General features: G+C 34.0%; 2 protein-coding genes across 2 annotated transcripts; one reads left to right on the forward strand and one right to left on the reverse strand.

Annotated features, from left to right (window-relative positions):
• Positions 1-8,144: 8,144 nt before the first annotated feature.
• On the reverse strand, positions 8,145-8,823 carry LOC131030176 (putative germin-like protein 2-3). The gene is made up of 2 exons (XM_057960874.2): positions 8,766-8,823; positions 8,145-8,674 (listed from the first exon to the last, which is right to left on the reverse strand). Exons 1-2 carry the CDS (start codon positions 8,821-8,823, stop codon positions 8,145-8,147), a joined length of 588 nt encoding a protein of 195 aa, XP_057816857.1.
• A 16,018-nt stretch (positions 8,824-24,841) lies between these two features.
• LOC131030175 (putative germin-like protein 2-3) lies at positions 24,842-25,585 on the forward strand. The gene is made up of 2 exons (XM_057960873.1): positions 24,842-24,968; positions 25,056-25,585. Exons 1-2 carry the CDS (start codon positions 24,842-24,844, stop codon positions 25,583-25,585), a joined length of 657 nt encoding a protein of 218 aa, XP_057816856.1.
• The last annotated feature ends 46,504 nt before the right edge of the window (positions 25,586-72,089 follow it).

Here is a 72,089-nt window from a genome sequence, read left to right on the forward strand (position 1 = left end):
CTTTTGTATCCTCTCTCCAAAGCTCATGTTTCCAAAATCTGGCTATCCCCATTTGCTACCCCATTATTAATGCCATCATCCATTGTTTGTTCATCGTTTTCTACATATTTAATGCCTCTAATTCATCTTCTTATTACCAAGAGTTCCATGAAAGAGTGACCATACTTATATTCTCCATCAGTGATATTATGTTTAATTTCTTGCATGTTAGCCTTTTGCTCCATTCCTTTTTCTAAACTAGTTTTTGGCAAGTTGTCTTCCCACTCTGCTTCTAAAGACTGCTTATCTTTTATCATAAATTCATTCCTAATTTCTTTGAGTTGTTGATTTATAATTTCCCTAAAATCCTTTGTATCATTTAGGAGTACTACTAACTCCACCTCTATGTCCCTTTTATTGCTTGTGTAAAGGTCTACAATCATTTCACTAATTTGAGTAGTTCTATTCACATCCTTATCTTCTGCCTTTCCAAATGATGATTGTTTCCCTTTTTTTAGGTGACTTCTATTATTTTCCTCTAAATGGAGAAATTTTTCCTCTTGCCCTGAAACATTTAAGTCAATTTCCTTTTTTTTTGGCTGGTTTTCTTCTGCCTCTTGCCATCTAGCCACTTGCATATTCCCTCTTAGGAGGAACTTTCCTTTCTATTTATCCTGCAAGAGGCTAACCTTTTGTTTCCATTTTCCCATAAAGAAATATTATTTAGTTCCTTATAGACACCTACGTCGAGATCTATTTCTACACAAATATTTGCAACATCCCCTAAGTTGCCAATAAGGAAATATTCTTTGACTTCTAGGAAGGAGCCAAGGGTATCACCTATCTGTGTTATGGCCTCCCATTCCAGTATTATGTTGGTAGTCCTACCAAACTAATCCACTTAGCTGCCCTATTTATCTTATATTCAAAAGGGTCAAATTTGGAGTCCAATATGTTTTGTTGAAACTAGACCCTTTAAAAAGGCTTGGACTCCCATAGAGAATTTCTAGCTTCAAATACATATCTATGCATTCTAGAAGAAAAAAATCATTTTGCAAAGGATGAATACATACCTTTTCTAGGTAAGCCTTCCTCCACCATTCCATTATCTCCATCTCATTTCCATCCTCCCCACACCATTTGACTATCAAAGATAACTCCTTCAAACGATTAACTATTGGGGCCATTAGCTCTGATGGTTTAATGAGAAGTTTACTAGCTAGGCTTTTTTTCTTTCATATTCCTTTCCTTGCATCTTGCATTCTCTACAACTCGATCACCCTTCTACTTTCCTTTTCAAAAGCCCTATTTGATTCATCTGAGAATACAGATCTTCGACCATTCCTAGGCCACTTCTTCCCTTCTTGGGGATGCCCAAAGGGTTGAAATTATTAGTTCCCGCCTGCGGGAAACTATAGCGGAGGCAGTTTTTCTTATCGTGTTATTAATCCAACCATAGGCAACCAATCATAAATTTTTTTGTTGCAAAGCTTTCTTATTTTCTTAGTTCGTGCCAGGTAAAGATGCGTATTGTTTATGCAAATTAACACCTTAATTTTTTTTGGCATTTACATATTGGATATGATGGCGGTTTACAGAAGTTTGCAGGGGATCGCACGGTTCTCAATGGGAGAGAACACACATCTCCAAAGGTAGCTACAGAGCATCAAAGAAGAGTTCCCATAGTAGCTTGAACCTGGCAAAATGCATTTGGAAAGCCATGCAATGCGGTGTCATGCATTCAAACCTTGTGTGGAAGCAAATACTATAAACACGTTTTTCGATGCAGATTTTTAAGGAGGGAAAATACAGTTGTTCATGAATATTCATATCTCCTGGACATATTTGCTCCAGGGTCGATTTTAGGCATGGAGAAAAGGAAACATGACAGGTAATTGAATGCTACTAAATGCGAATTTTAATTCGCATCTATCTCTTGTTGCGGATGTAAGAGTTGTTACTTGTTATCTTTATGTCAAGTTTTGGTGCTTCATTCTTTGAAAGGCCACAAGTGAGAGTATTTTCATAAACAATAGTTTAAAAGAAAGACACTGGTAGCAGCAGCAAAATCCTCGTGAGGTATTTACACAGTTTCATTTTAGGGTTTTAGTTGTGTTTACACATTTTCATGCTTTTTAGCTTACTGTTTTTTTTCTCCCATGAAGATTTGAGAGGTGACACGTCAGAGTACTTTTAGATACAATAGTTTTAGAGAAAGAAACCAATAACAAGTGCAAAATCCTCATGAGATTTTCACACAGTTCCATTTTAGGGTTTAGACATGTTTACTTAGCTTTTCATATTTGTGTTGTTTACTCCTCTAATTTCATATTTTTGTGAAACATTACAACATTTTTCTTTTAAAAATATTTGAAAATAATTTAAAACAGTAATACTGTATATTTGTCTTGGTCCTTGTACACATTGGCAGGAAACCTCCATACTCGATTATGGGGGAACAAATTTAGTCAGTAATCAATTTAAAATGCATCCGATTCAGAGTTGATTTGTAGAAAATGCAACTAAGAAATATGACTTTTGGTCATTGGTTCCCTAATATTTCTTGTTGCAAATTTAGGCTATTGTTTTCATATTCAGGCAGTTGCTCTAGTGTGCCCTTACAAACAAATAGATGCCAAAAAATCTCTATGACTCTAGTTAAATTAGTTTTAATTACTTACATATATGAATAGGAGTGGTGTTTTTAAGAGAAATTTGATGCAGTGAAATACTATAAATATATAAATTAGCTTTTTATTTGAAAATGCATTAAACAATAGGGACAAGATATGCCAAAAATGTACCCTAGGAGTGTTTCCCCTCTTAAATTCAGATCCACCTTTGCATGAATGCAAATAGACAAAATTCTATGCTGTACAACAAAAGTGTTATCATATATCCACACCATATTTGGTACCTTCAAGATTGTCATGAGTCTTTCTTTGAACAACACTCTTTGATATTTGAGACTTAGAAGTTGATCATCAGTGAAATCAGTGACCTTCTAGCTCTTTTTGTGACAGTGTTCCACAATAGTGTCATTATTTCACTGTGTTTGATACTGAGGGCCTCCTTTTCACTAGCTAGATGTTCTACCCCATAAGCCTGTGACCCACTTTACTCTTTTGACACATTGAATAAAACTATTCTCAAATAGTCTCAATCTACTGCAAAAGGAATATTTCACTTTCTTTGCATTGGATGACTATCATTCTCTTTTCGAAAAGGCAAACCGTTTTGAGATCTCTTCAAGGACAATGATGAACCTACTCACTATGATGATTGCCCCTTTGTCTATTATTTGTTGCACCACCACTGTTAAGAACTGTTGTCACTTTGAAATTTCTTTACTCTTTTGGTGAGTTCATGAACTGAACTGAGACAAGGGTATATACCGCTATTGTTTTGTTCTTCAATGTTGCAATACTCCCCTTAAGAGTTGATATCCTTACTATGGACTATATACCTCTGTCATACAAGCTCATGAAGATATTTACCACAATGATTGCTGATAAATACCATTAATAATGCAATGAGGACTGTCACAACCTTATCCTTCAATTTGGTCTCACTAATCACTAATCTTTGAACTGTGAAATATCCCTATGCCTTTAGGTGCTCTATGCTCATGGGTTATGCACTCATCATTACTCCTTTATCTATCACTGTGATTGCAAAAGTTGATTGGGTGCTTTTATGCTTTTGATCATTAATTGTCATTGGAGGTCTTTCATTTGCTTCCGCTACTTTTTGTAGGAGCTTTACAAAGTTTTACCTCAAGTGGAAGGAAGAGAATCACATTGTTAGTAATGGAATTAATGCAAAGCTTTGTTAACTAAGTCTATCAAATTTATCCCTATTTGTCTGTAATTATGCTTGTGTAAGGAACTCATGAGTTACTGGAGTGAACGCAAAGGGTTGTTTTTACAAAAGCATTTCCATAATAGCTAAAAACAAAATGTAATACTTTTGGGATTCCATGGACCTTTATGAAACAGACAGTCTAGAAGGGCTTTTCTATCAGCTGTAGTGTTATGTTTAACAAGGCATGTTGACTTGCAAACAATTCGGGAAAGTATTGTAAGAGTGACTTTTTTGTCAAATTTGTCTTTACATTTTTGGAAATGATCTTATGATCATGCCATTGCCACTTTATACTTGTGTCCACTTACATCTGAGAGAGATATGACAATTTATGCTAAAGAACATCTGGTTTTGTGCTCTATTTTTTATTTTATGGATATCATACTTCCAATTGAAATATGCATTTATTTTGCTTTTTTTATTTAATTGAATAAGTAATGTGCTTTCTTTTTGGTTTGATAGTCACATATATTATGGAGAGAGCTCACTGTAAACAAAGGGCTAATTCGGGTTGTTTTCGTGCCTTTTGTGAATGAATAAACCTAGAAACAAATTTTGTATTTATATGATTTTGAATAAATGGAATGATAGTAATTATATGGTTTTGAATAAATGGAATGATAGAAAGTAGGATGGGGATGGCCAGAATCTTGCAATCCAAACCGTTCAAAATAATTATTTCAATTGACACAAACCAAGCAATATTGCTCTTCCCATTATGGTTCACCACAACACCTTCCCTACTATCCCTTTTATCCTTCAAACCCTCCAGCCTCTTCTTCCTCTGCGGATCGAACCAAATGAAACCCCTATTATATGTTTTTAACCATTGAAACCCCAGATTCTTTTGGAAATATGCATTATGCTCCTTGGGAATTTGATTGATGACCCCTACCAATATTTTCCAATCACTACCTATTAGCATCTACTCTCTTCTACTCAAAGGGAGACGACCACTTCCTCGTTTGCTATAGCGCTGTGAATTTCCACACTTATACAGATGCAGAAAAATTCCTTTGCAGGCCTACAAATTTCGACCATTGCAGAGATACAGGAAAATTCAATTCCCGCCCCATCAATAAATAATAAAAGAAGTATGTTAATCTTGGTTTCACTTGGTGTGATTAGTAGTACACTTGTATGTGTGTTGACATAGAAGAATTTCTGATTTGGCAGATGGTGTGTTGACCTAGAAGAATTTCATACTAAATGCTTTGACAGTTTGTTAGCTTACGGTCGATATATCCTTTATAACGAGAGCCGATTATTTATATCATTCATTGATATATATTTTGGGGTGGTAGATAAGCAACAAAGAGTGTTTCTAGATAGTCATTTGACAACTTGACATGACAAGCCATAACTATGCCTAAGGAATGGATGTTTGAATAGCTTGCACCTGAGATAGAGACATAACTATACATATATATATATCAATAGTTCTAATTACCAAAAGATAGACTGTACCAAAACAAAACAAGCTTCACGAAAACTTAAACACAGAATGTAGTAAAAATAAATAAGGATTACAAATGGCAAGACATAATGCCTCCATGGTGACATATGCATGCAAGTTTAGGAGTAGATTGTACATAGTTAAAAACTATTACAAGCAAAAGAAAGATAATGCCAAGGCATTATACCGACTAACAATCGACAAGAAAAATTAAAGCCTAAGAATATGTCGTCTTTTAAAAGATCAAATTCTTCAACATATCGAAGTCCTCTTCTCCTCCCAATAACTATTGTTCATAGTCTAATAATACCCTCGAACTTCTAATTTTAGTGCAGTATTTGCATATAGCTATTCAAACTCTTAGCGATTACATTAATAATCATGCATGAGATAAATACTCCACCAACTTCTTTTTAATCGCATAAAGATCTTCCTATTTATAATTTTTCTCTTCTGTGCATGGTTCGATCGTTTTCTTATTAAATATTATACTAATACTAAAAGTCTACTAATTACTAGTTAAGAAAGAAACTTATAGTTTTTTATATTAGAAGCTTTTAAAAATCTCTTTTTACTTTTCCTTAAAAAGTAATTTAAGAGAACTTTTCCCTTTTTCATATCAATAAAATATGTGTAAAGCAAACTATCTTAAACATGAGCTTTAAAAAGAACATAATAAATTTACTTTATTTTTTAAAAGGTATACTTTAAATAAATTTTTATTCAATATAAAAAATAAGTTGAGTCTCGTTTATTTTTAAATATGTTAGATTTTGTTTATTAAAAAAAAAAAAAACTTAGTTTATAAATTAATAGATCTTTTATTAAAAAAATTTATGTCTTTTAAATAGAATAATAATACAATTTCAATTATTTTCTTAACTGAATTTTATATCTATAATTTGTTTATAATTTTTTTTAATTGTTAAATCAAAATTACTACTATCAAATTTTAGTTTCCTATTCTTGAAATGATCTAAACGCGCGTATTAAAACATAACATTTTTCTTTCTAAATAATCTAATAATTAATTAGAAAATAAAAACTAAAATAAAATTAAGCTAGGAATAAATCAGATTATGACAAATTAAATCTAACCTAATTTTTAAATAATTCCCTCTTGAGAACTAAATTATGTCAAAAACCAAGATCAAATCATTATGAGGGCCATTATTTTAGTTTTAGCCATCATGTCCTTACCATGTAATAACCAAATTCTATTTGATTCATAACTACCTCAAATTGGAATAAAAGTATAATAAAATACAAGAGATATTAGTTTCTAAAGAAGATTGAGTGATGCATTAAAAAAAAAAAATCATTTTTATTTAATTATCATATCTAGCCACTTCTTCCCATTATTAACTAAGGAATGATATATAGGAGTTGTAGAAGAAAGCCATGGAAGCTATTACATGAAATTTCTTTAAATAAAATTTACAAGTGTTCTATCAATTAAGGTCTTCCTCAATGCACTATTCAGGATGGTGGGATTCATTCCAAAGTGATAATTATTACTAGCACTACAAGAAATGAAATGATCCATAAGAAATGTAGAAATCTCATAAAACAAATTAGAATTGAAGAATACATATCCAACTAAAATAATATCGCCTATAGGAGCTTGAGAAAGACAAAATACGAAGAGAGGCACAAGAAGATTGTTGTAGGAGGCTATAAAAGTTCTAAAGAGTGCCAAAGTTGCAAGAAGAGAAACCAAAAGAGTGTTCCAACTGAAAAGGTTGATTCTAAACTAAGATAGAATATAAAAGGATGAGGCTAACAAGTTATTTAGATTAATCCTAAGAATTTTTATTGGCATAGGTAACTTACAAGAGGTTGTTTTTTTTACGATAATAACCAAACAAGAAAATACCAAGGGATGTGAACACATTGCACAAAGATTGATACATCACACTAGTTTCTAAAATATGACTACCTCAAAAGTGATTAGACACTAAAACAACACAAGCCTAACACAAAAGGACATAAAAATTTACACAAAAGATCATAGGAGACAAGAAGTAAACACTTTGAGAAGCACAAAGATTGACGTAAAGGTTAAAATGAGCCTTCAAATAGGCTAAAAGAATGGACAAAAAAGAGCACAAAATAGAATGGGGAATTGTAAAGGTATTTAATTTTTCATGTTACAAATAAAATCTTAATGTAGAATTTCTCTTATTGATTATAGCTATAAGATCTATCAAAATATAGAGAAAAATAAATAACTACATAATAATGAATGACACTAACATAGCCTTGTTTACTCTAGCGGGATAATCAAATTACTATTCAATTTTTAAGAAATCTACTATTTCATGCTAGGACAAATCATATTCTGGTCCATCAAATCATATTTAGGTCTATCAACATTACTTTAGATACCTCACTCTACCATGTGATAATTATTTGATGGTTGTCTTTCTATAAGAGATTATTGGGAATATCAATCATGTATATATAAGTGAATACTTTTGTTTTGTATTCAATGTATTAGATATTTAAACTAATATTATTCATATTACTGATTGTGAGATTGAACAAATATTTAAAAAATATATATATCCAAATATATACATTTTATTTAAATTAAAACAAATCATTTCGAAAGCCTTTTAGCTATTGTATACTGACTTTTAAGCGATTGAGTGCTATTTGATTTATAATTGCTTTAACTTCCCAAATAATTGCATAACAGATACTAGTATCTGAAAAAGATTACCCATCAAGCCAGACACATCAAAAGCTATGATTATCATTCTTATTTCGTTAGCCTGCCTGGCCACTTCTTCCATTTATTAAAAATTGGAAATGATAAATAAGGAATGCTAATAGGAAGCTGTTACATGAACTTGCCCTGAATGAAATTGATAAGTGTTTTGTCGCTGCGGAAGGCCTTGGTCAATACACCATCTGGCATGGGAGGATTTGCTGCAAACAGAGAATTGGCTGTAACCTGAACTCCTGGATTCTGGCTGCTCAACCCAGCGATGGCCACTGCATCTCCCACCCCCACATTCTGCTGGAAATGTAGCAATCCCTTCGGAAACACAAACACGTCTCCTTTCTCCAACACCTTGCTGTGAAACTTGTTTGTTGTATCGACGAATCCCACTAGCAGTTTGCCTTCAAGTAAAACCAAAATTTCTGTGGCTCTTGGATGGGTGTGAGGAGGATTAATTCCATCCACAGCGTAGTCTATGCGGACCAACGATATTCCAAGATGGTTTAACCCCGGAATCTGGTTAACGTTGGCTGCTGTTACGTTAGACCCTACGGCGTTGTTTGTGTCCCCTCGTCGCAGCCCTCCGAAGAAGAAGTCCTCTGCTGAAACCATTTTGGGGTCCTTGCAAGAGAAGCCGTTCACCGAAACTGTTCATATTCACATTCATATTCATGTTTGTTTAGTACTCTTACATATGCATAGAGAGAAAAAAACGAATTTCCATGCATCAAACTTTACCTGGACCTTGCATGTCTGCAACACAGAAATCTTGCAAGGAATCAGGATCTCCTCCCATCACATGGTCGTTGCAACAACATATAAATACACACAGAAAAATGAATCTCAAGCACAAGTGGACTGCCATTTTTCCCAAGAAGAGGATGTCAACTGAGAATTGAATGTGATTGAATTGCAAACCATGATTTAACATTATATAGTTGAAGTTGCGAAGGAGAGAATCAATGTCAGGTCGGCAATACCGCGTAAACCACGGCCTTGTTGATAACCCATTCAACACATCCATCCAAACCTCCAGAAAAGGCACCGAATGAACATAAGGGTCCTGGAGGCGGCTAGATTCAGGAAGGGAAAGCCAACGACAAAAAGCGTAAATAGCGCGTGGTTTCTTACATAGAGATTGGCCTATAAAAAGTCTTAAACCCTGGGCAATAAGGAACCAAACAAACGATAAAACGACTGAAAGAAAGAAAGAAAAAAAAAACGACAAATAGCAGGATTTAGACAAACATCCTTAGAGGGTACATATCCGACAAAGACACAAAGGCATTCCAGAAAAGGCGACAAAAACTTGCCTGCTTAGGAAAGGTAGAATAAATCAGAGCGAAGCTGGAAGGAAGGGCAATCAACGAGAAGGTAGGATTAAAACGGCGAAAATAGTTTGCAGTACTACAAGGAAAAAACCATGTTGGGCAGCCCTAGAGTAGAGATGGAAAGAGCCATTGATCTGAGATCAATTGAATCATTCATTTTATAAAATTAGTATTTTAAATAAATTCATTCACAAGGTTACCAAATAATACCTTTTTAATTATTTTTTAAAAGAGTTGTAAGGTGGTGACAAGTTATAGTAAAAATTTCTTCTTATTCTGATTTGTTTTGAATAATTTATTGTTAATTTTTAAGATATTTTGATAGTCTTATAAATGAGACAATAATTTCCATACATTAGTGAAAAATCTTAACAAAGAGGATATGTATATAGAGTCAGGACTAATTACAACTTTAGATTTGATGAGCTCTTTAATATATGGAAAAATGCACTAGTTGGAAGAAGGTATATAGAAATATATGCAGTTTATAATAACAAAAGACATAAATGTTATCAAGTCTAAAATGAAACGAGAAATAGTTAGCACCATGGAAACAATATTAAACCTCGAAGACTCTATATAGAAGATATTTATCTCACAACCAATAGAACAAAATTATATCTTGATTAGTAAAGGTCAATCATCTAGAAAAGACAATCTTGATCATGATGCCAACACTCATTCAATATATACACTCTTCATTAATGTGTTTGTGATAGTTCACCTCCTTCGTATGTGACAAAATCTACCCTCTTCATATTTTCTGTGCAAATATATAACTTCTATGATAACTCATGCTTAGTACACAAGACATTAGTTTGTACGAGGTAAGATGTTCTCTCTTCATTACTATTGTGCAAATATGTAGCTTCCTACAAGACTTCACAACATGATAATGAAAAATGTAAATTATTCTAAAAATAGACCTTCTATGCTTGTAGAATTGAATTTTTACAAATACAACTATGAAAATGCTACTAAATGGAATGGAAAATATAACAAGGTTAGAGATATTAAATTTAACAATTTTCCCTCCCAAATAAAACATCATATTTTTCTACAATAACTCATTCTAAGTACATAATGCATGAGTTTTTGTAAGGTAATATGTGTCCTCTATTTGTAATTGTTGTGCAAATTTGTCGCTTCCTACATGATTTCAAATTATGATAATTACAAATGTAGATTCTTCTAAGAATGGAGATGTATATTTAACATTTTTTATACAATAACTCCTTCTCAACACACAAGACAAGTTTCTATGATGTAACATCTAGCCAAGCTCCATCCTCCCAAACCAAACCTTCACTATAGGTTGTTATGTCAAGCGAGTAGATGAAGATTTCCCAAGGTCGTCCCAGAGAGGAACACAAACCTTCACTTCCCCACCTTCACTACCATGTCAACTTGAATAGGAGAGATGGATACTTAGAGTGGGTGGGAAGCCCTTCCTATCTCCCCACACTCACCCAACAATGAAATCTACCTTCTAGCTAATCCTATAATCCCACCCACAACTAAAATGGCAGCCCAAAAATATACTATTCCCTCCCAAAATTTTACAATTCTTACCCAGAACTTTACCCTTAGAATAGTATTGGTTAGTTTATCAACCTACTAGAATAAGGTGGGAGGGCATTGTAGTTGGTATTAGGTTCCTAGGGGTATATTTTTGGTTGGAGGGGAACTATAGCCCCTAATCTTTCCTTCTATTATTGATAGCCCCACCACTATCTCCCACCTACCCACCCCAACCTTCATCAGTAGGGGGGCACCTTTCCTCCTCATCTCAAGAGAGATGAATTTAACAATCCATGATTGATGAATGTGGGCAGGGGCAATTATAATGGGAGCAAGCTTCTTCTGCCCACATAGCTCACACATCCTTTACAACCATTAGCTAGCTATCCATAACATACCATAACATCATTCCCATCATCACATCTACATCCCAATTCCATCATATTTAGTAGCTAAGGTGCATTACATTAGGGCAAGATATAGTAGGACTTGCTCAACTGAAGATCACTTCTTCAGGGGCATTAGGCAAGATATAGTAGAAGGACTTGCTCAACCGAAGATCACTTCTTTAGGGCAAGATACATATTAAATGTCCATATACAATTAAATTAGAAAATTGATCTACATGAGAAAATGGCATCTGTCACTATATTGATAACAATTTACATATTAGAGCTCATCTATCACAAATAACACTTCCAAACTTTTGTTTCTCACAACCTCACACCACATATCAACTCATTGTCTCATACCATTCTATATCTATCACCCAATTAAACTATTCATTATATACCATCTGGGTCAACACTATTCTTCATAATGTTGGCCACAAGTAGATGTAACATGTATATTACCATCGGCCTAAAATAATGAATGCAAAAATATCGTGTAAGGATCTACTCCATGTTATTTCACCTTCCAAAATGAATTCTATACACAATGCTCCATGGACCCAAAATAGTACAAACCAATCTGTCTTACACAAAATATTTTAATCCATACCCAAAAATAGAATAAGAGGTCCACCACAAAAGAAACACAACTCCTTAGGAATAATAATAATTAATCCATATCATTCTTGGAATGATATCAGGATGAATAAAGCAACACATTCCTCCACACACTCTTGAAAACTTGAGGGTTTAAGACCATGGTGTGGGGCCACTCCTTAGGATCCAATGAATACTTAGACATTAATAGAAGGTCATAACCAAGACGCATGGTTTTCAAGGGAAAATGGTCCAACAAAAGCCTCTGACACTCAGGGCTGGTAAAAGAATGACACAGATCCCTCAACATAGCCACTTAAAAAACCAGGAACCGTCAGTAGCTGGTCAACTTAAAACTAGAACAATGCCCAAGGAAAAATAAAAACTTTGAGACAAGGAGAAACGCATCCTCTTAAACCCTAAACCCTAAGATTTTTCAAAGGTTTTACATGCTACCCAAGGAAGCAAAAAACTATTCCTATAGAAAGCATGTACGTTGTAGATAGAAAGAAACAATTACATAGAAAATAACATATAAATAAGGTTATAACTAGATAAATGATAAAATAAAACCAAAAGAACAATGTACAGAATAATGCTTACATTTAAAATTAGATAATCCTATACATTCATGAATGCATAAGATTATGTAATTGCATATAAGAATGAAAAAAGGAAAAGGAAAAACAACAGATGCAAATATTATATATATATATTTATATAAGAACACATGTATGTATATACATTCAATTATATATTATATATGTATGCATGTATCTATAAAAGAACAATTATAATAATATTAATATACTGGGGAAACCTCCAAAGAATGAAGTCAGTGAATCAAAATTGCCCTGGGGAAGTTTCCAGCCAGTTCCAAAAGGTCCCAAGATAATTTTACAAAGAGATGGAGAGTGCTTTCCTTGCCCTGGGTGATGTTTTAAGATCACAGAATGCGCTTCGAGGTAAGAAAATACATGGGGAAATCATTAAGGTCAATCATTCAATATTTTTGAGAAAAAATAATAATTACATTGGCAAATGTTTTTCAATCACATAAAAATTGTAGAATAATTAAGGCTAATCTTCCATTACTAATTGGAGAAAAAAAGTAATATAGCAAACACATCATATCTTAGTTGTAAGTATCCTGCATAACAGTATGAAATCTCTTATAGAGCCATGTTTTGGTAGGTATGCAATCTTGATCGAAGATTCTCTACTATCCTTTTGCATAGAAAACTCAAAATGTTTCATGTGTTAAAGGAAGATAAATATGGAGGATATCACATATTTAATATTTAATGTGAACCTACCAGTACTAATTTGTATTGAGGTTTGTGAGTCATGTACAGCCTTACAGGTGTCAGGACTATTGAAATGAAATCTTTCTTGTAGAATGGGAGAAAAGTATATCTCACATAGATTAATATAGTATATGGAATAATCCAGAGTATAGACCTAACAGTCAATTGTCGCCACTTTGCAAATCAAGAAATAGAGTAATTATTTGCATGCTGCATTTTAAAATGTAGAACATAGAAGTTATATCATTTGTATGCTACATTTTCTAGAGATATGCTTTTAGGAAGTTTTTTTTTGCTTGCAAATGTTTTAAAATGAAGTACATAGAAGGTGCAACTGAATTCTAGCATATCAAGATATGGCCGAAGGTTTGTAGATGCCATGAAGTAAAGAAAATTAATGACTTACCTTGTAGCCAGAGGGTTTTTAAAATAGCCAAAGATAACCAGAGGGTTATTAAAAGGCTTGAGTGCAACTACAGGCTTCAGCTGCAGATGCAAATAATTTCGATCTCTTTGGCAACTTCCATGTCCCCCTTATAATGGGTAGAATGCAGAAAGAAAGTTGGTGAAGACATAGGACATATGGTTTTGGAGTCAAGCATCCCTACTTGATCAAAACTCTCAATGTTCTCCCCTACCAATAAATTCAATGAGAATCTTGTATGTTGGTTTTCTATGTATCAATAACCACAAATGTGTGATAGTGGCATGGCTCATAAGGTAGTTTTATTCATATGGTTTGATAAGTTATCTTGTTCTATTTTAGGTTTCATATTGGGAATATATCATTTCCATGCGTATAAAATAAACATATGTCAAATGAGAACATGGCAGTTGTATACAACCTAAAGCTTGTTGCATTCCTTACTCTTATAAAAGAAATTCCAAGGCTATAATTAAGAGAATTTTTTAGAAGGAATCTTGGTCTCTTTGGAAAAGGGTATAGCAGTAGTGTCTAAGTTAGAATGTAGAGTCTTCCACAGTGAAGAATGTATATACTCCTTCGGTAATATTAATTAGTTTATAATCTATCGTGACAATTACTACAGATATAGCTTATAGAATGTACTTCTTAATCTCAAATGAATAATAATATCAATGGTTTTGTTATTTGTCTTTGCAATTCTCTTGTGAAAGTGAAATTTTGTTTGTGGGTTTATGTACTTGTATCAAAAATTAGAAAAAAAAGATATATATATATATATATATACTATTAATATATATCACGCAAGGCAACTTATGGTAAGTGTGCATTTAATGAGACATTAATGCTGAAGCTGATCGAATGCCTTTAAATTGGGAATTGGGGTATTACCATATTTTCACATTACATGTTCGAGTTGGAAACACTAAGGTGGTAGTGATGGTCATGCCAATTATGTTTAGGGAAACGAAACCATAAACAATTTTGTAGGTGAAGTTGTAGATAAATAGTTACAATGGGTCTTGGTGAATGGCCACCCGTACATAATGCATGCAGTCAAGACAGTGCTGGGGTTGGAGTTTCTGATGGCGTATCACAGGCATAGGTTCAGTTTGGATATTCTGGCTTTTTTTCTTGCCATGTTGTTATATGTCAGGGTTTCCAAGGAGGGCAAAAAAAATCACCCATATGGTGTTGGATCATGCGTATTTGTGTGACATTGATGCAGTCAATGAAAATGTGGATGAGAACCTCATCATTCCCCTCCCACATAAATATTACATTGGAAGGGTTTTTAAATTTTTTATTGTGCAAACACAAGATGCACAGTTGTTGCAGGCACAAAGGAGTGATATACTATGTAGTATCAATTTCCTCATGTATGTAGCCAAAATCAAGGAACCCGAGGAGGATGATTGGCATTGGGACTACCTGACCACTGAAGGGTTGGTAGATGAAGATGAAATTTATGAGGAGGATGCGACTGAGATTGTAGGGGCACTGGAGTTGGTGAGTGGAGAGGAATGGATTGAGGATGACAGACGTAGTGTGGAGGAAATTGCAGCAAGCGAAGCTCATGCTAACTATGGACAAGATTTCCTGCTCATCTTACAAGCCAAGAAAGCCAAGGAGGAACGTGAAGCTGCGGAGGCGGAAATGCACACTTGGAATGTCTCCTAGCCCTGAAGTATGGTGCAAATCCTTCATTTTGTTTTGATGCTTGAATTTTGTATTGTGGGTTATGGGTTGTAATGGGTGATCATTTGAAATGCTACTGGGAATGTATTTTCGGCTACAAGACAAATACTGTTGTATCCTTTTTTTTAAATCTTAATATAATGGGTGCTAGCCCTACCTAGCTATTCACTTATCAAAACAAATTGTTCAAATAATTTATTTTGGTGAATCTTTCATTATTTTGGGGGAAATGGAATATATTATAATGGGTGTTAGTCTTGGACAACTGTTTACTATTAGAGTTTATCAGATTGTCACTTTTCTAGACCTACCAATAGGTAATATGATATTTTATTGATTTAAAGCTTCAAAAAAGATTACAAAAATATTGGAGTCGTCAAATAACCTCCATCTGATCCATCTATCTATACTCACCACCACTGAAGCTAACTCTGAAACAAACCCTAATACCCACCTCCCATCCTCTTCTTGCAAGCTCTCTGCATCTTGCCTTCAGCTCATCCGCTTGCTAGTGAACAAAGGGTAATGGGTTTGTAGGCTCCACCAACCCTTGAGAAATGATGAAATCCACTCCTGGAACAATCCACTCCTAAATTGAATCTATCCCTCCTAGGTATTCTGCATCAATTCAAGTTTGCAAGGCCCTCTTCACCTTGTCTACATCCTCTTCAAATTCTAATCCCCATGCTCTTCCATCAATGTGTTGTCTTAGCTTTGTTCTACAATCAACCTATAGGATTCAGCATTAATTCCACCTCTATAAGTGTAAATGAGGCACTTTTTGATTTAAGTTTATTCATTACCTGGATTTAAATACTGGATTAATTTATTCACTTGTAATATTAAATTACATTAAATTTTATCTTTAATTTTCTTTTGGCTATCCATACAATGAGTTGCAAGTGCTTGTTAACTATAAGTCTGTAATTAAATAATCAATCAACTTAATGACCGTTCGATGATCACAGATCAATGATATAAGCTCTATAACATGTTGATTTGAGTACCAACATAATCTTAATATTAACAATATTAATACATTAGCTTATTTTGTGAATCCACGAACTGCTTGGTATAAAAGATAAGTATGACAATATTCACACATTAGGCAATAAAAAAAAACACTAACACGTCTCGATTCCAATGATTTTGAGAATGAATATGGTTTCTTTGGACAATCACAACGAAAAACTAAAAGCCACTTCACGCACGTGCAAAATCCAAGGGTTAAGTTACATGCATAGGGGACATCACTCGCAGCTAGGAGCCTAAGGGTATAAAATATTATTATAACAATATTAATGCATAAGATGATATAAATGCATTAGCTGATTGCTAATCTTTATCTGCATTAACACGAACACATGTCTTAATTCCAGTGATTTTGAGAATGAATACATTTTCTTTGGAAAATTTGTACCAAAAAATTAAAATCCACTTCACGCACGTGCAAAATCCAAGGGTTAAGTTACATGCATAGGGGACATCGCTAGCCGACTAGGAGCCTTAGGGTATAAAACATTAGTATAACAATATTAATGAATTAGCTAATATTGCTGATCCGTATCTGCATTAGCCAAATCAAATAATTAGTCAAAACAGCTGTAATATTGTGAAAGTGTGAATTGGGAACAACGTGTCACATAGCAAAGAATAAAACAGTCATATCAAATAACACTATAGCCCCATCAACTAATTTGATTCACATATGATCCATGTAACATCACTACCAGTTGGCTTAAGGTTTCAAAATTAATACCACTTACTCATATGTCATAATTTAATAAATAAAAAATATTTGGCTTTAGATTACTCGCATACTAACTTAATTGTTGTTATCTTGTTAGCTATAAAACCTTTTCGATTTCAATTGCCAAATCAAGTAAAAAAAGATAGTTACGGTGGTGGTTGTTTCTGTAAGAAAAATGTTGGCCAACTTCTCCCTTTGGAATTTTGTTCAAATGGATCTGTTTTGGGGGGAGGTCAGTCACGACAGACTAAAAAACATTTCCTACTTTAAGGATGATGACTTCATACGCAATGTTTCAATCATCCTGGATCATGACTATCTTGTAGCGGAGGGTTGTTAAAAACTATATGTGGAAATTTAATCACTCTTCTTATCATGGTGTATAGAATTAGGCACGGTATCAAAGGCGAAGTGGGTTGTCACTTATTATATTCATGAAGAATGGAGAGGTTGCCTAGAAGATATCCTAGTTAGGACGTGGATGGGGATGGGTTTGCTGGTTCGTGATGAGGACTGGTTCTAAATTGGTGAAGGCTAAGCGGACCCCTCTGACTCTATTAATCCATTTAATCTTTTGAGTGTGCATGACAATCAGGAAGTGCGTAGGGCAGCTACAAGTGAAGGCCTTAGTACCATTGAGGATTATCTCTGCAAAAAAATAGCTAAACATGGATGAGGTTGTCCAAAGGGAAGCAAAAAGGTGGTATAATGTAAAATAATGTAATGTAATATTTTTTCTTTTGGTTGAAAAGGACGGTGGAGTGGTTGATTAAGGGCAATAGTCGAATTTCTAGGTGAGGTGGTGACTTTCTGGCAAAGGTGGTCAACTGTGGTGATGTAACTTCTCGGTCTCCACTTTTGTCTTGGGCATGGGAGGTTTTGGTCTGTGTTTTTCCATGTAGACCTCTATATTTAAGATTGGAGCATGTAATGGGGAAATGGATTAGTGGGATGGGGTCTACAACTGTTGTAGAGAAAGGCTCAACTTTGCATGTTGTGTACAGGTGGTTTTGTGGTATAGGACCATGGGAATTTTTGGAGGCCCCAATTTTGGCCGAAACTATGATAATTATGTAAAATTTATTGATATCAATAATAAAATACTCATTTACAAATAAAAAAATATCACCACTAAATGACATGCATTGGTTTTGTACGGTAGTGTAAATCACCAGTAAAAACAACCTTACGCATTAAAACATTTCTGAATTCGCTAGTAAAAACAAGCTTTCACATTAAAAAATGTCTCAATTCGCTAGTATATTTATTACATTTATTGCATTACAAGGCCAAATCACCAGCACTAATACATTTCTCTAACACATGGGAAAAAATGCTTTGCCAACAATTTTTTCCTAATTTGGGGCGATTGCCAACAATTCACCAATAATAATTATATTTGATTTTCAAGGGTACCGAAATTTTTTCCAATAATAATTATATTTGATTTCTATGGGTATCGAAAAAATTGCCAATATTTTGCTACTATTCCTGACGGGGGGGGTCTTAAAGTTATTGCTGTTGGCGGGGGTGTTACATAAATGGTTAAACATAAGATTATTTTATTTTATGAAAAATTATCTCAAATATTACGATGGAATTCTTCCAAAAAGGTCTCATAAAAAGAAATTTAGATAATGTTACCTGGTCGAGTTGCATGGAATAAATTAAAATTTAATAGAATATCTACAGGAAAATTCATAGAGTCTCATATATGAGAGCTTATCAATTATCAAAAAAGATATGTCCTTACTTTTATTAAATAATTATAATGCCATAATAGAATCAAACGGTTTGATATTAAGGTTCATTATATGATAATTGAGGGAACTCCACTAGAAAAACATCTACAACTTGTGTATCAATGAGATTCTCATAGAAGCTAAGTTTTTTCTTGAATGTTTGATTATTTTAAATTTTTACATGTAACTAGATAATGAAATATAGTTGACTAGTTTTTGATTGAGATATATGGGTTTTACAGGGACTTGAAACCCAAATCCAACAAATTTAGAACTAGCAAAATACCAAAGTATAAACAACTACTAAACAGTAACAAAAATAGTAGAAGCTCCCCACCGAACCAAACAAAAAGATACTAGCCTACAACACAAAAAAAGAAGGAAACGACTAACTAAGAGCTTTCATGAGCTCAACATTCTTCTGAATCATACTATTGTTAATCTCTTCGAGTTCATCCATAATAAATCTCAAGTTGCCTTTTTCCTATTGTTTGCTTCTGGTCCAAGTAGAGGGCCCCGTGGAAGTCTACATTGCATTGTATTTCTTGTCCAAATTGGCTGCTGAAGACGGATCCAAACTGGCAAGCTCGGCTTTCAGTATTGTAATTTTTTTGTTGACCCTTTTGAGGACTTGCTCATTGATAATAATAGCTTCTCTTCTAATCTCCACCAGTCCCCTGAGTTTTCCCATCAAATCATCTATGCCTTTTTCTAAGCGTGCAATCCTAGACTCACACTCTGTTTTTATAATCTCAATATCCTTCATTATTTTCTGAGTCAACTTCAAAAGCTTTTCCATTTTATAAAGCTCTAGATTCTTAGTAATTTTGTTCATGATGTCCTTGATGCCATGTTTAAGGATGTCAATTTCACTTATAACCCAATGAAAACATTTCTCTTAGTTGGAAATTGAGTTAACCAAGAGCATGTCAATATCCATCTCATCTTTTTTACACTTCTCCAAGTCCACAATTATGAGAATATCTAATTTAATTTCTTCACCCCCTTTAGTTTGGGTCTCCACCCTTTTCCCCATTTTCTACTTTTTTAGACTATGAGGGCCCAAATTATAGGAATTGGGAATTAAGGATTTCAACTTTTCCGCTGCCCGTCTAGGTGGATTTTCGCTTTTCCTGCTACTAGTAGTGCCGAGAGTTGGCTTTGGGGGGCACTGTCATCCTCCGAGGGCCTATAATTTGAATCATTTGGCACATGGATTTCGTTCCAATCCATGGCCATTCCACCCTCCTCCTCCTCATCAAATTTTGTATCTAAGACTACATGTATATCCTGGCTATGAAAGGGTTTAACCTAGTCCACTTTAGCGTACTCCATGATGAGGAGGATTAACCACTCATGTAATACACAATTTTAATTTTGTTTAACATGATTTTGAATGTGATGCTCAAGAGAAGAAACTAAATAAAATGACAATGAATTTTTTTATCATGCCTAAAGTGATATAAGATCGTAAAAAATGAGAGGAAAATATGCTTGCACAATAGCCATTGAGGGTTATATACCTCATGATAAATTCCACCATGCTTGCCTAGAGCGTCAGAAGATCCTTTCGGTTGTAGTGTCCATTTGGATTTTTTCTAACTATGCTTCTTCCACTCTATTTATCATAGAAGATAGAGAGGCATTGTTCTGATTTTTTTCTTTCTCTATAGAACTTCCTGCCTTCCATACTCATCCCCATAATCTTAGCTATGAAGGGCTCATCAATCCTAAATTCAACCCCATACACACTAAGAACCCCTTTGTTCCAACCTTTCACAAAATTGTTTGCTAACTTGTGATCCTGGCCATGGACTTTTCTAACATAATGTTCTAGACTACCATCCACAACTTTCGTCCAAAGCTGTTTATTTTTTTCCCATAATGCACATGATGACGGTTCCATTTTGTTCTTGTCTCCTCCCATATAACTATTACCTCTACAAATTTTGGTATTCAAACTAAAACTAGGCTTAAATGAGAAGCTAAAAAACCAGATCCGCAGGAACAATCTGGAAGGATGGCTCCACTTCTTTCTAGGAATGCCTTTACACATATGAAAATATGACAAAATTAATACTCTATCAATGAGATATTATCGATGTCCTTCCGAGCCAGCTCACACAAGTGAAACGGGAAGGAACACCCCTCCCACCACTATTTAATATCGTCACTAATCACACCAATACTTTCCACATGATCAAGTTGCCTATTGGCCTCCCTAAAAATATGGGAAATTTGAATTTCGTCTAGCTTGGCAATCATATCAAAGCATTCCTAAATTATATGTTTAATAGTCTAGATAGGGGAGGCCTTTTTACTCAAGCAATTAATGATGTTTAGAGAGTCACTTTCCAACAAGACCACCTTGTACTCTCCATGTATAGCCATTTGAACCCTAATGTAGGTTGCATTTGCCTCATCAAAGTGGTTTGTTTGAGTGCCCACAGCTAAGACAAGCCTACCATTATCGTCATGAGCAACTCCCCCACAACCTATCAGCCTAGGATTTCCTTTGGCCACCCTGTCAACATTAATTTTGATCCATCCTCTCGAAGGAGAAGCCCAAACAATGTTGGGTCTAGTGTGCCTTATCTTAGCAATTGGTCTGGAAATGTCCCAATCAATGTGTCATCTATTAATTATGTTTTAATCTAGACCTGAAGTCACAATGGAAGGATCAAGCTTTTGGGAAGGACATGATGAAATGAATTTTTCCTTAATATTGGTTTGAATGTGATGGGCTACCAGAATGGCAGGAGATTCCTTGTCTCGAAAAATATGATTATTTCTTTTCTTCCAAATGCCCCAGGCGACATGAGGAAGCATAAAATTCCATAAGACAATAAGAGAATGATTATTAGAGTGGAAAGACCTTTGGGACCAACAATTGAGTAGGCTGTGAGGGAAACACCAACTAACACCCCAAAGATTAACAAAGTGTGCCCAAATATCCTAGACAAAGGGGCAATGCATTAATAGATGATCCACATCTTCAAGAATCTCCTTACAAAGAAAGCAACAATTCAGCATAGACATCCCTCTTCTGCACATATTATCAATAGAGAGAACCTTATATTGTATAAAGAGCTGGAAAAAAATATTAATTTTGGGAATCAATAATTTGTTCCAAAGGCATGAGCAGAATGAGGCTAGAGTAAAAGATCTATAGAGTAGCACAAAAGCCTGAGAAACAAAAAGGCCTCCAGAAGAAGATCCCTCCCAAATCAAAGAATCCTTAGTAGGGAAGGATGAAATATGAACATGTTAGAGCCACTTCTGGAGGGGGAGGAGCATTGGGTCAATAATAATAAGGTCAATCCATCTGCCATCCGAAATATAATATAGTTCATTAGTTAATCTAAAGGAAAAATTCCATTTCCATCTTATTATCTTATCTTTTCAATTCCCTCTACGCATATTACATCTTTTTGGTTTGTTTTCTATCAGGTATGTGTCTATGTTAGATATGCTTTCTTTAAATTTTATTTGACTAATACATTTTCATCATCATATTTTTCTTCAAAATGCTACTTCATTCTAGTTTTTTGTCATGTTTTCTCTCTTGCATTAGGTTGTCTTATGGTTCCTTATGCACCAACACAAAATTTCATTTAGCTTGCATAGGGTTAAAGATTTTTTTCAATTACTCTTTTGATAACTTCAAATGGTATTCAACTTGGTGATACTCTTTCACTTGAGGCCCTCATTGTGAACTCTATTCAATCTCACTAAGATTCTTCTCCAATGCATGTGTATATTTTCATGAGTACTAGAAGTTATCAAAGTGCATTGATATACAAATCTATTTCTGTTCATATTTATATCATGAAATAGGCTATTGTCCTTGGATATTATTCACAAGAAAACAAAAAAAACCTTTCCAGATCAATTTTTATATAGGAAACCCAATATCATTTATGCTTCACCCCTATCAAAGTGGTGAATCTTGCTTACTATTCACAATAGATGTCTATAGGAAACCCTCCAAATGAAGCTATTTTTAATATCATTCATCTTCTACATAGGTTGAACTCTTTATGGATGAATTTTCTTTGTGAACTTAGAAATGATTTCTTGAATACCCTTGAAGTATATAATTCATTCTTCTAAGATCTCATTTATAACGATAACAACCATTTGACCTAAATCTATATTTCAATTTGGATCACTAAGGATGTATTTTGAAGAATCAAGTTGATACTTTAAATGCTATCAACATCAACATGGGAGATGGTGAAGCAATTTTGGAAAGTTTTTGTAGTTTGGTATAGAAGGCATGAGAAATAGCTTCTGATATTGACCACTACTTTTCCATGAGTAAAGTTGAAATAGAAATAATGATCATCCATCTACTATACATTTTTGAGATTATTTTAAAAATAATAGTTGATTTGTACTTCTCTCTACTTCTTTGTTCATTTGACATCTAAATCTCTAAAACACGATTGATTAGGTCTCTTGATTTGATGAAATAAAAAAAATTACATTTATCAAAAAGGTAAATAAATTTATATTTTGTTTCCTTTATCTTCATTTGATTGTTTGATTAAATATATATTTAATCTTATGTTCATATCCAATTTAAAAAAAGTATCAAAGGTTTTTCTTGAATCACCTATGGGAGATTGTTCTTACACCATTTTACCTTTCCTCATAGCCAAATGCTCTTGCATTTTCCTTATCAATTTCTGACTTTATTTGATGCTCTTCATGTGGCCTTCAAGTTATATTACTCTTATATTTAGTTCTTCCATTGCCACCATTTGAGTTGATATGAAACTATCATAAAAATTCCTTCATAAACCCAGAAACAACAAACCACTCTAATACCAAAATAAGCTCTAAGCTCTTAACAACAATTATTAAGGATCAATAAGAATATTTAATATTTTTCTCATTGCTTGTGCAAATGATTTATATTAAAGAATCAAGAGCACTATGATCTAAAACAAAAATAAATGAGTGGTAAAAGTTATATAATTCAGATTTTTATCCTATAAATCCTAAATGTGAAAGAAAACCTACTTTTATGGTAATGCAATGTGTTTGCTACCTTTCTTTCTTCTCTTGGGAAGTAATTATATCAATAACATAAGGAAACCGAAATTCTTATGAAATAATATACATCTCATTTCAAACTATAGTAATCAAAAGAATTTGTTCTAAAGAATTAAAATGCATATATCAATCATTAATAAAAAAACCAACATTTTGTAAGAAATAATTACATCCTCTTAAAATTTCATCCCTATTTAATTCATTTGATAGATTAATTGTAAAACAACCAATAATCCAGATATAAAATTCTTACTCTAAATACATTTTTTATTTATTCCTAACTCCAAAAAAACTATTCTAAAAAATTTAGAGAAAAAAATTGAAATCAATCGTCTGCCGAAGTATAAAAACAGTGAGAACATACATCATGTTTGACTGCCGACTGTATTAAATAAAATCGACAAAGTGACAACGTGCGTAACAAACAAAACAAACACACCGTACAACTCTAAATGCATGCATTTTCTCAACTATAGAATTTTCTGCTCAAAATAATCTACCTAGAAAATTCTATGGAAAAGAAAATAATTGATTTCCTATATCAATGATAAAGGAAATATCTGTTGCCCCATATTTGTATGTGAAGGTGTCTATAGTCTGAATCATCAGGGACAGATGTTCAATATGCAGCGAGAGAAAGTGACGAATTGCGAAATTTTAATTAATACTTTTATCCATAATAAAATGGCCTTTTCCAATGTTATAGACAATATAATTTCGATGGATCAATAGCTGATAACATTCACACGTAAAATTTGGACTTAACTTATTTGATTTTAGCTGTTGGACGGACGGGTTGAATGGGTTGTCATATATCTTATCAAATACCGTTCTTAATTGATATTAAAATGTTTTACGCGGTATTGCCGACCTTGCTTGACTTTGAATCTCTCCTTCAAAACTTACACTATATAATGTTGAATTATGATTTGCAATTCACTCACATTCAATTCTCAGTGTTCTCTCAGTTGATACCCTCTTCTTGGAAACAATGGCAGGCTACTTGCGCTTGACATTAATTTTCATGTGTGTGTTTATGTTTTCTTGCAGCGAGCGTGTGATGGGAAGAGATCCTGATTCCTTGCAGGATTTCTGTGTTGCAGACAAGCAAAGCAAAGGTAAAGTATGATGCATGGAATTTTTTAATTTCTGTTTTAGCTCTCTGTATACATGTAAAAGTACTAAGCAAATGTGAATATGAACAGTTTCGGTGAATGGCTTCTCTTGCAAGGACCCCAAAATGGTTTCGGCAGAGGACTTCTTCTTCGGAGGGCTGCGAAGAGGGGACACAAACAACGCCGTAGGGTCTAACGTAACAGCAGCCAACGTTAACCAGATTCCGGGGTTAAACACACTAGGAATATCGTTGGTCCGCATAGACTACGCTGTGGATGGAATTAATCCTCCTCACACCCATCCAAGAGCCACAGAAATCCTGGTTTTACTTGAAGGCAAATTGCTAGTGGGATTCATCGATACAACAAACAAGTTTCACAGCAAGGTGTTGGAGAAAGGAGACGTGTTTGTGTTTCCCAAGGGATTGCTACATTTCCAGCAGAATGTGGGGGTGGGAGATGCAGTGGCCATCGCTGGGTTGAGCAGCCAGAATCCAGGAGTTCAGGTTACCGCCAATTCTCTATTTGCCGCAAATCCTTCTATGCCAGATGGTGTATTGTCCAAGGCCTTCCGCAGCGATAAAACACTAGTCGATTTCATTAAGGGAAAGTTCATGTAACGGCTACTTATTAGCATTCCTTATTTATCATTCCTCATTTTTTAATAAATGGAAGATGTGGCCAACGAAAGAAGAATGATAATCATAAATTTATATTTATATTTTTTATTTTTGTTATGTGTGGCTCAATCTTCTTCAGGAACTAGTATATGTTATGGTTGCCATATTTTGGGAAGTTAATGTTAATTTAAACAAGCAGAGAAAAACATATAATATAATATAAAACAATTATACTATTACAGAAACAAATATACAACACATAACACATTAGATTATGTGGTTCACCAAAACTGCCTATGGGAATTCAAGGAAAACATCTATTAACCAATATCTAATGCTACATCATACATGGACTGAACACAACCATTTATACAATCACATTCAGCTGTGAAATCAAGAGTTGGGAGAAGGCGAGTGGTCATGTGACCATTGGTCTTCACATTCCCAACAATCTCGCCCTTGAAGGCCAGCCGATGCAGCCATGCACTGACATCCCCTTCATTTCCACTTCAAATCTCATATTTCAACCAGCTTACAAGATTTTAAACTTCGCAAACTTTTATTCATGTACACTTCAAATAAATATTCTCCAAATCAAATCAAAGTCAAAGACATCTTCGCCTACTACTTTATCTATTAATCATAATCAAGAACACCACTTCCAGCAGGATCAAAATACACTTCTCCATCAAGAAAAAATCCCCTCAAAATATACATTGCAAAGTCACCTACTTCTGTGCTCCCCTTCTCTGCAACCCCAAACAGAGCATCTCAAATTTTTTTATAATTGTTCATTATCTCAAACAAGGTCAACTTCATTTTTTTGTTTTCTTCTTTCATCTAACCCATCACTGTGCATAGAGGCTCAAGCTCACTTCCTGCAATAGACTCTTGTGGCAAGCTATAATCTACTTGATTATTCATATTCAATTCCTTTCGGATCTTGAATTGCTCTCTATTCTCACAACCATAAGTATCCATAGCATTTCTTTCCTTTTCTTCTCAATATTCCTTTCAACCTCTGAATCGCCTCTATCAACATTATCCTCTTCTAGTCTAGGAGTCATACCAATTTCTTCTATAGAAAACTGCTTTTCCTCACTCTTGTAGTTCATGCTAATCATTGTCTTGTTACTCGGTCCTGAATAGACCTTAAAGGGCTAGATATTTGTATCACTCTAGACAGAAGGATCAATAAAGCACCCTCCAATCAACCTCTTGGCATCGAAACAAGTGTGGACCATATCCAATATACATGTTTTCCTAGTAACAGTTTCTGAACCCTTCGAGAAATTACTAGTGTCTAGCCTCAAGCCTCTCCATTTCACATGTCCTCCTCTCATGCATTCTCTTCTAACCATCTTGTTGCTTGACAGCTTTGTCATTGCAATCTCTCTACCCAGCTCATACTTTGTATTCTTTATCAATTGCTTTTCCTTTCTTCCCATCGCATGTCTCTTGTGCATCGAATCCCGGGAGAAACCCATGATTACGGTGTAGAGTTGGAAATCAGCTTCCCGGGTCCACGAAACTGAATCCCTAATTTGTTCTGGCAAATGGAAATTGACCCTGGAAATGAACCCTAGAGGCTCAATAACAAATCTCCCAGAAACCACCTGGCCAACAACACTATCCCCCTTGTTAGTCCTTGTAGACCTCAACAAATCCACCATCCCTAGATTTCTCTAGTGTTCTTCTGAGATCACCCCAACTTTGAGTGGGGATTCCTCTAAATTACCCTCGACTATTTGGCCCCTGGATTCCTCTGCATTCCCTGATACCCAACTCTACAGTTTGCCACTAAAATGGAAATTTTCCTCCTCTTTGCCTTCGAAGGACAGTGTGGGTCCACACGTGATTCTTCATTATTTCATACCGAATGATCCCTGATTTTTCATTATACTATCCCACTCTTCACTAGATAGAGTACACAATTTCCTCTTTAACCGAGCAATAAAAGAAACTGCTTCAGCTACCCGAGATGACAGAGAAACAAGCAGACCATTTCGTTTTCTATCACTTTGACCTTGCCCTGGAAATCTAGACTCCACACATGAACCATACATGTCAATCCCAACCAAAGCATCTTGGTGTTCAACCTTCACGATAGGGACAACATCAATTTCCCGTCCAATACATTCCATAACTGCATCAAGAGTGGAGTAAGAAACAACCCAGTAACCTCCTCCTTTTTAGTTGAATCCTCCTCTTTTTTCTTGCCATCCCACTAATGTATAGAGTGCTTGAAGTATGAAGAAACACAAAATGTAAAACCATTATATATTTCTTAAATTTCACCTTCTTTTTCTTTTTCATACATCTCCACTCAATCCAACCACGATTCTTATACCAATTGTTAATTTAAACAAGAAGAGAAAATCATATAATATAACATAAAACAACTAAATCATAACAGAAACAAATACACAACAACACATAACACAATAGATTAATTGGTTCACCAAAACTGGCTACATCCACAAGAAAGTATGGAAATCATCTATCAACCAATATCGAATACTACATCATACATGGACTACACACAACCATTTATACAATCACATTCAGTTGTGAAACCAAGAGTTGGGAGAAGGCGAGTGGTGATGTGATCATTGGTTTTCATATTCCCAGCAGCTAAAGTAACTATAAATAAAATAACATTCAACCACTTCAAAGTCAATATATAAAGGCTAAAATGCTTTAGGAATGATTTTCATTTGGTTTCTTCTAACAATTTACTAAAATATATAATATTTATATCTCACAATTATTAATATAAATAGTGTTAATTTATATATCTATTATATTGAATATGTTATCATCTTTACTTATTGTGGCTCACAATGAAAGCACTCACTTTTATATTTAATGGATGATATTCACAATTTTTATAAATGGCAACCATTAAATAATCATGATACTTGTTTGAGAATAATCAAGTTGGATCATCTACAATAGAATTAGGTATCTAATGTAATATTGATAGACCTTAATATGATTTGTTCTATTATGAAACATAAAATTTTTGGGCAATTGAACATGGTAGTTTGATTCTCATTCTAGAGTAAACAAGGCTATGTTAGCAACACTCATTATTTTATAGGAATTTATTTTCGTCTATGATTCGATGGACCTTATAGCTACAATCAATTCAAAATTTTTTGCATTAGCCTTTATATGTAGCATAAAAATTTAAATACCCTTGCAATTTTACATTTTTTTTTTTTTCATTTTGATGTTTATTAATGTTGGCATTTGGCACTAAGTTGTCATTGATGTCAATCAATGGAGATTGAGCATAAAGGATAAAAGTAAAAACCGGTCTGAAGGATGGTTGCTTGTTTATGATGAAGAGGCAGAATGTTAAAAGTTGTCTCACACCACTGGAGGCGAATATGTGCAATCCGTACCGGATGCTCTACTGGTTAACAGAAGGAGAACTCTCTATTGGCCAAGGGTCTTACCGATATGTACTTGCCGAATCGACTGCATGTTGGTAGGCCATGTCTTGATCGGTGTGATGCCATGTGGAGATGAGGTGGCCAGTGTGTTGTGGTTGGTGAAGCTCAATCGATAGGGTTGATGAAACTGATAATCGCCATTAATGAAGGAAACCACAAATCAAGGGATTGCGTTTGACTGATTGCGACTGGAGGAAGAAGAAATGATAGAGGAAGATCAGGGAGCAGTTGGTGCCTGAATCAAGGCAAAGGAAATCTGATTCAGGACATTCTCATAAAGGAAACTTCTGGAACACTTAATGTGTCATCTGACTTCATGATAGAAGATCTGATACATGATTGCCACTCCGAGAAAAACATACATTGGATAATGAAAATAGTGTGTAGGTGCAGTCTTCGAGGAAAGGTGATTGATCCAAGAAAGGTGGGATTGGCTCTCATGAAGATTGTGTCAAAAAGAGAAAACCCTAACCGCTCAGGTTTTTGAATTGCATTCTGGCAGGAAAACAGATTATAAGTAATGAGAGCTCTGGACAGGAAGGTGGTTGATGCTATGAGGATTGTGGAGTGAAGAGAAGATAGAGAGAGAAAGGAGAAAACTTATGAGCAAGTTGTAGTGTGAGAGAGCAAGTAAACCGGTGAGAAGATTCTACCGACAGTATCATAGTCAGGTAGTTGAACCTAACAAGCAAGGTGTGGAAGAGGAGGTAGCATCCTAGTGTGATACAGTGTGTTGAGAGACTGTGTGTGAAAGGGAGAGAAAGATAACAGAGAGTTATTTGATTCAAGGGTTGCAGAATTCATTTGCAACAAGAAGCCTTAATTATATTCGAATAGTATTTCAATATACATCACCAAGTTGAAGCTTGGTGTAGGGGTTGGTGCCCTAAAAAGTGCAGGGGTTGGTGCTCCTTGGGTTGGTACCCAAAATCTTTGTAAGTTGGTGCTTTACCTGTGAGGCTAGATTGGAGCAGTAGTCTCCAATAGCTCTTCTCATGGAGGATTTTCCCATATTGGGTTTTCCTCATCAATCTGGTGTTGTGAATCTCTTGTGTGTGAATGATCTCCTTGTTTTTCTCTCTTGCATTACCGGTATGACTGTTTAGTGGTTAAGTAAATAGTTGATTGTTTGAAATTAGATCGGTAAAGACAAAAAGTTAGAAACCACTGATTCACCCCCCCTCTTAGTGGTATCCTATGTTCAACAATTAATTCCTTCCATGACTAGAACTATTGCAGAAGATTCACACTTAAACAATAAGAAAACATCCAATTAGAATTCATCTTTTTTAAAGATTTAGTTCTATGTATTATTTTCTTCCAATGAAGTTGCATATTTCTTAACATAAATATCAATTCAAAAGTTTTTGTCACACTCTTATTCACTTGTGTTTTCCATTGCAAAATGTCGGGAAACATTTGTAAGTTGTCAGAAGCTAATGTAGTGTTACGAGACAAGAGAAGGCGTAAAACTTAATAATCATTTGGAATAATCACTTAATCGAAAAATGTATTTGCCAAATGCTCATTAGCTAGTTTGTGTGGTGGTTTATAAGGCCAAGAAGGCTAGAAATTATAATGAAATTCCTTTACAGTTATGTGTGTTGCCAGACTACAAATTTTTTATTTCAATCTTGTATCCCTAGCAACCTAAGTGATCAGACCATTTTGAGTCATCTAGGTGAATAATCTACATGCCTTGTCTCTTCTTCTATAGTTTTGATGCATTTTGTTGGGTAATACACCAACCATGTATATGCTTCTGCATTACGCATGCATACAAAAGATTACCCGTCCCTCTTGTTGATCATCGAATTTAGATAAATAGAATTCCATGGTTTTAATTGAAGCTACGAAAGTTTTCTAAAAAAATGAAATCAAGCATGCCCTTAAGAATTTTGATAGAACCCTTCAAACTTCCACTGACATCAGAATCCTAAAATTTATCGCCCAAACCAAAGCCATCGAATATACACACTAACCTCTCACCGAAATGTCTAGTTTGACTAAAATGGTACACCCGTTGTATCAAAGAAACCTATCGATGTTTCATCGATAAGATGATTTATCGAATGGACTTGGGCCTCGATGACCTTCAAAAGGGACTTATCGAAAGCATTATTTTTCGTCGATAGAAGGTATATCAAAGAAACCAAACTACGGTATCGGTAGGACATGTAAAGAATACACCGAAGAAGATAGTTCTACCGAAATGATGAGATCGAAGAAAATGGGGAAGGTTTCATTGATAGAACTTTTTGAGAAAATTTTGAGAAAAGAAGGGTGTCGAAGAGATACTAAAGTTATTGGCCAACAATGACAGTTTCATCGAAAGACAAAAGGTCGATAAAACAAAAGAGATTTTCATCGATAACATGCCATTGGTAAAAACAAAAGATCAAAGGAAGATATTCTTCTTTCACCGACATAAGGAATTTCATAGATGACAATGCAAAATCCGGATAATGAGGAACCATTATCGATAAACTAAAAGATCGATAAGATGGTTGTGAAATGAAGCGACAAAAGGATTCCTATCAAAAATAGGGTTTCGATGAACCCATGGAGGATTACATCGACATGGCCATGTAAGGTAAAGCTTTCAATGAAAATGAGGAGATCGATGAAACCACAAGGCTCATTGATGATAATGATGGTTTCATCAAAACAAAGGTAACATCGATGAAACATGACATTTCAAAGGAAGATAAAGTGATGCCACTAAAGTGTATGATTCCATCGAAACAACAGTGCAGCTATTAAATTAATGAGCATCGATAGAAAATATGAAGTATTGCTAGATAAATGATTACTTTTTGTCGTGAAGATTGATACAAATCTTAATGAAGTCACCTCATCATAAATTCAAATAAATGCCTCTGTGACCATTGTGCAACTAGTAATGTTAACTGATAAGATCGCCATGAATGCTCGATAAATTGACAAGAAAGGAAATACTTTTGGGAAAAGCTTGAAGAATTCATAGTGAGCCTCCAAAAGCCAGACGATTAAAAATCAGATTCACAAGAGGTCTACCTACAATTCAAGTAAGTTTCTCCTTCTTAGAGCTCTGTAGTGATAATGGAGGCATCATCTTCTAAAAAGTGTAGGGTTAGGAAAGCTAAAGAGACCCAGCCCGTGGAGGATAAACCTAAGAGGTAGAAAAGGGAAGGGTGCTCACTGGCCCAAGACCTAATTGACCAATGTCCTTCGTCAAGGCTTAGGTCTAAGAAAATTAAAACAGACGCAGAAGGTTTGGAGGATAGGTTTGAGGACCTAGGAGATATATGGACAAAAATAAGAGGTCATAAACTATTTATTTTTGGATATATACGAAGGAATGCACTTGAGCCTGTAAATAAATTATGGAGATTAAATTTGGGGAAAATGGTAGTGGCTAATGTCTCTATGAATGTTGAACTCATGAAATCCCTAGCCAACAATTATGATCCCAAAACCAGGACCATATATGATTATATGGGGAAACCAATATTATAACAATTACTAAAGAAATTATCGACACTGTGTTTGATTTGGATTGGGGATTTGAGGAACAAATTGATACCAAGAAGTTGGCACAAGAATATTTCAACATAGAAGACATCTATAAGAGATGGAGAGTTCCCATCCATAGGCCTAAAGTTGCAGGGTTGATAGTGCCATTGGGCAAAGAAAAAAAGGTTCCTTATGATGTTAATTATTTCCATCCTTACTTTAGATATACATACTATTATGTTGCTCAGGATCTTGGAATAGAGGCTCATCCTTTGATGGATATAGTGGCCATGGTTATTTGTGTAGACTTGCGGTCTAAGGATCCCAAGTCATATGATTTTGCTACTTTTCTTGCTAAAGTCATTAATCCAGGTTTAGAGAAATTGAAAGAAGATGTGATTAATGTACATTTTAAGTATTACTCTATTCTTATGGATATGTTGTTGTATGTTGGACAAGACAAACAATTGTGGTGAGATGAGTTATGCATCAGGGCATATGATAAGGCTGGGATGAGAAAACCTGTGCAATTGTGGATATCTTCATGGGACCAGAGATACATTAATAACCAGTACTGGCATTTTGAGGATTTTTTGGTTAAGAAATTGTATATATTGTTGGGATATCCATTCAACCATACCTTGTCTCCTAAAATTCAGATATTTTTTAGACCAAAGGAGTATGGTGTAGACACCTCAATTGAGCACAAGTGGGGAGACTAGTATTGCTTTCTAGATTACACTCAAATAAGAGTATATGGGTTTAAAGGAAAACCCTATCTATTGCCTATCACAATTCCTAATAGAGTGGCATGCCTCAATATTGTCAGGCAGTTGTCAACAACAAGTACTCGACACTTAACTAATCATGGAAAATAGTCCATTGTGCCTGGGTTGCTAGTTTTCTCAGATTTTATTGTTAAGAGCTTTAAGAGTTATGGATTGCTACAAAACAAATTAAACTATTATAAAATGGTGGAAGGTGACCCTAGACCAAACTTTGACCCTGAGGGTTACATAAGAGAAGCAAAGGCATCACAGAAGTTGTAAGCAGGTGATCATGAGCAATTCATGCCAGATGACCTTATAATAAATTTGGATAGAGAGACAACCATTACTAAGATGACACATCATGATAAGATCTCAAAGGCCTATGCATGGAAACTAAACAGAGGAAAAATTAATGATGATGTGCTACAGGGGATAGATGACCCCTTGGCTAAAGTGAACAAGCTCATGGAGCATGAACTTGAAACCTTAGAAGGTGTCCTTGCATATGTTTTCAGAGATAGAACACAACACATTAGAAATACATAGCCCTTGATTCAAATGGCTCCCCAATCTACCTCTAGTTTTATTCCAATTGATTCACCCACGGAAGATTACCCACCCAGTTTTGAAAGTGATGTGCAATTGAATTTGATAATAGGACAATACAATGTCCATGAGATTGGAGATATAAGACTATTAGAACATGAGGATTTTATTGCTGATAATGATTTTATTTCTTCTAAAGAATTCAATACATTTTTGTGGCAACATAAATGGATACAAATCAGGGATGTTATGAAGGAAAAAATAGAAGAAGAAAAGATCCAGAAATTGCAAGAAGAGGTAGATCTAGCCATGAGGGAGATGGCACCTAAAAAGGGGAGACAATTATTCAAGGATGTCGGTGTGTTGATTTATTCTGGATGGGACATGAGATCCACATTATTATTTGATAGCTTTCTTAGAAAATAGTATCCAACTAGGAAAATCATGTCTGATGAAGTTGACAAAATCTTTATGGGTTCGGGGTATCAACTGGATCAAAAGGCTCTAATGTTGTGGGCCTTGTATCCAAAGGAAAAGAGACCTATACTTGTTGACACAGATCAATCTTTTGGCCATTTGATGATCCAGCAAGCTAGAAAGACTGATCCTAGGATCACAACTAGATTGAACTTGGATGCAGCAAAGTCGAACCAAGATCAAACAAAGTTCTTGGTCAGAGAAAATAACACTTACAAGGGTTTGTATGAGAAGGCCACTAAAGAAATCCAGAAGTTACAAGAACAATTGCTACAACAAGCTCCTATTATTGAGAATTATGAATTGGATACGATGCTCTAGACTGATCGAAAGGTGATAGACTTTTTAATAGATGCCATTTATTGGAGAACAAAAAGTGAAAAGCTTGCAAAATAAGTAGATAATGCTAATGTGAGAATTAAAAAAATTGCTAATGATATTGTTGAACATAGGTTTAAAGCTATGATGGTATACACAAACCACTATTGGAAAGCCTATACCGGGATTATAAATGCCTTGGAGGAGCATGAAAGGTTGAAGAAAAGGTTGCAGGATGTAATGAACAATCACGAGGCCCTGTCACCAGAAGAGAAAGCTCAAGGAGATCTATATTTAGAAGAACATGACAAATATGCATATGCACTTAATAAAGATCTCCAGGCATTAGATGAAGAAGGCATTACAAAAGTGCCAATAATCTGCAAGGAAGGAGAGATGATATCATTAGAACAGTGGCAAAATGAGTTTGCCTGTGTTAAGGGAAAAGCTATTGCTGAAATAAACCAAGATGAAGACATGGCGCCATGCATAAATCGGGCAGTGTTCGATTTCTTTTCACTAAAAATAGAGTTGAAGATGAGGAGCATTGCCACCAGATGTTACAAGAGTGATAATTACATAAATTACCTTGGAATGCTTAATTTGTTTATCTTTCACTTTGTTAAAGAAACACAATCTAGTATTAGTGTGGAGGACACATGACTCTTCATAGGATAATTTTTGCTCTCATATATATATGAGTAGTTTTTGTAAGAATTGGGGATCAAGAAATATATTATAGACTCTGGCATAATACTGTACTATTTTGGACCTTTAATACAATCAGTTGTTTTCCTTCGCATATGTTCTGTGAGTTATTTCATTCTCTATAGGAAGTTTTTTGTGATATTATCTCTAAGAATATAAGGTTACTTGTATTCTTCCAGTGAAGTTTATGTTGTTATGTTATAAATCTGAATCAAAAGATCTACAAGTGAATTGTCATTGTTCCTTATAGCTCTTTCTTGAATGGTCCCTTAAGGGTAGGGTTAAATTCATTCAGGTCATCTATAACATAAATGTTTGACATATCTCTTTTAAGAAACAGTAATTGACAGATTTACCAAAGGGGTAAGTTTAAGAATTGCCTCATAAATCATACATTGGGTCCAAGAAGAATATAAGACTGTGTAGCACAAACAACAGGGAAAACACTAGTCATTTACAAATCACAATCTTTACCATATTAATTACCTTTACTTTAAAGCACTAAGACTAGTTGAGTAGGACACATAAAACCAATTAGCAATAGTATACATACATATAAATTTCAAGTATAATGGTCGAATAGCTTTCACAACAACAATCTTGAACTCATCTAAAAGCTACCTATCCTAAGAACCTATGCCATTCTGAGATAGGGAAAAATTTAGATCAAGATACTCAATCTTCTAAAAAAAGCATTAGTCATCGAAATCCACTAGTGAATAGGTATATTCACCTAGGTCTTGTAGAGCCTAAAGTGAGGGAGTTAGTAACCAAATAGGTTCACTCTATAAGTTGGCCAAGTCAAATTGGAGGGTTTGATCATAGGAGTTGGCATTTCCTTAGAACTTGTCCAATCTGTTGATTTGAGATCCAACTGATTGGCGACTTTGCTAGGGAGAACTTTCATCTAAAAGAACTCTGATGTGGGAAAGAACTCATATAAAAAAAAAAATCTTCTCTAAAGAGAGGTGGCGACTCTAAAGTAAAGAAAAGAAGTTTTATGTACGAGAGAAGGTCACTGACACAAGGCCATCCTATAGTGTATTTAAATTTTGACCAAAAAAGAAATAAGAATAATCCAAAGAAATCATTAACAAATAATCCAATGGAACACATGAATGACTTCATGAATGAGAGATATAATCAATATCACTATGAAAATAACCCACATTTAGCTTGGAATAAACAGAACCATACAATTCCTTCATGCTCAAGAAATGAAGACTTGGCAGCTGCAGATAAAGTACGAAAAGGAAAATTCCCTCCTGGTTTTGAGAATCACCACCCAAATTCAAGAGAAAATACATCAAGTTCCTCATGCTCAAGTAGGATGGATGCACCAGACCATTTGGCAGATTTAACACTAATACATTTGGGGTCAAATTCTGATGGAGGTTTTCGATGGACAAGGAGCATTGTGTGAAAATTTGATTTTTTAAAAAAAAAATGCCCGTGTTCGTTGGAATTCCGATGATAATCCAATGACATTAGGGTTTTTTTGAAAAAGTTCCTGTGTTCATCAGAATTTTGATGAACGCATGCATTACTTAAAAAAAAAGAAAAGACCAAAATCTCGCCTGTTTACAAAATCCCACCTATCTCATTCATCCTGCCTCTGTAGTGATTATTGGTGACAAACACGACTGCAGCGGGGAACGGGGGAACGAAGTGCCACGAGCACAAAGTGCCAAGGGCTGGCACATAACCAGCAAGGATGATCGCAAGGGAGCCCAAAATGGGCTATGTAAACAGTGATGCCCAGGCCTCCATCAATAGTAATGAGAAAGATTTGTGGATGCGAGCGTTCGAGGACTGGTATTTTTGCGGTGATAAATTTTCTTGAACTTGTGCTACAGTTGTATCAACAAAATTCCTTGCTAGTTAGGGTATTAGAACAGATTAATCAAGATAATTTTCGGTTCATTTTCGTTACATTAATATGGTCAGAAAATAAATCTACATCTTGATACAAGATTGTAATCTCCTCCCCCATCACCCCCATTTCTCCCCGTGTAATACAGAGAATCCAGACAGAGAATTATAGGCACAAATTCAACTACTTAACTGATCACTCATTCAATCCATCCATCTATTAATGATGAAATCGTAACAGATTTAATTCCTAGATAATCTTGTTTATTCTTTGCACATTAGAATAATAATAAATTTAATATCAAGTAGGTAGAGTTTTTTACAATTTTAATTATGTAATACTTTATCATTATATATCAGTGAGTCATATGAATTCACACTTCATGATTAGTATGTAATATCTCTAGTTAGAATATTAAGTAATATTTCACTAAATTTCTCACCTCAAAAATTTCTCCACCTTAATGATAGTTAATGTTAAGGATTGAATGAAACAAACTCTTGTTCATGGATCACCTTCTTAGCCTCCTATGGAAGTCATTCTTTGTGTGGTCTACCATGACCATAATCAGGGTCTTAATAAATGCATTAGATACTCTCTATAATCAATAAGAGAGTTATCATAATATAGTCATGGCGAGTGGTTACAAATTAGATTAGTGGGTCTATAGTTCCCACTTGGTTTGTACTTAGAAACATTATCATTTCTTAGTTGTATGGAAACTACAAATTCATGCATCTAGCCAACAATACACACTAGCTATTATATGATTCCACTAATGAGAAAAGCCTAGTCAATCTTATAGTTTGTGGAATTAGTCATGTCCCTCATATAGAATATCTATATATGGAGTATTCTTGCCTATAGATTACCTATTATTTTGCTTAATAATGTGATTATTTCACATACATCATAAAAGTGTCCTTCTAATATGTTTGTGCATCAATCTTGAAACCATATTTTAATTAACCAACCAATGATAAGAATTATCTTAAACATGCCTCTATATTTGAATCCCACTAGCTTTGATAATCAACCATAATAACCTTAACAATGCATCGACGACAACAATGCCTAATAAATAATCAATTGTCTTAGGTGAATCTAGCCAAAGCCAACCCATCAAATCCACTAATCTCCCTTGCATCCCAATCATAAAATTTTATGGTTGTTGGAACAAGCTTGGGAGATTTAGTTCTTCCTTTGCAAATCAACATACCCTATTTTGGTTTCCCAAATATTTACTAAATAACTTTGAAGATAAATTGGGAAGAGAATCCATCATATAGATATTTCTTTTCAACTTCCTTAGAGGACATTGTTTTGTCTATCATTTATTATAATAGCTAATACCCAATTTTTTTATAAGATAACAAGCAAAACCTTCTCTTCACAAACTATGTTTTCCTTAATAATCCAAGAATGAAAAAAGGAACCCACATAAAAATTACTTACTCCCTACCATGAAGGCAAAAGAACATCCATTTTAAAGATAGATGTACCAAAAGGAAAGAAATATCACCTCAAAATCTGTCTTGAACTTATACATTGAATCTATACACACGAGAATCCCCTTAATAACTCTCTCACAACTTCCAATGCTAGAAGAATGAGTGTTTTCACAAGACTTTCATACTATGATATTTATATCAAGATTCACTTGCATAGTTTTAGAGTCAAGCTGACCCATTCTCATGAGTAGTTCTTATGAACCCCTTATAAGAATGGATCACTTAGTACTCATTTCATCAAAGTGATGCTCATAGTATTATTGAAAAATTGTATTATTGTTCCAAATTTTGTGGATATTTAGGAGACACAAATAAAATATAAATGTAATCATTCCATATTTTTGTAGGAGATATTGGAATGAGACTAATAAGAAGAGTAGTAAACATGAGTCACAATGAGGACTTTAGAATAAATCTAAACATTATAAGGAAGAGTAGCTTGGAATAATAGAAGCGTAATTTATTTTCCAATATGCAAGATTATTACTTGGGAAAGAATCTTGAAAGAGGATTGAAAAGATTCCTTGAGCTAACATTGTCTCACTTATCCAAAGTTATGAGGAAGGTTTCATTAATCAAATGTTCATTAACAAGATGGAGAGAATAATAATTTAGCTTGGCCATGACACAAAGTCTTAGAATAGATGCCAACCTTGGTGAATGGAATGAAAATCCCAAACAATTAATGAGTGGTGAGAGAAGTAGAGGCATCTATAAATTTTGTTTTGAATATATATAAAATAAAGAAAAAATGGGACTAAAACCAAGGGAAATGCACATGGAAAGGATATGATGAAAATCAAAATAAATAGTTTGAAGATAATATTAGTTACCTAAAGGATATTCCACTTGATTATTTGGTATATCATAACTATTTTGACAAATTTTGAAACCATTAGAGGTACCTTTTACTTCTATAGATGAGGCATTCATTCATGTTGATGAGGTAACCTCCATCCCAAACCACCTATTTCACTCTTCTTCCTTTGTGTACCTCTTTTATTCTTCCATTACCTCTTCACTTACCTAAATTCAATCCAAAACATAGTGTATATAGCATCAAAAAAATTCCATATTTGATTAATATTATCCACAACATATCAAAAAGACAAATACCACACTTATTGTGTCATCAACCAAAAATAATTTACTTACATATTCAAAGAGTTCAATAATGGAGAAAAATCCATGCGGTGCTCTACACATGTCCTTAAAAGTTCAAGAAATACTTATTCTCTATTGGTCCAAACTTTAAATCACTTTCCATGCATGAAAATAATTGCAACCATACAAAATTTCACACCCAATAGATTCTCTCAAACTAGTTTACTATCTTAACATAGGGTTAAGGAAAAGCGGGCCAAAATAGGAATCCAAGTGTCTTAAAAGCCTTCAAGACCATAGTGGTGAGGAATGAATTTCTTTCTTTAGTGGTATCTTTCTGTAGATTAATTAGTCAGGGTAAATGTTTCAAATTTTGTGGATATTTAGGAGACACAAATAAAATATAAATGTAATCATTCCATATAAATGTATTAGGACCTTTTCCTAATTAAAAAAAAAATATAAAGATTACATCCCTAAATATTGCATTCATAATAGGATAAATTTCTGCAATATTGAGACTATATTCATAATAGATTTATAGTGATGAATAAAGAAATATTTAAGATTATCAAAAAATTGATGTTTTCTTTCTCCCAACCATCATTGGATATTGGGTGATCTTTGAGGCATTATGTCAAATAGTTCATGTGCCTTATCTAAGCTTACATATTTTGCATGCATGTGTACCTGGGCAGTTGCACTACAACATCTATACTCACTAATCACATCTGGTTGGAAGTTTCTAAATCCATTTCAAACACATCTTGTGCATATCCTACAATCTATGCTAATGATGATTGTCTTTAATGGCTTCATTGTGTGCATAATTGATTGGCTCTTCACTCCTAAGACCTTCAAAAGTCTTTAATGGCTTCATTGTGTGCATAATTGATTGGCTCTTCACTCCTAAGACCTTCAAAAGTCTTTAATGGCTTCATTGAGTCCTTTTGTCTTCCAAATTCACCTACACCAACTTGAATTCTCCTTCAATGCTTGATTGCCTATTCACTTGGAATTGAATTGATTTTATAACTAAGAGATCACTTGATTTTATATGTCTTGGAAGCATTTTATCCTGATGGCTTTAAATTAAAGTACTTTCTCTTCTATCTGATATTGGTGGAGCAGATCCTTTTATGATATGTAAGTTGAGAATATTTTATGAAAGGTCCCTAAATGAATACACTTTAAATTGATTTTAATATACCTTGAAGTGTGCAATATAGAAGGTTTGTATTCTTAATCTCCTGCCCATTTCTTAATTTAAAAGATGATATCTTTATTAAATATCTTTATTAACTTGATTTCTCCTTCAATTCTTGATGAATGCTTGATTGCACGTTCACTTGGAATTGAATTGATTTTATAATTAAGAGATCACTTGAATTGTAGGTAAACCCCTTCAAATGACAGGGTAGGCTTCCTTTTATACCTAATATATGTCTTGAAAGCATTTTATTGTGATGGCTTTAAATTAAAGTACTTTCTCTTCTATCTGGTATTGGTGGAGTAGAGGTTGCATTGCATTGTCCTAGGATACATATTTTCGCAGATAGAACACAAGTTAAATGTATCCTAGGTCAATGCAAAGCAACCTCTACTCTAGAGATCACCAAAAAATAGAGAAAGAACTTTAATTTAATGCCATCAGGATAATTGTCTTCGATCAAGACAGATAAAATTTGAGTTTGATTGTCATCATTTACTTTGCCAAATTCTTCACATGTAACTCTTGAATCAATTTCCTACTCACAAGAATTTTATTATGTCTCAAATATAGGGAAACAGAAGGCTTCAAATAGTAAACTTGAACATGCAACTAAATCCATTGACTAACCAGAAGAAAAAAGTTAAGAAACAGTTTGATCATCTGAGAGATGTTGTAGACTTGCAACTCACCAGCTAAGTTTTTATGGGTAAGAATTTTTTTTGTTTTGGTTATGTTTGTGGTGTTTATAGGGAGACATTTACAAAATTTATATCTATTTTCTCTATTTAATGGTTTATGGGTTTGTCATGGTAATTTAATGTTCTTTCATATTTTTGTATATATTCTTTATAATAGCCTATTATATTGATTTGTTCTATTATGTATAATGGTGTGGGTCAGACGGCTTTGCCATCGGTGCATGAAAGCATTGAACGAGTTCTACTTTTAAAAATTACATGAAACATTTTTAATTTATTTGATTCAGTGTTATTTGCAAAAAATGATTATCAATGATGTTTCCTTTCTCCAAGAATTGTCTAGGACCTTTCTGTCAGATAATATGTAACATCGAATGACTAAATCTTTTCATTACAAATGCTTATTTTATTTAATTATTATCTGAGCGTGAATTAAAATTTATATCTATACGGAAGCAAAACATACAAGTTCAAGAGTCATGTGCAAGCAAATTTCCTAAAAGAAAGCAAGCAGGCATTATCTTGAATGACATGGAAACAAGCTCATCAGCTGCCTAGAAGAGAGCAATTGGAGAATGGTAGAGGAAAGTGTTTAAGGGTGATAAATAGATAGATAGTATGCAATACAAACAAACAATGTCTGGAGTGTCTGATGTGACATCTCTAATTTATGTCTAGAGGGTCTAACTAGTTTTGGAGTTCCTGCGAAACCTATTGGGCCACGCTCAGAGGAAATCAATGTGTTCATGCAAGGAGCATGTTTTTTCTATTATGAGAATTATACTTTTGCACCTAGGGATATTTGGAAGTCAATATCCAAAAATTTCTATAGTGTGGAACAAGAGTTGGTGGACTCGAAGTATAATTGTCAGCTTTCAAAAGACCAAGAGGTTATGTACACGATCTCCCAATAGAAGAGCAATTTCAAGAATTACCTCTCGCCCCCATGACTATTCAAGAAGCACTTCCTCAAACAGAGGGCTATTGGCCTCCATGGGATCAAAGAAAAAAATTAAAGTATAGACTCTAGACGATGTGGTGGTGTCCTCCGTGAAAAACTCTACACTATAATTGAAAATTCACGAGGGAAATTGCAAGATAGTGAAGAGAAATACAATCTTTAAAAGTGGGAAGAATGGATCTTGGTTTGGGTGGGGCCAAGTTAGGTGGCTCCTCTAGAGGTTCACGAGATAGAAATCATATTAGGATTTGAAAAAGATCACACTCGTGGAACTTCGTGTGCAAGTGACCGATTGTGGTGTTTGGGTAATGCATTCCAAATAGATACAGTTGCATGCCATCAAGACATTACCTATTTGGAATGCAACTATATCTATTTGGAATGCATTACCTAAACACTGCAATCGATCACTCGCACACGAAGTTCCACGAGTGTGATCTTTTTCAAATCCTAATATGATTTCTATCTCGTCAACCTCTAGAGAAGCCACCTGACTTGGCCCCACCAAAACCAAGATCCATTCTTCCCACTTTTCAAGATTGTATTTCTCTTCACTATCTTGCAATTTCCCTCGTGAATTTTCAATTATAGTGTAGAGTTCTTCATGGAGGACACCACCACATTGTCTAGAGTCTATGCTTTAATTTTTTTCTTTGATCCCATGGAGGCCAATAGTCCTTTGTTTGAGGAAGTGCTTCCTGAATAGTCATGGGGGGGAGAGGTAATTCTTGTGGTCGCTCTTCTATTGGGAGATTGTGTACATAACCTCTTGGTCTTCTGAAAGCTGACAATTATACTTCGAGTCCACCAACTCTTGTTCCACACTATAGAATTTTTTGGATATTGACTTCCAAATATCCCTAGGTGCAAAAGTATCATTCGCATAATAGAAAAAAGGTTCTCCTTGCATGAACACATTGATTTCCTCCAAGCGTGGCCTAATAGGTTTCGCAGGAACTCCAAAACTAGTTAGACCCTCCGAACATAAATTAGAGATGTCAAATCAGACACTCTAGACATTGTTTGTTTGTATTGCATACTATCTATCTATTTATCACCCTTAAACACTTTCCTCTGCCATTCTCTAATTTCTCTCTTCTAGGCAGCAGATGAGCTTGTTTCCATGTCATTCAAGATAATGCCTGCTTGCTTTCTTTTAGAAAATTTGCATGCAAGAGACTCTTCAACTTGTATGTTCTGCTTCCGTATAGATGTAAATTTTAATTCACGCTAAGATAATACTTAAATTAAATAAGAAATTGTAAAGAAAAAATTTAGTCATTCGATGTTACATATTATCTAACGGAAAGGTCCTAGACAATTCTTGGAGAAAGGAAACATCATTGATAATCATTTTTTGCAAATAACACTGAATCAAATAAATTAAAAATGTTTCATGTAATTTTTAAAAGTAGAACTCGTTCAATGCTTTCATGCACCGACGGCAAAGCCGTTCGACCCACATCATCTCTCATCGTCGAAATTCTGACAACCACTAATGAAATGCCCGACAAGGATGCTATGCATCCGACGACACTCCTCTGTCGGAATTTTATACTTTGGTGTCAGAATTCTGATGACAGCCCGAGATGGCGATGATATTCATTCATGGATTGAGCATGCATGGTGGCTGTTGGAAAGGTTGGGGTAATGTCAAAATTGCGACGACGATGAGGGTAGTCGAAACTTCTGACACAAAGTTTTCGACTGCCATTTTTGTTGGTAGTGCGACGAAATGTGGTCGAAAATCTAACGATTGGCCATCGAAATCTTGACCCAAATGTACTAGTGTTTGATGAAACAAATGTTGGATGTAGCTACTGAAATGAAAGATACTAGAAGAACACGGGAGTGTATAGAATTATGTGCTAGGCTGGGCATTAACGTTGATGAAAATGATATTGATCATGACCTGAATAAGTACAAAGAGAGATGTGAACATGCAACCCAAGGATAAAACAAAGGGAGAAGTTGTAAAGATGAAACCAATGCAAAGGATAATACCTATAAGATATTTGGAAATCCCTTATATGATCATGGAAATAATAACTTTGCATACACCAATATACCTCCCGAACATCAGTATATAATTTTAACAACTTTGCATATCAAAATCAATTCCAACCCCAAAATCAATTTCCCCCTTATAATAATATTAGTCAAAACTATGGAAATTTATTCCAGGGAGGATATGGATTGATGAATATAGAGCGTATCAGACAATTTAACTTTTCAGGAATGATGGTGTATCCTCATCCCATTCTAAATGAGGTCCAAACTGCAATACCAAATTTCGCTAGGAGCAATGCAATCATAGGAGAGGCACACTGCAAAGCCTTTGATATAGTTATGGAAGACTTATGCCTGCCATATGAGGATGTCAAGATGAAATTATTCATGCAATCTTTAATAGAGGATACAAGAGACTGGTTCAGAACATTGCCTAATGCGTCAATAAGTAGCCTTGCAGAATTTAAAAGACTCTTCCTCGAATAGTATGGAGATCATAATAGCTCCAAGTTTGTGCTACATGAAATCATAAGTATCAAAAAAGAAGCTAATAAAATAGTGGTTCACTTCAATAAGAGATTCAAGAAAGTTCTGAACAAAATCCCCAACAGGATAAAACCAGTCCCTGAAGTGAGTGTCCTGTACTACATAAATGCTTTTGACAACAAGACAAATTATGAACTTAGAACCAGAAGCCCTACAACTCTCCAAGATGTCATGAATGCTTCCATAACCATAGAAAACAATAGGAAAGTTGATGGGAGAATTGGAAAAATGGATGATGCAAAACTGTTTAACCCAAGGGCACCTAAGAAAATCAAGGATGAAGATAAATTGGATAAAGTGTTAAATGTTTTGAAGGATTTGTTTGTGAGGGTGAGAAAAATAGAAAAACAATAATATTTTTGCCATGACAAACCCAGATTACATGATATGCCCTACAACACTACATGGAAACATGGAAAACTAGTAGAAAAGAACCAAAAGGACATCACACAGCCACTAGATCCCTTGAAGAGAATTGTGAATCAAGTGACAGAACATGATATGTGGTGTTTTGTTTGTGACATGCCACATTCCCCTTACCAATGTGTGGTAGAAAATAAGTTATAGGAAGAAGAAGAAGATTATGAAGGGTATGTAGATGATCACACCATAAATCTTTTATCGTTTGAAAAATATGATTCATCTGAAGAGGATGGAGATAGTGATATAGCTTCCAAACAGATTAGTCAGCAGTGTTGTGTGCAAAAAATATTCTCGGATGAGAAAGATGAAATCAAACTCAGGGTTCCTACTGAAGAAGAAAGAGAAAGAATCATGGCAGCTGCAGTTGAACAAGCCAAAAGAACCTATTATCCCATAAACAAAACCATAAACCTTGAGCAGGGAAAACCCTTCATAATGTTTATAAAAGAAACCAACAAAATATCTAAACTGATAAATAAAATAAATAATATCCAAGACAAGGATTCAGGAAAAACCAAAGAGAAGGAGGTTCAAATAACAAAAGAACAAAAGGGAGAGAGGGAGAATATGACAGCTACTTCCCCAATGCCTGTTACCACATCATTTGACATTGCCAATGCTTTGACATAGATGAAGGTCTTTGTACCATTGCATGAGATGATGAACTTCCCTGAATACAAAGAAAAGACTCTAAGGATGATCAAAGATGTCTCGGGACAGAAATTGAAAGAACACAAGTGGGGTGGTCAAGACAGTAATGCTGAACATAATCCAGCTCCATCCATATACTTGGGATCAACAATAAGAAAGAGTCCTTCCCAAGTAGACCCATTTTACCTGACTCTAATGATCAATAATAAGATGATTTAAAATTGCATGATTGATTCAGGAGTAGAATTAAATGTTATGCCTGTAGGAGTTATGAAAAAGCTTGGAATGGGGGTGGATATGACATTTGGCAAGTGTTATGCTATGGATAACAGACCTATCCTAGTGGGTGTTATGAAAGATGTAGAGTTCAAGCTAGCAGCATGCCCTGAAGCATCCTACAAAAAATTCATCACGGTGGTGGATGTCCCTCCTAATTATGGGATGTTATTGTCCAAACAGTGGTTGAACCTAATAGGGGGACATGTCCAATTGGATTTATCATATGCAACCATACCAGTGAATGAACATGAAGTGAGAATTGAGAGAGAGACTCATTTCTCATATATCATAGAGGATGTGGATCCTCCTAAACATATTCATTTCATTCAGCCAGACATTGATAACTGTAAAGTATAGTTAACAAATCCAAAGACAAAAGCTTTGACTACAATTAAATCTTGCATCGAAGAAAATCAAGACCAAGTATGGTGCATGTATTTTGATGGATCATGTAGCAAGGAAGGAAGTGGGGCTGAGATTTTATTCATCTCACCAAGTGGGGAAACATTAAAGTATTCTTTCAAGTTGATATTTGAATGTACAAACAATATTATTGAGTATGAATCTCTACTTACCAGACTAAACTTGGCAGTTAAGCACGGAATTAAGATTCTTAGTGTATTTGGGGATTCAGAATTGATAGTGTCTCAAGTTAAGGAAAAGTATGCTTCCAAACATCTTAGATTGAAGCAGTATAGAAATGCAATGTGGGACACCATTGAGATATTTGATGCCTTTCAAATAAATTGGGTTGATAGATCAAAGAACATAATGGTCGATTTCCTTGCAAATATTGCATTGAAAGAAAATGATGTGACGCTGAATGGAATATCAAAAGTGGAGATAAAAGTCAGACCCTCTATTACTAACAACCTATATAATTGGCAATTTTGTCAAGATGATGGTGACCTATTGAACTTCTTACAATGTGTGGATCATTATCATGCACAAGCCATCAACTTTAATGACTTTGTGGAAGCGACTAATGGAAAGGAAACATTATTTGGACAAGAAATCATACAACTGAAATCTAACAAACTACCAAAAGGTTTGGTCACATTAGAAAGAACCTTCAATACACAGGACATAATAGAAGCAAAAGTAGCTACAACTAAGGAAGATGATTTTGAGCAAGTTAATTTGGGAAATGAATAATCTCCAAGGCATGTGTATATTGGAAAGAAATTGACCCCTAAAATGAAACAACAATTAATAATGTTACTTAGAAAATATAGACATGTCTTTGCATGGTCATATGATGACCTCAAATCCTATAGAGAGGATCTATTTTAGCACAAGATACCACTTAAACTTGATGCTAAACCATTCAGACAGAAACAAAGGCCTATAAATCCTACCTTGTTGCCTAAGATGAGGGAGGAGATAATCAAGAAGAAAGATGCAGAGATAATCAAACCTTGTAGGTATTCTACTTGGGTCTCAAATCTAGTACCGGTCAGAAAGAAGAATGGGGACATTAGGCATTGTGTGGACTTTAGGAACTTGAACATATCATCGCTAAAGGATAATTACCCTTTACCAAATATGGATATCGTATTGTAGAAAGTAACTGGATGTGAGTTGTTATCCATGATGGATGGATTTTCAGGGTATAACCAAGTAAAAGTCAAGGAAGCTGAACAATATAAGACAACTATTACAACCCCATGGCGTACATAGGTGTATGCAAGGATGCCATTTGGATTGACCAATGTAGGTGCAACTTTCCAAAGAGAAATGGATGTAGCATTTGAAGAATTGATAGATGTGATAATGGTAGTATATCAAGATGATCTAACTGCTTATTCAAAGAATGCCGAAGACCATTGCAGCCACTTGGAAAAGATATTCAAAAGGGCCTTGGAATACAAGATATCTCTTAACCTGAAAAAATGTCACTTTGGTGTTGAAGAAGGAAAGCTTATGGGACATATAGTATCTAAAGAAGATGTCAAGATTGATCCTGAGAGGGTAATTGCGATTAATGAGGTCCCCATCCCAAAAACTATCAAGGCCATTCAGTCATTCTTAGGACAGATAAATTTTGTTAGAAGATTTATCTTGAACTTTACAGATATTTTAAAGCCCATAGTAAGAATGTTGAGAAAGGGAGCTAAAATAGACTAGAATGCTGAAGCATTGGATGCATTTATAGTGATCAAGAGGGCAATAAATGAAGCACCTGTATTGATATCACCAGATTTTAGCAAACTGTTTCTAATCTTTTTCTTTGCTTCTTGTCATACAGTAGCAACAATGTTGTTACAAAGGAATAAAGATGGTTGTGAACAACCGATTGCATATTTTAGTAAATCATTAAGCCCAACTAAGTGAAGTATGAAATAAATGAAAAGAAAGCTTATGCCCTAGTGAAAGCAGCAAAACATTTTAGGCCATACTTGGTAGAAGCAGAAGTAATAGCCTGTGTTCCTAATGTAACAGTTAAAGACATATTTAGACAAACAGAAGTCATAGGGAAAAGGTGTAAGTGGATTAATCAGATACAAGAATTTAATATTGAACTTAAGATTTCACAAGTCATAAAGGGACAAGGATAAGCTAAGCTTATGGCAAGGGAAGAAGTTGAGAAGTTGCAGATAAATGAAGTCAGTTTAGAGGAGGCTAGGTTCAACATTGAAAACACATCATGGTACAAAAATGTTATGTATTACCTCAAGCACCAGAAGTGTCTGGATGATATGACTGATAACCAAAAAAGAACCCTGAAATTGCAATCTTCAAAATATGTGATAATCAATGGTGATTTATACTGGTAGAATAGGGATGTAATATTGCTACTGTGTTTAGATGAATGTCAGGAAGACAAGATCTTGCAAGAATGCATGGTGGAGTGTGTGGTGGTCATTTTTCTACCAGGACTACAACTCACAAGATATTAAGGGTAGGGTATTATTGGCCACATGTGTTTAATGATTCCTATAAGTATGTTAGAAAGTGTGAAGCATGACAAAATTTCTCAAGAAAAATGAAGTACCAAGGAGCGCTCCCATTCAGACCAATGCAGGTTGAAGAACCATTTCAACAATCAGGATTGGATTTCATAAGGGAAATATATGATAAATCTAGTGGAGGACACAGATGAATCTTGGTAGCCACTGGTTATCTAACTAAATGGGTGGAAGCAATCGCTACCAAAAAGGCTACTAGTAAAGTGGTGATCAAATTCATGATGAAAAATATTATTACCAAGTTTGTTGTCCCTGCAAGAATCATCACAGACAATGGTATGCATTTTAGATCTGAAGAAATCAACACCTTTTGTGAAGAGTATGGCATCAACATATCTCATTCATATCCTTATCATCCCCAAGGTAGTGGACAGGCTGAGTCTAGTAATAAAAATATTCTCAAGATCATTAAGAAGATGTTAGGACAAAATAAGAAAGGTTGGGATTTTAAATTGAATCTGGCAATCTGGGCAGATAGGATAATAGTGAACAAGTCTATAGGAAGATCTCCATTTGAGTTAGTTTATGGCAAGAAAGCTAGACTTCCTCAGGATAACCTCTTTCCTATTCACAAATTCATAGTACAGGAAGAGATTGATATCATTGATCCTCTGTAGGAAAGGCTTGTGCAATTAATAGAGCTTAATGAAATTAGGACAGAGGCTTAGAAACAAAATGTTAAATTACAAAATCAAATGAAGAGATTGTATGAAAAAAGAACAAATAGAAAATTTGAGATAGGTGATTGGGTTTTGATGTGGGATGCAAGAAATCAGGAGAAAGGAAAGCATGGGAAGTTTGAGGCTCTCTGGCTAGGGCCATATATAGTCCTTGAAAAGGCAGGAGAAGACTAATATTTCATACAAAGTGCAATGGGAGAGAATCAGGATTTGCCAGTACATGGACACTTCCTGAAGAAATTTTTCTCTTAAAAAAACAATATAATTCCATGTACAGTAGAGTAGGATTACTTTTTCCCATTGTATATACAAAAAAATACCATTAGTATGTTTCTATTGACCAAAGATTTTGGATACTTGAAGGCATCCATAGTATACCTCCATCCCCTGTCAAAGCCACTATTGAGCATCGAATTTAAATAAATAGAATTCCATGGTTTTAATTGAAGCTACGAAAGTTTTCTAAAAAAAATGAAATCAAGAATGCCCTTAAGAATTTTGATAGAACGCTTGAAACTTCCACCGACATCTGAATCCTAAAAATTATCACCCAAACCAAAGCCATCGGATATACACACTAACCTCTCACCGAAATGTCTAGTTTGACCGAAATGGTACACCTGTTGTATCAAAGAAACCTATCGATGTTTCATCGATAAGATGATTTATTGAATGGACTTGGGCCTCGATGAAATTCAAAAGGGACTCATCAAAAGCATTATTTTTCATCGATAGAAGATATATCAAAGAAACCAAATGAGATTCTATCAATGAAGCAAGGCTGCTGAAGAAACTATGGTATTGGTAGGACATGTAAAGAATTCACCAAAGAAGATAGTTCTACCAAAATGATGAGATCGAAGAAACTGGGGAAGGTTTCATCGATAGGACTTTTTGAGAAAAGAAGGGTGTCGAAGAGATACTAAAGTTATTGGCTGATAGTGATAGTTTCATCGAAAGACAAAAGGTCGATAAAACATAAGAGATTTTTATCCATAACATGCCAGCAGTAAAAACAGAAGATCGAAGGAAGATATTCTTCTTACAATGACATAAGGAATTTCATCGATGCCAATGCAAAAGTCGGATAATGAGGAACCATTATCGATAAACTTAAAGATAGATAAGACAGTTGTGAAACGTAGCGATAAAAGGATTCCTATCGAAAATAGGATTTTGATGAACTAATGGAGGATTACATCGACACAAACACGTAAGGTAAAGATTTCGATGAAAATGAGGAGATCGATGAAACCACAAGGCTCATTGATGATAATGATGGTTTCATCGAAAAAAAGGTAACATCGATGAAACATGACATTTCGAAGGAAGATAAAGTGATGCCACTGAAGTTTACGATTTCATCGAAACAACAGTGCAGCTATAAAATTAATGAGCATCGATAGAAAATATGAAGTATTGCTAGATAAATGATTACATTCTGCCGTGAAGATCAATACAAATCTTAATGAAGTCACCTCATCATAAATTCAAATGAATGCCTCTGTGACCCTTGTGCAACAGGTACTGTTAACTGATAAGATCACCATGAATGCTCAATAAATTGACAAGAAAGTAAAAACTTTTGGGCAACACTTGAAGAATTCACAATGAGCCTCGGAAAGCCAGACGATTCAAAATTAGATTCACAAGAGGTCTACCTAGAATTCAAGTAACTTTCTCATTCTCAGAGCTCTGTGTGATAATGGAGGCGTCATCTTCTAAAAAGAGTAGGGTTAGGAAACCTAAAGAGACACAGCCCATGGAGGATAAAGCTAAGAGGCAAAAAAGGGAAGGGCGCTCACTAGCCCAAGACCTAATTGACCAATGCCCTTCGTCAAGCTTTAGGTCTAAGAAAATTAAAACAGTCGAGGAAGGTTTGGAGGATAGGTTTGAGGACCTAGGATATATATGGATAGAAATAAGAGGTCAGGAACTGTTTATTTTTGGATATATACGAAGGAATGCACCTGGTCCTTTGAATAATTTGTGGAGATTAAATTTGGGGAAACTGGTAGTGTCTAATGTCTTTGTGAATGTTGAACTCATGAAATCCCTAGCCAACAATTATGATCCCAAAACCAGGACCATATATTATTATATGGGGAAACCAATATTATCAATTACTAAAGAAATTATCGACACTGTGTTTGATTTGGATTGGGGATTCAAGGAATATATTGGTACCAAGAAGTTCGCACAAGAATATTTCAACATAGAAGAAATCTATAAGAGATTGAGACTTCCCATCCATAGGACTAAAGTTGCAGGGTTGATAGTGCCATTGGAAAAAGAAGACAAAGTTCATTATGATGTTAATTCTTTCCATCCTTACTTCAGAGATACATACTATTGTGTTGCTCAGGTTATGGAAATAGAGGCTCATCCTTTGATGGATATAGCGGCCATGGTTATTTGTACAGACTTGCAATCTAAGGATCCAAGGTCATTTGATTTTGCTACTTTTCTTGCTGAAGTCATTAATCATGGTTTAGAGAAACTGAAAGAAGATGTGATTAATGTACATTTTAAGTATTATTCTATTTTTATGTATATGTTGTTGTATGCTGGACAAGACAAATGGTTGTGTCCAGATGATTTATGCATTGAGGCATATGATAAGGCTGAGATGAGAAAACTTGTGCAACTGTGGATATCTTCATGGGACCAGAGATACAGTAATAACCAGTATTGGCATTTTGCGGTTTTTTTTAATAAGACATTGTATAGATTGTTTGTATTTCCATGTGACCATGCCTTGTCTCATGAAATTCAAAGATTTATGAGACCAAAGGAGTATTGTGAAGACGCCTCAATAGAGCACAATTGGGGAGACTAGTATTGCTTTCTAGATTACACTCACATATGAGTATATGGGTTTGAAGGAAAACCCTATCTATTGCTTGTCATAGTGCCTAATAGAGTGGGGTGCCTTGATATTGTCAAATAATTGTCAACAACAAGTGCCCAACACTTAACAGAACATGAAAAATAGTCCATTGTGCTTGGGTTGCTGGTGTTCTTAGATTTTATTGTTAAGAGCTCTAAGAGTTATGGATTGCTGTAGAACAAATTAAACTATAATAAAATGGTGGAAGGTGACCCTAGACCAAACTTTGACCCTAAGTGTTACATAAGAGAAGCAAAGGCATCACAGAAGCTACGAGCAGGTGATCATGAGCCATTCATGTCAGATGACTTTATAAGAAATTTGGATAGAGAGACAACCATTGCTAAGATGACACAACATGATAAGGTCTCAAAGGCCTATGCATTGAAACTAAATAGAGGAAAAATTAATGATGATGTCCTACGGGGGATAGATGACCCCTTGGATAAAGCGAACAAGCTCATGGAGCATTAACTTCAAATCTTATAAGGCGTCCATGCATATGTTTTCAAAGACAAAACACAACACATTAGGGATACTGAGCCCTTGATTCAAATGGCTCTCCAATCCACCTCTGATTTTATTCCAATTGATTCGCTTAGGGAAGATTACCCACCTGGTTTTGAAAGTGATGTGCAATTGAATTTGATAACAGGACAATACAATGTCGATGAGATTGGACATATAAGACTATTAGAACATGAGGATTTTGTTGTTGATAATGATTTTATTTCTTCTAAGGAATTCAATACATTTTTGTGCCAACATAAAGGAATGCAAATTAGGGATGTTATGAAGGAAAAAACAGAAGAAGAAAAGATCCAAAAATTGCAAGAAGTGGTAGATCTGGCCATGAGGGAGATGACACTTGAAAAGGGGAGACAATTACTCAAGGATGCATGTGTGTTGATTTATTCTGGATGGGACATGAGATCCACATTATTATTTGATAGATTTCTTAGAAAATGGGATCCAACTAGGCAAATCATGCCTGATGAAGTTGAAAAAATATTTATGGGTTCAGGGTATGACCCAGATCAAAAGGCTCTCATGTTGTGGGCCTTGTATTCAAAGGAAAAGAGACCTATACTTGTTGACATAGATCAATCTTTCGGCCATTTGATGATCCAGCACACTGGAAATACTAATCCTAGAATCACAGCTAGATTGAACTTGGATGTAGGAAAGTTGAACCAAGATCAAACAGAGTTCTTGGTTAGAGAAAATAACACTTACAAGGGTTTTTGTATGAGAAGGCCACTAAGGAAATCTAGAAGTTACAAGAACAATTGCTACAACAAGCTCTTGTTATTGAGAAGGGTGAATTGGATATGATGCTCTAGACTGATCAAAAGGTTATAGATGCTTTAACAAATGCCATTTATTGGAGAACAAAAAGTGAAAAGCTTGCCAAACAAGTAGATAATGCTAATGTGAGAATTAACAAACTTGCTAATGACATTGTTGAACATAGGTTTAAAGCTATGATGGTACACACAAACCAGTATTGGAAAGCCTACACAGGGATTATAAAAGCCTTAAAGGAGCATGAAAGGTTGAAGAAAATGTTGCAGAATGTAATGAACAATCACGAGGCCATGTCACCAGAAAAGAAAGCTCAAGGAGATCTATATTTAGAACAACATGACAGATATGCAAATGCAATTAATAAAGATCTCTAGGCATTGGATGAAGATGGCATTGCAAAAGTACCAACAATCTGCAAGGAAGGAGAGATGATATCATTAAAACAGTGGTAAAATGAGTTTGCCTATGTTAAGGGAACACCTATTGCTGAAATAAACCAAGATGAAGACATGGCGCCATACATAAATCGGGCAGTGTTTGATTTATTTTCACTAGAAATATTGTTGAAGATGAGGAGCATTGCCACCAGATGTTACAAGAGTGATAATTACATAAATCACCTTGGAATGCTTAATTTGTTTATCTTTCACTTTGTTAAACAAACACAATCTAGTATTAGTGTGGAGGAGACATGACTCTTCATAGGATAAATTTTGCTCTCATATATATATGAGCATTTTTTCTAAGAATTGCAGATCAAGAAATATATTATACACTCTGGCATAATATTTTACTATTTTCGACCTTTAATACAACCAGTTGTTTTCCTTCGCATATGTTCTATGAGTTATTTCATTTTCTATAGGTAGTTGTTTGTGATATTATTTCTGAGAAGATAAGGTTACTTGTATTCTTACAGTGAAGATTATGTTGTTATGTTATAAATCTGAATGAAAAGTTCTACTAGTGAATTGTCATTGTTCCTTGTAGCTCTTTCTTGAATGGTCCCTTAAGGTTAGAGTTAAATTCATTCAGGCCATCTATAGCATAAACATTTGACAGATCTCTTTTAAGAAACAGTAATTGACAAATTTACCAAAGGGGTAAGCTTAAGAATTGTCTCATAAATCATACATTAGGTCCTAGAAGAATATAAGACTCTGTAGCCCAAATAACAGGGAAGACACTGGTCATTAAAAAATCACAATCTTTACCATATTAATTACCTTTACATTAAATCAATATGATTAGTTGAGTAGGACACATAAAACCAATTAGCAATAGTATACATACATATAAATTTCAAGTATAAAGATCGAATAGCTTTCACAACAACAATCTTGAACTCATCTAAAAGCTACCTATCCTAGGAACCTTATGCCATTCTGAGATAGGAAAAAATTTAGATCAAGATACTCCATTTTTTATAAAAAGCATTAGTCATCGAAAGCCACTAGTGAATAAGTATACCTGCCTAGGTCTTGTAGAGCCTAAAGTGAGGGAGTTAGTAACCAAATAGGTTCACTCTATAAGTTGGCCAAGTCAAATTGGAGGGTTTTATCATAGGAGTTGGCATTTCCTTAGAACCTATCCAATCTGTTGATTTGAGATCCAACACCTCCCTTCACACTTTGATGGAAATCCATTCCTTGTTAAAAAAACTACATTTCAGCACAAGCAAGTTGGACACTGGAAAAAGTGTGGAGTTTAACTTTAGGCATGCGAATTGTATTAGCTTAAAACTTATTTTTGCTTATCATGGGTTTACAGAATTCCATGAATATCACATTTCTCTTATGCATTATGTTAAATAGTTCACATGCCTTGTTATTAAATAAAATGAGTAAGAAATGGGTAACGAATTTGGAGGACTAAGGCCCAATGCCTTTTTAAATGAATTTGATTCCTCAACAAGATAAGCTCTTACACAAGTAATGGCAATAGGCAGATTGCATGAATAGCTCTTACAGTGAGACAAGATTGATACACTATATGATAATCCTTAGTTTGCAGAAGTGCAATTGAAACTTATCAATTGCAGTTGTTTTCAAAGTTTTGGAAGACTTTTCTCATGAGACTACATCTCTTATTTCAAGTGGTAAGCTTAAAGCTTGCATGCTATTCTCAACAAATCCATTTTGTGCATGTTTGTCAATCATTGCATTCCATGATAGTACATTAGATCATAATAAATTTCTTCATATCTAATAGCCTGAAGCTTTGTGTTCTATCAGGATATATTTTCATTGGAATAGTAATGTGGGAGTTCCTTACCAAAGAGAATCCTTATGACAATATGCATTGTGGAGCAATCATTGGTATGTATTTTAGTTCGTTATAATAGTTATCTTGGTTAAAAAAGTTCCATGAGCTCTATTTATTTTACATAGATGGATTTCATTGTAGGCATTTAACAAATAAATTGATGCTTCGGAAAAATATGCTACTATTGTAATTTTGTAAGAGGTATAGTCAACAATACATTGCATCCAAGTATTGCAGGTTGTAATGTCACTACTTTGAAATATAATTTCATAATAAAAAAAATTAACATACAGAAGAATAAATATAAAAATTAAAATTAAAATATAAAAGAATATAATTAAATATAATTAAAATTTGATTAAAGCTAATGAAAGGTGAAAAGGCATGAAATGATAAGCCGTGACTCCCTCAAACATGAGATATAAAAGGGAGAAGAGAAACTCATTTGAGGGGGGAAGAATTTGAAAAATGAAAAGTGTAGATCTGATTATGAAAGGTTGTGTCCCTTTCAAAGGGCAGAAATAATGAAGAGGTGCACTCTTTCAAAAGGTGCTAATGGTTAAAGGGTGTGTCTCTTGCCAAATGGCATGCATGATGAAGAGGTGTGACCTCTCCCTCACATTGAGAGATATAAAGAAAAGGAACTAAAGCATCTAATAACATCACCATGGATTGATAAGATCAGAACTGTTATTAAGTTACAAGCAGTAACATCTTTGTCCTTGGTGGTATGCATGGGGATGAGCTGAGCATGTATGTTTAATATATTAAACTTGATAATGTTCTTATTCATAATTAATTGTAATATTAATATGGACTGCAATATGTATGACAGACATACTTAATTCCATATATATTCATGATACATAAAAAATTAGTATACTTATAGTCTAAATCATGTTATTACTATCATTATTTAAGAAGATGGGAATGAGATGTTCCAAAGAGGGGTAGTCTAGATCCAAGCAATAGTTTAAGTCCCAAGATAGGGTGGGGATCAGCGACCCATAAGCCTTGAGAGTATAGACCCAAGATAGGTAAGGGCTTGGATCTGTAAACATTGAGGGAACCTGTTGTATTTGGTCTCTAAGCACTTTGGTAACATGCATAGACCCTTCTCCCTTAAAACTGAAGTAGTAGCGGGGTTTGATGTCTATTTTAAAAATTATGAATAATAAAATTAATCATCTAGTGGGGAAAATAAATAAGAACTTGTTAATAAGTAATTGAAGAATATCAATCAATTTTAGTATATTAAAATAGATCAAGTAGGGGACATTACAAATGGTATCAGATCTTTGTTCCTTTATCCTATAGTGTAAAGATGAATCGATAAACCATTTTAGTTAATAAGAAGAAATCTAACAATAGATGTATTCACGTGTATACTCCGTGTTTGCATATATCCATGTGTATGCTCCATGTTTTTTATTCATATTAGAGGATGACTTTGTTTGAGAAAATTAAAATTAACATTGCTTGAGGATAGACAAATTTGGGAAGGGTGGACTGTAATGTCCCTACTTTGAAATATAATTAAATAATAGATAATAAAAGAAAATTAAAATACAAAAGAATAAATATAAAAATTAAAATGAAAATATAAAAGAATATAATTAAATATAATTAAAATTTGATTAAAGCTAATGAAAGGTCAAAAGGCATGAAATGATAAGCCGTGACTCTCTCAAACTTGAGATATAAAAGGGAGAAGAGAAACTCATTTGAGGGGGGAAGAATTTAAAAAAAGAGAAGTGTAGATCTGATTATGAAAGGTTGTGTCCCTTTCAAATGGCATAAATAATGAAGAGTTGCACTCTTTCAAAAGGTGCTAATGGTGAAAGGGTGTGTCTCTTGCCAAATGCCATGCATGATGAAGAGGTGTGACCTCTCCATCACATTGACAGATATAAAGGAAAGGAACTAAAGCATCCAATAACATCACCATGGATTGATAAGATCAGAACTATTATTAAGTTACAGGCAGTAACATCTTTGTCCTTGGTGGTATGCATGGGGATGAGCTGAGTATGTATGTTTAATATATAAAACCTGATAATGTTCATATGCAGAATTAATTATAATATTAATCTGGATTGCAATATATATGACAATCATACTTAATTTCATATATATTCATGATACATAAGAAATTAGTATACTTATAGTCTAAATCATGTTCTTGCTATCAATATTTAAGAAGATGGGAATGAGATGTTCCAAAGAGGGGCAATCTAAATCCAAGCAATAGGTTAAGTCCCAAGATAGGGTGGGGATCAGTGACCCATAAGCCTTGAGAGTATAGACCCAAGATAGGTAAGGGCTTGGATATGTAAACTTTGAGGGAACCTATTGTATTTAGTCTCTAAGCGCTTTGGTAACATGCATAGACTCTTCTCCCTTAAAACTGAAGTAGTTGCAGGGTTTGATATCTATATTAAAAACTATGAATAATGAAATTAATCATCTAGTGAGGAAAATAAATAAGAACTTGTTAATAACTAATTGAAGAATATAATCAATTTTAGTATATTGAAATAGATCAAGTAGTGGACGTTACATAGGTTCATCATATGATCCTGCATGGAGGTAACTTATGAAGCACTATCAATCAGCTGACCCTTCTATAAGACCTAATTTTATAGATATTAATAGTAGATTGAGGTTAATGGCAACCTCACTCCATTCCAAAAGATAGAGTCATCAAGCTCATGTTCAAGTGCATCTACGAGATTAGGCTTTTAAAATGTCTAGCATATCTAGATTTGAAGTTTTTGTTACTAGACATGTTCTTCCTCCTTTTTTAATGGTTTTATGTTGACTATAAATGTTGTTCCCATCAGGATGTGATTCAACATCCCAATAGAATTGGCATTCCTTATCATGTAGAGAGAACATGGCATTACTTGCCAAAGGTTAAGTGCATGGAAAAACTTGCACTAATAAGCCCATCTTTTAATAGGATGATTTTAGTGTGATATATTATCTCTATTTTGTAATCTCAATAGTTTATGATACCAAGAGAACTTTATATTACACATAATTTGGGTGAATATTTGTAGTTGCATAATAGCTGAATCTAATAGTTGCATGTTTATGTTGGTATTTTCATTCATTGGAGCATGTCCAAGAGTTAGATTTTTATGGAGCATGATAGTGTGATATTATCCAAAGTTCTAACATATTGCAAATGAAGGGAGAAAAAAAATTGCATTTTGAGTTTGAAGAATGGGCAAAAAATTTTTATGTAGTCAATTCCTTGTATCTTAGTGTTCATGCCTACTATGAGGCAGATAAATGATGAGATAATAGAGAACTGAGGTTGCTATTAAAGTGGAAAAAGCTTCAACACTTGTAAATTGGAATGCTAATAAAGCATAGATATGTACATTTTTAAAAATTATATAGTTCAACATTAAATATATACAAATTCAAAATATTTAAGTGCATTTTCTTCTCTAAAACATGATAATCAGATGTAAATATTTATGAAGAGCAATTGTTTTTAATTATGGTATTTCCCTTTAAGGTATTACTAAGTTCCAACTATGTTGTTAGAACTGTAATCTTTCTTGTATTGACCTTGATTGACAAAGAAAAGAATACAGAACAGTATTATTTTTGTTTATCATATTAAACACTTATATCTAATGTTATTGCCAGAGAAACACTGAGCACTTTGACTGCAATCTTTCTGAGCAAGAAAGATTTCTAGGCCTTATTAATTATTTGTTTATCAGAAAACACAAAAAGAAAAAAATAGCTGTACATGCTTGTGGGAACATAATTTAGTTGTTTTTGAAGGGTTGTACTATGTGTTTTAATCAGTATTTTGAGTTTGGCGTTTTCAGATTCTTGTAGAAAAGTATTTTTTCATGATTATGCAACATGATATTTTGGACTTTTAGCCTGTACGATTTTCTAGTGATTTATACAAGATGGCCTTTTGGAGTTTTAGCGTGTACAATTTATTAGGTCATGCGTAAAACATTTGATATTAATTTCTTTTCCTTATTCAATTAGTTCTTTTAGAACTTTAGACAGCCAGGATTCAAATGAGAATCACATTTGCTTGCTTACTATTACAACTCATTTCATGTTATGTACATCAGGCTTACTATTACAACTCATTTCATGTTATGTACATCAGTCCTAGCATGTAAAATGTTTCTTAGATAGAGACTAAGGTAGATGTCTGGCAGTAATTTGATAAAACACAGGTCATAATGATGAAGATAAGTGGTCTACCATTGTTTCTTTAGTTTTTGTAGATGATTATAATTGCCATATGAATTTCCTAAGCTGAAATTTCAATATCAAAAGATAAATGACTTAACATTGTTTATTTATTTATTTTCTACTCAATACTAGATTTCTCTTGCAACTAATATCATGTGAAATTGAAAAAATTCAAAGATCCATATCATGTTTATCGAATTTTTCATGCCTACATTTAGCATGAACTATGCTACAATTCAGCTCTTGTTCCTTTAGTATATTTCTAGTCTCATTTTAGCCTTTAATTTAACCTTTGTGTTTCTCAAAGTGCTTAATTGTCGTTTCCTATAGCCTTTTTTTAAAGTTTTTTTAGTGCTCTTTTGTGTTAGGCTTGTGTTTCTCTAGCTTCTCATCAAATTTAAGCTAAACTTATTTGGACGCTAGTGTTAGGATGTTTTCATAATGTGATAGTGTCCCTTGATATTTTCCTTTTCGGTGGTTATTTTAAAGTATTTTTCCACTCATAATTTATCAAGCTCAATGTAATTTTATAAAGATTAATCAAAATAGCTTGTTAGCCTCACCCTTTTATATTCTATCTCATTTTTTAATCAATATTTTCACTTAAACATTCTCTTGGTCTCTTTACAATTTTTGTAGCATCCTACAACATTCTTTATTGTGGCTCTCTTGGTATATTGGATTTCTCAGGCCCCTATAGGTGGAATTGTTCTTGTTCTCCTTGTCCTTTATTTCTTCATTTTATTATTGTTATTTCAGTTCTCTTATTTTTGTGCCCTTCGACACCTTGGGATCTTCGCATCCCATTAATTTTATTTCATATTTTTTATTTTATAAAAATATCATTTACAATTCCCTAACACACTTAGGATAGGAGAATTTTCACATACAATATATGTTTTTCTATCTTGGTATTTGTGGAGAGGTAAATACCAATATAAGTGTTTGACCTAGATGTAAACCCTCAAAATGGCCTCAACACTTTTTCTATTTATTACATTCGTAGATATCAAAAAAATACTTGAGAAGATAAAAGTTTGATTAAAGATCAATAGATCATATTTTTATTATTAAAGTCATTTCTTTGATTAAATGCAATTTAAATCACATTCATTTATTTTATTTTATTAAATTTTTTTTATCATAGTATGGTCTTGCACTTATTTTAATATAGTTTTCTAACTTCTAGGATTGAACTATATATTCTAGGACTTTATGTTGTCATTTAAGTCATATGAGTGATAATGCAATGCAAAAGTTATATGTGATCCATTGGCATCCTCTAAACTTTTCACCATATTATAGTGTCAATTTCCTTTCTTCCGTCTTTTGTAGTTCTATAATAAAAATTTATCAATTGTTATTTTATTTTTTAGAAAATAGTATTTTACTATTTTCCTCTAGTGTTTAGTTAATTAAGGGTTTTTCATTTGTTGGAGGTTTCATTTGTTAAATAATAGAAAAATAGTGTGATTATGTGAAATTAGTAAAAATTAATTGGCTAATATAATTTAGCTAAATCATTATTTTTCTTGCTTATAAAATATTTGCGTGTTTGGAGTTTGTGTCTTTATTCTAGGTTTTTCTTAACTATTTTTATTATTTAAAAAAATATTCACATGTTTTAGGGTTCCACTTTTGTTCTAAGCATGTCTCAACATGACCTAGTGGAGTCCTCTATCATTTCTTGTTTAAGCTTTTGTGGTGGTTTATGCATTGTAATGGAGGAAATATGACTCTAAAAATGGAAAAACTATGATCACTTGAGAGCCAATTTCTTGCCACACATTCAGATATCTCCAACTAGTAAAACTAGTGGAGATATCTAATTACAGAAATGGAAAATGAAAATTTTGAGTACACAAATATAATGATTAGAAAACAAGTTATTTTCAGTCCAAATCTAAGCATGGTAGCCAAGGATGCTAGGGGTAAATGCACAAAGTTGGGTCCCAATCCCGTGAAAGTCTGCGGGTTGGGAAAAGAGCCCGCTAGAAACGAGTGCCTGAGCCATTAAAAAATAGGCGCCCGAAGCTAAACGGGTGCCCATTTCTTGAATGTATTTTTAGTTTTTAAAACCATTTTCCATCATTTTCACTATTTGAAAAACCGGTAAACATTTCAGAGGAGCATGGGTACCCATTTTTTTCATCCCAGCTGACCCCCTACACCATTTTTTACCTCCTTCCAGGTACGTAGTTTTATTTTTTATATTCTATTTTATTTATTTTTATTATTTTTCATAAAAATAGGTTAATTTATTGTTATTATTTTTCATAAAAAAATGTTAATTTATTGTTATTTTTTAATTTTAGTGTTTTAAAGTTTGAATTTTTTTTTTTTCTTTTATTTCATGTTTAAAATAGTTTTTAGTTTTTAAATATTGCAAAAAATATGAATAGTAAAAACCGTAGGAAAAAAAACAAAAAACAAAAATTTAAACAAACAAAAAACAGACAATAAACCCTGGACAGAAAAATGAACACTAAACCCTAGATAGAAAAAAATGAACAATAAACCCTAGAAAATAAATAAAAAACAAACCCTAAAAAATTAACAAACAATAAACCCTAGATTAAAATCAACAATAAACTCCCCTTCTCTCTCTCTCACACACACGTACACGTTACCATCTCTATCATTACGCTCTCTCTCTCTCTCTCAATCTCTCATTATCCCCTCTCTCTCTCTCACACACACATTACCCCCCCTCTCTCTCTTTCACACGTTACCCTCTCTCTATCATTACCTACTCTCTATCTCTCAAATGATCTATTCTCTCTCTAACTTGTTGTATCTCAAATTACCTACTCTCCCTCTCTCTCTGTCTCTCTATTTTAATCATACGGAAAAGTTTGAATGTTTAAATTTATATTTCTAAATGTTGTATTTAATTATAGGATTCTTTTGTAAAAGTTAGATGTTTAATTTATGTTTAAATTGAACTTTAAAATGATAATGAATATGAATGCATTTTTTTGTGTGTGTGAAAAATAGGGATCTTAAATTTGATAATACTCTAACTATCACTATTAATCCTCACTACTTCCTAACTTGGCCCAATCTCTAAAAAAAGACTATATATTTACAAACATGATAACATGTCATATACTTTGACTTAATAGTGGAAAGAGGAACCACAACCTATCACCTACTCATCCAACTAATTGCACCACCACATAGACTAAATGCATAGTCAATGTTAGACTTCCTAATGTCAACATCCCATATCCAATTTGAGTTTGCAAGTCCCTATATTTTCAATAACATGTGGAACAATCCTACTACTAAACTTTCTTCTTTCCAAACATTGCGCTTTGAAAACACGGATTTTTCTTCTTCTTTTAGATTATTTCATGAATCACCAATCATTTTAGTGATCTCGCTATCCTTGCCAAGATGCAATGATTTCAATTGTTTATACTACTCAACAAAGAAAAAATTATAGCCATTCCTATTTTTCTTTGAAAACATGGTTGTTGAAATCATTTTTTCTAAATTTGAGTAATTGAGATGCTAGATATTAAATTTGAACCTAGAGGTAGTATGTCCATAAAGTCCAATGGCTACCAAAGTGATAGATTTCCACTAATTGTTAGCTCTTATTGAATTAACATTAAGTTTTGTTAAAGTGTCATAAAAAGTTGTCAAAGATTCAACTTGTCATCAAAGTGACATTATTGGTGAAGTATCCCAATTGTTTCTAAAATGACATTATTATACTAAATTTCAACTACTCCTAAAGTCCACCTTCTACCAATGTCGCAATGTGCATCTAAAGATATTTTTGAACTTAAAAAATATTACACTAAATGTAAAATTATTCCTCATGAGAAATAGAATGTCATGTGGAAAGAATCTCTCTCTCTCTCTCATGATTTTTTTTCTGATTTTGATGGAACTTATACTAATGCATCTTTAGATGTTAAAAAGTATTGTTTAAGTTGCATGGGCATTATGATGTTTTATTTTGTGGAATATTTCTTATACTTTGATTTAAGTGGATAATATTTCTTAAATGATGCTTATTATAAAAATGGACCCACCTATTAATAATATTATAGATCTATGTGAGTTTCCTTTTTTTATATTTAAGTTGGTAAATTGTATTTAATTATAAGTTTTTTATGGAATGTGAAATGTAAATTAAATAGTAATTGTAAATTTTCATGTTTGTATAAATATGCAGATTATTTTCATCGAATGGATGAGTTTGAGATAGATGAGCTATTGGGTCTAGTGTCACCTCCACCTCCACCTCCACCCCCTCCACCTCCACCTCCATCTCCACCCGATTAGTTGAGGTAGACCATTAGGAGGAATATTGATTCTTTGATTAGAGATATCCATACCATTAGACATGAGCCTCATCTAGCTCCATAGTTGTTATGCCTTGCAAATAGTATGCAAGAGATTGTACAGTTTGTACAGGCTTTAGATAGCGAGCTGGATAGCTATCGTGGTTGGCGGGAGGGATTTCATGCATTTTACACTGATGGCCTAACATACAAACAAGTCAATGAATTAAAAATAAGAAAAATGGATTTGAAACAATATTTTTTGAACCCTAAGATGGGTGAAGAGATAGATCCGAAGAAGCCACGGATCTCAATTAGATGGTGTAGGCACCCAGGCATAGCTAGACACTTTTGGGAGTGGTGGTGGATGGTCTTTGACTATCCACCACACTCCAATCATGAGGTCCTGGTGTATTTTTTGAAAAAATTATGAGTCGAGTTTGAATTGGGTAAAAATCCCAATTGCGTTGATATTAGATCATTTTAGGGGGTCGAGAGAGGCATGCCCTAGGATAGGCCAGGAGACAAATTGAGCGACAGGGTTAGAAACCGTGCCCACAATGATCCCTTGGTTCCTCTTCCTGCACCTGCCCATCATCGAGCAGTGGATTCTTCTCTTGGTTCATTGAGTGCCCTGTCAAGCAATGTGGTACAACAGTTGCACGAGGTGAGGGCTTCCCCCAGCTTAGCACATGTTTGCACGAGTTGCATGAATGTATGTATGGGTCCATAGAGTGAGGCTGCCCTTGGAGGAGATGGTGATTTTGATGAAGCTGATGCTACCTATGGTGGTTATGATGATGCCGAGGAGGCTACACATGTTGATGTCATCTCTTCATATGTTGATCTCTTGTGGGTAGACAATGATTAGCCTACAAAGGTACAAATTTATTTATATAATTTACAGTGCAATAGTAAATTCCTTATAGTTACACAAATGAACAATAACATGAGTCAATTTTTTCTGAATAGAGGATGGATTGTACCACATCATTGAGGAACCTACATCATGTTACCTCGATACCTAAAGATGTTGGTGCCCCATTTACAGTATGCACTTTCATCTAGATACATTGTATTGATATGTACATTTAGAATAAACAATAAATTTTTTAATGTAATGATGTGTATGATATGTTTTTTCAATTTTGTAGGGTGCTTCATGTAGCACCGAGGTGGGTAGTTCTTCACGTGACCCATGGACCACTGAGGCTCAACCTCATAACCACTAGTATGTTTTTCATCCATTAATTTGAAGTGTTTATATGCTTACTAATTTATGTACAACTTTGATTCATGTTCGTTATTTTTTGCAATTGTAGGCTTTTGGATTGTTTGATGGTGCATCACATGTACGCCTTCACCCATCGGTTACTTTGCCTGCATCACATGTATGCTTTTCTGTGATAAACTTATAGTCTATATATATACCTTATAATTTATGTATATATACAAGTTTGATTCATGCTTTATATATGTTGTTCTGGTCGATACCACTACCAGTATTGGTATGGCTATGGGATTGAGCCAGATGCAACCGTCGACATTGTGATTTGTAGTGATGATTAGAAAAATAATTTCTAGTTTGTTTATACTGTGTACCTAGATTTTATAGGGGTTGTCAAAATTGATGTACAATGTTTTTTTTTGCAAGACTTGACTACAACCACTTTTCTTCTTCATGATAGTGGACCTCCACGTACCAGTGAGGGTATTGTAGAGCATGATTGTATGGTAATTTATTTTAAATTTTTAGTATTTAATTACTTTATAAGTGAATTATGCAAGTAACTTCTTCTCATGTTAAATCTTCTTCTCATGTAAAATATTTAAATAATGTACGGGAGGGTGGAGACACTGATACTGCACACACATGGGATGGTGCATCTCAGGACCACATGCAGTAGGATGATTCATCTCAGCCACCTTCACGTGGAGTGAAGAGGACTGTAGATGAGATGCATGTGAGTTCTTAGATTATAGATTTTAGATCATGTCATGTTATTGTATTATGGACTTTTATGATGACACTTGTTATGTTATCCTGGGACTTGTTATTATGTGATTATATGTAGGACTTGTTGTTATGTGATTATATATAGGACTTTTTATTATGTCATTTTGTTGCTATTATGATATCAGGTTGTGTTATGTGATTTGGCGCACTCTAGTGATTATATGTGTGATGTTGTTTTGTTATTATGTTATTTGGACTTTTTTTAATGTCATTTCCTTATTATTATTTTTTCAAGACTTGTTATTATGTCATTGGGAATTGTTATGTGATTATATATAGGACTTTGTATTATGTCATTTCATTGCTATTTTGATATCAGGTCTTGTTATGTGATTTGGCACCCTCTAGTGATTATATATATGTGCCCTCTAGTGATTATATATATGTGATGTTGTTTTATGATTTGGTGCCCTCTAGTGATTATATATGATCTATTTATGACTTTATATTTTAACATTGTGATTGATCATCTTATAGTGCAACAGTTTATAATTCAATAAAATAATTATCCCAATTTACAATAACATCCTATTTTTAAAATAATAATAAAGTCAAGAACTTACAATTAATCTATGAAGAGATTACGATAAAATAAATATATCATAAAAAATTAGAATGATTGTAACACAATTACAATGTGCACAAAATAACATTAAGAAGAAGATAACTAATACAAGGTTGTTTATGAAACGAAAATTGTATCAAATGTAGACAAATACAATGTTAAAGGGACAAAGAAAAACAATTATCATGATTAAATATAAAAAAGTTCACACAAGTAACAGAAACTTACATGCATATAAATTTGATTCAACCTAATGTACCATCTGCATCCTCTCTCTTTTGCAATGCGTCTATGATTGCCTCATGCTCTTCTACTGAAAGTGTCCACAATACCTTATTAGAAGGTCTACCTTTGTATCTTTCAAATTTGATGTTTGTTGCCACCACCAAATGAGAATAGTGTATAATCTTCTTTTCTGATTGGTAGTCTTCATAAGCTGGTAAGCCATTCCTTCTTGTTAAGTATTTGCATAGCCATGTGTCAACTACCACAACAGACCCAACTGGATACTGAAAACCATCATCATCTACTTGATCACATATCAACTTTTTCTTAGGTTATACACATCTAGATAGCCAATACTCAACCTACTCATCATTATCCTCAGGTGCAACAACAACATACACATGTCCTAGAAAACAAATTTAAGTACATGTAGAAATAAAACTTGTTAGATTTTATAATTCAAATACAATCATAAATTATATGACAATACATAAAAATATATAATTTAAAGTTATAAACAAGAAATTGAATTAAATTACCAGGTTGTATGAGGTCTGAAATACGATCATAATCTTCTGATGCAAATGCATGATCTGGGTCTTCATTTCTTCTAACATCTTGATATTGTGTCTCACTAGGTGTTAAGGATGTGTGTTGTCATTCTTCGACCCATTCCATATTCTCGCATTCTTCCCATTCACCTACAACACAAAATTGACAAAAACATGCAAGCTCTCTAGTCCATATAGTCCAAGTGTTAGAATTAGAACTCTTAAATGAATGCCATCTAGTTGACCCATTGATTGTATCACAATCATATCTTGGAAGGATATTATCCTATTTAACTAGCTAGAAGAAACATCTAATTGTAGAGTTTTGACTTGATCCTATGGATAAAGTTGCACTGCACCAATCCACAATTGCACTTGCATTTTTAAATTTAGCCTTTTCCTCAAATTTGAATTGCTCTCTGCAAAGGGCTCTCTAAACACATGCACTGGCACCATCATGTTCTCCTTTCTCGTGTTCAGCCTCAAAAAAACTCCACATGTGTTCGATATTAGTTTTATTATGAATTATACTCAACCAATAAAACATTCTAGCATTCTTGAATTGCCCTGTGCAATTATCAGACCATATTAGATGTTGTGTCATCTGAATTTCTCTCTCCCTCAAATTCTAAAAAAAGGTCTTGAAGCAATACTGGACAAACTCAGATGAGTGTAATTAATTATCACTCATATAGAAATGGTACTCTATCAAAATTGTGCAATCCTCTTCTGTACTATCTGGTGCATGCTTATAGACAATATGGACAAAAATTGATACTTGCACTGAATTGTAGTATTGTGATTAGACCTCATCTTGTGGTGCAAGCGTGTAGTCCTTTTCAAAGTCAACAACTGAAACTATACTACCAACAAGAAATGTATCCTTACATATTCCAAACTGACCATCGAGCCATCTAGCATTTTGAGTGTGTTTAACATATTTAGGTGCGATGTTACTCTTAAATTCATTCATAAATGCATGAACACTAACTTTTTCAGTGATTAGATCACATCGTCTTCCAACCTTTCCATCCTTCAGTGGATACTCAACAATTTTAAATATTTTAACATCAACAAATTGTTGTCCAAAATCATTTGAAAGATTTTCATGCAAACATTCATCCAACAATGCAAGATTGCCACATATATCACATACACCAAAAAAACATGCATTGAAAAGAAAATTTTGCTCATTTGGTGGGTTGCAAAATAAACTTGATACAAACTCCTTTATAGTTTCAGGTGGTATATTTATACCACATTCTTGGAACATTCTATTACTATGCATGGTAACACGTATATATTGAAATACATCATAATGGTAGCAAAATCGAACATGAGTTTTGCAACAACATGTGACTCTTTCCTTGTTAATTTGAACATACCAAGGTTTACACTTTTCAAAAGACCTTTGACAAATGCTAATAGTCAACACCTTTTCATCCAAATTTGTTTTGTACAATTCAGTTTGAGTCATGTCCAATAGGTGTTTTGGATGTATCTGACCACAAATTTTTGACCCAACTCTTAATTTAAGAACATCTCTAACATTAGGTGATACTCTCATATTATCTGCCAGAATTTTTTGATCAAACTTTGAACTTCACCAATAAGTTTCATATCAGACCTTGGTAGTCTACCACTAAAAGTCCACAATTTGTTTACTAGATCAATATCAAAATTAACTCTTCTTTTTACAGCTCTTGATAAATTTTTACAATGAATATTAAGATATCCACTTATGTTACTCATCATTATTTTATTAGAAGTTGTTTGGCTTACTAAAGCTATTCTTATGGCCTGTCGTGCTGCATTTTTATCTTTAGAATGACTTTTCTTTCCGATTGTATCAAAGGCACTAGCAACAGTCGATACAACTTGTTTTAAAGACTCATCCTTATTCTTGGGTTTGACATAAAAGCCTAACTTCTTCATCACTTTTTGCATTTTAGTCATTTTAATTAGTTGTACCATTAATTGACATTGAAACCCAAATTTCTTATTATAAAAAAAATGTCTAAACAATCTATTTGCATGTGTCCTAATATATCTCCATGAAACCAAGACAGGAAGGTTGTCTAGTACATCACTTTTAATTTCAAAATTTTCATTCATTTGATTATCATTCAAACATTTTTCATTTTCAATTGTTGTTTCCATGTCTACATACACATTATTGGTTTTAGTTGCAGGTGGATTTTCAATTTCATTTGGAGTTTCTAATTTGGTTTCAATTTTAGTTTCAAGTTGAGATCTAGTTTCATTTGGGGTTTCAATTTGGATTTCAATTTTAGTTTCAACTTGAGTTCTAATTTCATTTGGGGTTTGATTTGCAATTGGCGTTTGATTTAATAAGTAACTTGCTTCTACTAAATCACCAATTTCTTCATGAGAAAAAACATAGGGCTGTGAAGACATACATGTATCCAATAATGGATTAGAAGATGCACTTGAATTAAATGGTTCTATTGTGTTTCCTTCGTCAACATTTATGGTCTCGTTGATGTTCTCCTCTTCTGAAATGATTGTGGAACTTGAAGCTCCTTGTCTCATTCTTAATCTTCTCTCTCTTTGATGTATTACCTCCTTCTCTCTATTTTCTGCAATCTCCTCAGTTGTCAGAAACTTCCTTTGCCTCTTCCTTCTTGATTTGATCCCATGGCTGCACCAAATTTTGAATTTGAATCGATCTCCTTACCAAATCGACAATAAGACAAAAAAAGAGAATGATTAATCAAAACATTCTCTTTGCAGATTGTACTTGTCAGGCAATGATTGAAAAATCATTCAATCATTGAGATTTGTGCTTGTGGGCCAGATTCTAGCCCAATGGATCTTTTCAGAAACGGGCGCCCATTATTTAATGAATCAGGTGTCCGTTTTATAATCGGGTGCCCATTTTTAAAAATGAGCATCCATTTCACTTTCAACGGTACAAAGTGAAATGGGTGCCCATTTCGCTTTCAACGGTACAAAGCGAAACGAGCGCCCTTTTTTTGAATTTAAAAAACGGGTGTCTGTTTGTTAAAATTAGGGGCGGGAAACAACCCTTAGCAATTTTTTTTGCTTTAGGATAGGCTTGGTCCCACCAAGCCTATGCTTGGACCTCTTAAAAAATGACTAAGGTAAAACGACACTAGATTTCTACCTTGGCCTAATTTTTTGAGGGCCTTTCTGATTGAATTTTTTGACTAAATGAAAACCCATTAGAGTTTTCAACGTCCTGATTTCATAAATGTAAATTTCATAGTGATAAGATTATTTCTACTATTTTTTTATTATTTATTAATCAAAAGTGGAACTTAAACCTAAAATACCAAGGTTCACTAAACCTTTAATAACTTTTTTGTTTTTAGGATTTTAGAAAAATAAATTATATGACATCAATCTACATACAATTCTTTTGAATATTAAAAAAAATAAAATTGAAAAATATGAAATTTTCATCAAATT

This window comes from Cryptomeria japonica, chromosome 5 (assembly GCF_030272615.1).
Source record: "Cryptomeria japonica chromosome 5, Sugi_1.0, whole genome shotgun sequence".
Taxonomy (NCBI): Eukaryota; Viridiplantae; Streptophyta; class Pinopsida; order Cupressales; family Cupressaceae; genus Cryptomeria; species Cryptomeria japonica.

Excerpts from the sequence above, each read along its gene's own strand:
- LOC131030176 (XM_057960874.2), bottom strand. The coding sequence starts at position 8,823 with ATGGGAGGAGATCCTGATTCCTTGCAAGATTTCTGTGTTGCAGACATG. Across the intron at positions 8,675-8,765 it reads TGCAGACATGCAAGGTCCAG|TTTCGGTGAACGGCTTCTCT; the intron begins GTAAAGTTTGAT and ends GAATATGAACAG.
- LOC131030175 (XM_057960873.1), top strand. The coding sequence starts at position 24,842 with ATGGCAGGCTACTTGCGCTTGACATTAATTTTCATGTGTGTGTTTATG. Across the intron at positions 24,969-25,055 it reads TGCAGACAAGCAAAGCAAAG|TTTCGGTGAATGGCTTCTCT; the intron begins GTAAAGTATGAT and ends GAATATGAACAG.